Genomic DNA, 72,012 nt, shown 5'->3' on the forward strand with positions numbered 1-72,012 from the left:
CACCCAGTAAACCCCTCATGCAGGCGCACAAGGATCCCTGATTTCCATTGTGGATGGGGATCCCACCCCAGTAAGGATAGGTGCACTTTCTGGTTTCATGTAACTTTTCTGTAATCCAGCAGTATCTTGCATCCACTCCTGGTGAAATGGCTCTCCTTTCACCTCGCAAACATTGTGCAGTCTGACCACAATCGTCATGATCCCTTGGAGTTTGAGGATGATAGTCCTCCATAAAATGATAGCCAGATATTGCTGGTGGATCCATAGGTGACTAATGAGATCAATCCAGGATCCACAGATCTTGTCACAATTGGGGCAGACATTTCCCAATGGAAGGGGCGGATCTGGATTGTTGAGTCACAAGAACAGCCTTACTGGGTCAGACCAAAGTCCCATCTAGCCCAGTATCCTGTCTTCCAACAGATGCCAATGCTAGGTGCTTCAGAAGGAATGAACAGAACAGGTAATCGTCAAGTGATCCATCTCCTGTCACCCATTCCTAGCTTCTAGCAAACAGAGGCTAGGGACACAATCCCTGCCCATCCTGGCTAATAGCCATTGCTGGACATTTCCTCCATGAACTTATCTAGTTCTTTTCTGAACCTGTTATAGTCAGGCTGTGCCATACGCAGCATGCACAGCCAATTTGAACACTTTCCTGTGGTCTTTGGGGCTCTCCATCTCAGTTTTGATATTCATAAGTTTCTTGGTGAGGCACTGCTGGAAAAGGTCATGTTTAATTGGGTCCTTAAGAGTCCTGATGTTGATCTTCTGTCTGGCTGATTTGTTCGGCATTTGTCATTTTGGTGCAAGTTTGATGGAAGTGATGGAGCGGATAAGGCGACCGTCTGCCCAACAATCATCGGCATCAGTCTTCGCTTTGGCAACATAAATGTCTTCATGATCACGAGCACGGACTATGACATAGTAGATCAGATGCCGATTGTGGGTGTTCCCATGATGTCTTATTCTTTCAGCAGAACATGGTGTTCATGATAATTAGGTCATGTTCCACACATTTGGTCAGGAGAAGAATTCTGTTGGAATTGGTCTGGCACATTCCTCCCCATTACAAAGCTCCAAGGCACATCCAACTCTTGCAAAATTGCCAAGGAGTATGAACTTGTCCTCTTTGGGGATGGTGGAGAGAATTTGGTCAAGGTTGGCATAAAATCCTTCTTTGGTTTCATCATCAGCATCAAGGTTTGGGAGCATTTGCACTGATGAGTGTTGCATGCTGATTCTTGGCAAGTTTAAGGCAGAGGGACAGGAGTCATTCACTGATACTAACTGGTAATTCACAGAGTTGGCTGATCATTTCATTTTTGATAGTGACACCAAGACCGTAGATTTGTCATTCATTGTCACCTGCTCCTTTCTGGAAAAAAGTGAAACTATAAGTAGGAGGTCTTCCAGTGGTGCTGGATCCATGACCTGACTCTGGTAGCAGGGGGCATGCAGACACCTGTATGTTTTGGCAGGCTAAAGGTACTTCTAATCAAGTGCTGCAGGATGGAGAGACAATTTCTCCAACAATTTACCAGTGGTGGTGGTGGTGGCTGTAGCACCCTTCCGGGACCATGCTTAGTAGAGCAGGGGTCCCTGCCTTAGTCCGCAAGTTTTGGGCTGCCTCCCTGAAGCAGGGTGGCCCAAGCCATAAGCTCTGTCAGTCTCTAAACAGTTAAATAACAAACTCGGAGTTTGGCTGACTGTGCCTTTAAATAAACAAAACCTCAAAGGCAATGAGTTGCAATGCTAGAGTTCTTTCAGGCATTACAGTGCTAGGGCAGAAGCAATTATAACCTGATGGACTCAATGGTGTGCCCAAAAGCTGCAACTTTCTTTGTGTACTGTTGAGTGGCACTCGGGGAAAAAATGGGCACCTTTTCTACCTTTGCAAACAAAATACATAATTTCTAATTGAACACCTAATCTCCCCTTTTCACTGCGGTTTGTCTATACTAGGGACTTTTTCTAAAAAATTCTCACCATTGCTAGCACTGATTCAGCTCCACAGTGTCAGCAACATGGAGAACCCTTGTGCTGAAGGATTGCATTTTGAACATTGTATTGCTTAAACCTGCTCTGAGTCAGTTTACATGACACAGTACTGAAAATGGCTAGGACACCCAATATTCCTAACTGCCTTGCAACTCATGTAGTTGTTTACACCTGTATTCACTTGCACCATTCCTATTTGCTCTCACTCTGCACAGAAATAAATGACTACACAGAGCACAACGTGGGGGAGGTAATATCTTTTATTGGACCAACTTCTGTTGGTGTGAGAGACAAGCTTTCGAGTCACACACAGCTCTTCTTCAGGTCTGTGTAGCTCAAAAACTTGTCTCTCTCACCAACAGAAGTTGGTTCAATAAAAGATATTACCTCACCTACCTCGTCTCTCTAATAGCTCGAGACTGACATAGTTACAACTACACTACATACACAGAGCACAAGGCAGTGGAGGATCAAACCTTTTTCATTACCCTACCATGATGGAATAGGGCTATTCAGGCAAATATAGTCTATTGCTGCAAAATAGTGCAAGGCCTACCTGAGTCAGAAACCCTGCCCCATGCACACATTACCCACCACCTAAGTTCCCTGTAAGCTGTGTGGCCGCGCAGCAGGCTATCAAGGGCCGCAGAGGCGGGGAGAGGCGCCCCTCGCCCAGCCCAGTCCCACTGAGGCTGCCAGGGAGAGGAGCCCCTCCCACAGCCTGGCCCAGGCCCACTGGAGTTGCCACCGCTGGGGAGAGGAGCCCCTCACCCAGCCCAGCCCTGCCCCGCCCCACCAGAGCTGCTGGGGAGAGGTGCCCCTCCCGCAGCCAGGCCCGGCCCAGCCCAGCCCCGCTGGAACTGCTGTGGCCCAGGAGAGGCGCCTCTCACCCAGCCCCAAGCTGCTGCAGCGAGAGAGGGTTGGGGAGAGTCCTCTCTCCCGGGGCAGCCTGCACCCCAAAACCCTTATCCCCAGTCCCACCCCAGAGTCTGCACCCTCAGCCAGAGCCTTCATCCCCCCACACTCCAACCCTCTGCCCAAGCCCTGAGCCCCCTCCCACACTCCGAATCCCTCAGCCCCACCCCCACCACACATCACCTCCATATTGGTGCACATAACAAAATTCATTCCGCACATGGATGTAAAAAATTAGAGGGAACACTGCCCACCACTGTTAGAAAACTTCTGGATGCACCCCTTCATTACCCTCGCCTCAGAACTAGGGTTGCCAATTTTGGTTGGGCATATTCCTGGAGGTTTCATCACATGACAGAATCTTTAATTAAAGATTAATCTTTAATTCCTGGATACTCCAGGACACTCCTGGAGGGTTGGCAACTGTACTCAGAACAAGTGTCCTAGTTATGCATTTTGAAACTCCCATTACCCTCTTTACATTAATAAAGGGTGAAGCCAACAAAGGAGGAAGTAAAGTTGATCACATTTATTCCATATGGGTAGATTACTTGTTCTTTTTCTATGGAACAACTGTGTTGGCTTTTTTTAAAGCAAAATCTGGCTAGGTACCAACTTCAGCTAAACCACTATATGACAGATATATCCAGCTGCACACTGGCTGCTAAATGATCCATCCATGGAACTGACCACATGCTGGTCACTTAGTTCTTTGGGATTAACTGTCCCTTCCATCAAGTTGGTTTAGACTAATGTTGCTGTTCATCATGTAATGCAAATCTTCCCAAGAAAGACACTTATGCTATTGATTACAAAGGATGTCCATTTCGACAGCCATTATATAACAAAGGTCAAATTTAGTATAAAGGGTGCACATTTGCTGCATAAGCTTGTGAAATATCAGTGTCATGAGATAATTCTCAAGTGTCACAAACTATTTAAATGTGCACCCTTTATACTAAATGACATTAAATATCTAGCTTAGCACCATTAAGGGCTCATTTATGCCACTTAAGAAGATCTGAGCTGGGAGTGTGAGGGTAAGCACTGCCTGAATGTCCACCTGAGACATAATGTCTGAGAAATGCCCAGGGAGAAAGGACATGCCATCGGTGCATTGATTTGAAACATAATGGCTGAGAAGCAGTAGGTGTAGCTGTAGGGAGGGCAGATATGCTACCTTATATCAAAGGTCAGATCCTGGGCCATGCTATGCCCTCCTTGTGCTATTCCTGTGCTGGAAACAAGCCACCAAGCTGCCGTAAATGAGCAGTTTAGGATTCCCCTGGTGTGGGGGAATCCCCAGCCAGCAGAGAACCTGCGTAGCCAGCTCTACACCTTCTTCTGTTCTCCCCAGCATAGGGGCATGTCTGTGGTAGGAGAAGATTTGACCGGAGCATGCTACATTCAGGCCTGGTGTACACTAGGAAATTAGGTCGGTACAACTACGTCGCTCAAGGGTGTGAAAAATCCATACCCCTGAGCAATGCAGTTAAACGTACCTAACCCTTGGTGTAGACAACACTAGGTCAATAGGAGAATACTCCCGTTGAGCTAGCTACCACCTCTCAGGGAGGTGGAGTACCTATGCTGACAGGAGAACCCCTCATGTTGGTGTAGGTAGTGTCTTCACTAAAGCATTAGTGTGGAGCAGGTGCAGCATTTTACATTCACAGACAATCCCCAATGTGGTAACAGTCCCTAGGGATACATTGCAAACCAGCATAAGTGAGAGCAGCCCTGAAGCTGAGGATTGAGGCCAAAGTCTAGAAGCTCTATGAGGAGCACAGTGAGAGCCATCTTTGCTACACCTTTAGGAAGATGTAGTCAGTAATCACTAGTGCAACAATTCTGCACTATAATTTGGCTACAATGAGATCTCTGCACCCTGAGCAGCTCCAGATCATGGAGCAATTGCAGGTGTCCTCTGCCCAGAGGCTTACACCATGCTTAGTCATTTTCTAGATAGGATGTAGAGCAGAGTTATACAGCATTAAGGACTATTGTATGGTCAGGATTTGGTCCTTTGGTTTGAAATGCTTCCTTCTAAATGCAAATTAGCTGTAGGGACATGTGGGAGTTTTCCCACTCTTTTTCAAGAAAAAAGACAAATCAAAACTGAATTAAACCACAGAAGAATATTTAGTGCCCACAAAAGATCTCATGGGGCCTAACTCACCAATGCATTACCCCTATTTTACTGTGGTGCCACTCCATTCACATTGGTGAGTCGGATCCATGGTCTATAAACTGCTCGTGTGCCCAGGAGAATTATCAGTCACCCTGACTTTCAAAACAGAGTTAGCAGCTGTACCCAATGTATTATTATTATTATTATTAGTTATCTGTATTGTGGTAGTGTCTAGGAGCCTCAGTCATTAACCAAGGCGCCTCTATGCAAACACAGAATAAAAAGACCAGTCCCTGCTCCAAAAGAATTTGTTCTAAACCTACCCTATCAGTAATGCTTTCTAGGTATATTTGAGTCTGATTCTCTCCTCACTTGTAGCAGTGTAAATCGGGAATGACCTCAATGAAATCAGTGGAGTTACACTGGCATAAAATTAATAACCCACAGTGGTTCACCAGCCTGGGAAGCAGTCTAATAAGTGGCACTGTGGTTCACCAGCAGATATAAACCCAATCTGACAAGCCAGAGAAGGCATGTCATACTGGCAGCGTCAGCAGGAATCTGAAACACACTTCTTGAGCTGAAGAGAGTACTAAGGGGGCTGAGTCTCATATATTCCCCATCATCACATGTGTAGCCAGTTTACATGTGTCAGCCATAAAAATATTAGTGTTGCTGAGGCCAGACGTTAAGGTTTTGCGTTATGGCGAGCTAATGAATGTGTTGTTTAGCATGTATCTTTATCTATTGCAAATGGCGGGGAGTTCCGTGTGGGGTGTTTAGGTATGGTAAACAAGGCTTTCCTAACCTGTCAGCTCCCTGTGTGGAGCGCATCCGTAGCTGGCATGATCAGTTGGGCAGTTGCATATAACAATGGAGAGTGGCTAGGTGTGCTCACCAAGCTGGACAATCATTTGAAAAAATATGTGGACTTTTTAAAGGGGGGAATTGGCTTCCCGTGCATGTGATCCCTGGGAAGCGGTATTCATAATTGTGACCAGAGTGGTCCTTGTGGGACAGCTGCTGGAGGAATGGCAGGGTCGACATAGGTGATGCAATGTCTATACTCACACTGCATCAACCACAGTAGGTTCGACCCTGGCTCAACACCAGGCGGGGAGGTGAAGTTACTGTGTCAGTATAATGAGGCACCTACATCAGCAGAAGACAAATCTGAGTGTAGACACATGCACAATTAGGCTGATACAAGGTAATTTATGTTGCCCTAACTTTGCAGACCTTAATCTACACTACAAAGTTTTGCCAGCATAACGATGTCCTTTAGAAGTGTGAAAAAAATCACACCCCCAGCTGACATAGCTATGCTAGCAAAAACCCTGCTGTAGACACAATTACACTATGAGAAGAATGGTTCTGTCATCTTAGCTAATGTTGTTTGGCGAAGTGATGTAGCTATGTAGACAGAAATCCTGTCAGCTTATCCTATGTCTCCAATAGGGGGCTCTGCCAGGATAGCTATGCTGGCAAAGGCCCTGTCATGTAAACAAGGCCTGCATTAACCACATTTTTGAGCAGTTCATTTCCCTTGTTTCTTGGGGAAGAGGTGTTAGTGAGGGGGCATGATTGGAGGGCACCTGTGGGAGGGGAATGATCTGCCACTTTAGCTACCAGCTCTTTCCTCCTCCTGCCCCCGTGCCCCCGGTAGGGCTGGAAGGTCCATGGGAAGAAAGGAAGATGGTAACTGATGGGCTGTGAGGAGTACATCTACCAGCTGGAGGCAGCAAAGGGAATAGCAGGGAGCCCCAGGTGTCCTATCCAGTTCAGGGAGCCACTGCCAAAGAAGGAGCTCTATACTGCCCTCTGCATTACAGGAGTACTGTAGATGTGTGGAATGGCCCATTCACCTCAATGGGGTGTGCTCAGATGAATTAGGACACCCCAAAGAGATTAATAGTCTAACACAATAGCTCCAGGTGGTGTGGAAATGACCCATTCATCTCAATTGGAGTTCCCTTCTATCTCAGTTTCAGTTGTGGAATACTATTATTCAAGGTAATCTCACTATGCATGTTGGTTTTAGAGCAACTGGAATATTAAAATCTTCTTACTGGGGCGGGGGTGGACAGTATCTGAGCAACACCTGAACCAAATTACTCCAAACTTGCACCATTGCCTCTGTTGTGGCATACCACTATCCTAGATAACCTCATTATGCCTGTGGATTTTAGAATACTTTGAAAATTAAAAGACGCTCATAATGCAGGGGGAGGACATATATTGGGAACCTCTTGACTTGATCAAATGACCTAAATTTGCAGCATACATTCTATCCCAGTCCTTGAATAGCTTTTGAATCATTGCTTCCCCAAAAGGGAAGTGAGTGGTGAAGATTATCCACGATTGATCCTGAGAGAGTAATATCAGGATCAGAACCATAGTTTGAGCCCCAAGTAAGTTTTTTTGTCTTGTTTTGTTTTTTGTTTTTTTTACACACAATCAGTGTAAAATTTGGATGCTGCGTGATTTTTTTTAGTGGGACTGTATCTCACTCAAACGATTTCAAAAATCTCGACTATTAAACCAACCCCATTGCTATTTTCAAGACAAGGGTTTTTTGAGGGCCTCTTTCCCCCAATGGACTTTCTCTTACCCTAACCTATTTTTCTGTTGTGCCCTCAGCACTCTGTTGTCTATGTACGGTACATGCAACGGTAGAAAGGGACAAATTTTCACACCCAGATCCAGTCTTTCAGCCCCACAAAGTCAGCGGTTACCCTGATTTTGGGGAATTAGGAATGTAGAGGATAATTTCATTTTTAAAGGTGATCTGTAAACGGGCAATAACTGAGACTGTGCCTTTGTTTCATTTTTTCGGATGGGTAAAGAATACATGAAGATTTGAGGGCCTAGCTATTTTATGTTTGTGTGTTTGTTTGTCTGGCGTTTTTTGGGGAGGGAAGATATATTTATGGGGCCTCTTTTTATATTAAAAATCCATGTCCTGTCTAGCCTGAGGGATTTATGCTTTGTCTTTGTCTAGACTAGAGTTGGTGGTCCTGTTATAATTTGAACTAATTGATCGTGAATGCTAATTATGTTGATAACTGAAGCTCTCCACAAATGTTTGTTCTGGAGCACAAAGTTTTGTGGTTTGTCTGAGGCTGAGCCTCCATGTCCTGATACAAACATTTGCAGAGTGTCTAGATTAGCATTTACAATCATTTAACAAGCAATTGGCAATCAATTACAACAGGAGGACAAACACTAGTCTAGACAAAGCCTATGATAACAGGAGAACTAGTGAAATGATGACATGTCAAGAGACAGAAAATTGAGCAATGGAGAGAGGGGAAGGGATTTTAAATCACACTATGAAAAACTCTGTTTTGTCTGATGTTAACAACCGCGATTTAACGTCAGTGCCAAATGAATATTTTGGATAAAGGGTGCATGAGTGCAATTACTGGGAGGGATGAAGAGACCAATTTGCCTCCAGATTTTTACTATCCTGGAGATGTCAATGTAGATGCAGGGTTAATGTTGTATTCTCATTCCTGATTCCATTGTAACATTTTTTAATGTAGACTGAAGGGTTATCTTTGTTAGACAGCCAGCACCACCCAGCCATTCACAAGCCAAACACTAGTTACTTGGGCCTAGGAAGAAACTTCCCATATGGGTAGGTTATTTATAACTGATCACTTGCCAAAACTGTCTTGAAAGTGTAAGCCAATAACAAAGATTGAAAAGAATGAATTGGGTCTACTTCTGCAGCAGGAGATTGCAGGAAACCTAAAGGTTCTCCCTCTTTGAGGCTATGTCTACACTACAGCTTATGCCAGCATAATTTATGTTGCTATGGGGTGTGAATAAACCATCCCCTTGAGTGACATAAGTTACACCAGCATAAGTGCTCGAGTATACAGCTATATTGGTGAAAGACCCCTTCCACTCCCAACATAGTGTCTGCTGCTCGCAGGGGTGATTTTGTTATGCCGATGGGAGAGTTCTCTCCCCTCCCATCGGCATAGAGCTTCTTCACCACACGCGCTGCAGCAGTATTGGTACACACACACGCACAAACAGTTTGGCTATAAATCAGCTAAGTCTAGGGTGTATAGCAAAAATCATTTTGCTAACCCTCCCCAGAAGCTATTTGCACAGTGTTGTAACAATGGAGGGTGGGAATTCATGGCTTCCAAGGGAAGTCCCTACTTCAACTGACTGAAAAAGTTTTGTAATTTTCAAAAACTATTCCAGTTAAAGAGAGAGGCAAAAAAACAAACAAACACCCCCCCCCCCCCCGCAAACCAAACCTCTGGTTGCAACTGCCAACAGGCTCTGGGCATCACAATTGCCTGAAAAACATAACAGGTTGTTGTTATAACAACCAGAGACCAGCTGACTGACCTCCCATTTCCTTTTGTTAACCAGCTGCAAGGCTTCTAGGTCAAGCAACAGCCTTGAATTGCACATTGACCACAGTTTACATGATTCCCTTGTGACAGCGTCATACACTTTTTGCCATTTCACTCTACTCAATTATTTGTTTAAACGTCCGAAGTTACACTGCCTGATGTGAACATTTCAGTAGTATGATAGATAGCCTTATGCTTACACTCTCCATCTCCAAGGCAACATCACATCATCACTCTCTGTGCGTACGGTGCAGTGAGATAAAAAGAAAAAAAAAAGATACAGTAAATTTCAAATCTAGCTACCTAATGGGTGCTACCATGAGAGCAGCAACTTTACTAAAAACTTCAGATTTGCATAAGGGTGATTCAACCATGCGAGTGTGTTACAAATCTGTTTAAGCCTATGCAAACTCTGCACGTCCATTTACAGTGGACTAAACCCTGAAAGTTCACTTGGGGCATGTCTATACTGCCATTAAAAACCTGCAGTTGTCCCGTGCCAGTTTACTTGGGCTCATGGGGCTCAGGCTAAGGGGCAGTTTTGATATAGATGTTCAGGCTTGGGCTGGAGCCCAGGCTCTAGGACCCTGCGAGGGGGAAGGTGGAGCCCGAGTCAACTGGCATGGGCCAGCTGCAGATGTCTAATTGCAGGGTAGACATACTCTTGGCAGTTCTGGTTCTAATGAACCCTCAACTTCCACAGGGCTGGATTAAGGCAATCTGAGGGCATAAACACACCATACATGGAAACCCCATGGCCCTGCCTGTACACAATGGCCCTTCCCTCATACAGTGGCCACACCCCTTCTTGGAGTTGCAGATGTTGAAGTCACCCATGCAAGAGCTGTCTGTTGGGGGACCTGTCACCACTCCTCTTCGGGCAAGCTTTGTCTGCTCCTCTGCTATCTTCAGTCAGACAGAAGTCTGGTCTTTCATAGAGAAGACAGGACTCCTTTCACACTCACCTGAGAAGGGCACTTTGTGAGGAAGCCTCTGTTGACACCTCCCCATCAGAGCTATGATAGGATGGCAGCAAGAAGGTCTCCCCATCCCCCATGAGCCCTTTGTTGGGATGTTATTGGTATGGCACTCTTTAGAGCAGCAGGTTTCAGGGTTACGATGAATGGGGCAGGTCACACCCCTTGGAGCAATTGTTTCAAGCAGTGTGCACACTCAGAAAGGTATCAGTTATATTTGGTCCATGTTTTCAAGCTTTTATTCATACTCATGAGAGTTGGAAACAATTTTTTTAATGAAAGTTGAGATTCTGATCTCATCATGAGACTCCAGGAGCTGGAGTCTTGACACAGACCTACAGAATTTATGTCTTAATCTGGCCCTGAATCCCCAAGGAAACTCTGTTGTACCCCACCCTCAAAACAACAACAACTCTGCACCACTATCAATACTCCCTCTTAGCTATCACCTACTGCCCCAGGTCCTGTTATCCCTCAGTTCCTACAATGGTAAGTAAATATGCCATACTCATCAGTTATAAGAAAAGAAAACCTGCTGGAGATATAACAGGAGGTAATGTAATACTTACAGCTAGGAGAGAGAGAGACAGATGTCTAGCAGCCAGCTGCAAACTAGAGGGTTGTAGTTTGTCTCCACCGCATTTAAAGGACCAGCCCTAGATAGGCAGTCCTTACTCAGGCAAACCTCCCAACGAAGTCATGCAAGGTTGAACAGCTCTCGGCTGAGTGCCTTTGATGCTCTCAGAAGTCAGTGGGAGATGAAGGTGCTTAGCACTTCCCAGGATCAAAACTCCACTGTCTAGGGCAGCGTTTCTCAAATGCAGCCACCAGGGGCTTTTCTTGGGGCCACAGCCACCTGGGCAGGAGTGCAAAGCAGTACCTCTCCCCCAGGGCTACCAGAAGGGGTTGTGTCCTCCCCCAATCTGGAGCCACAAACGCAATATGAACATGCAGCCAATGAGCTTCCCAGGTGTGGTGAGGCTTGGGCTTCGGGTCTCAGTTGAAGGCGGCGGGTGGCAGGCTCCAGTCATGGGACTTTGGGCTCTGGCCCTGGACCCCAGCCACACAGTGGCGGGTGCCGGCTCTGGGCTCAACCCCACCATTGTCCCTGGCCCCCGCAGCCTTCTTTGGCTCCAGTTGTGCGGTGGCAGGCTCTGGCCCTGGACCCTGGGTTCACTGCCCCCCCCATTGCCCCAGCCCTCATTGTCTCCCTACCCACCTCCCCATCCAGGGCTTAATTTGTCCCCTGGCTTGTCAGGGCTTATTAAGTTTGCTATGAAAATTGATATTTGTACGATTGTTAATATCACTTTTCACAGCCTCCCAGCTTGCTAGGAAGTCTGCTATGAAAAGTGATATTAACAAACATACAAATATTATTTTTTGCAGCAGCAGACTTACTAGCTAGCAAGTCTTTAAAAATAAAGGCAACCAAAAACAAAATTAACAACAACAAAAGACAAGAATGGCAAAGCACCTCATTTCTATTCTGTTTAAGTAAAGAATAGAGAACTGTACATTATTTTTATTATTGAGTCTGCAAAAAAAACAACACCCTACATAAATAAATTATAATGATTTGCACATGTATAGGTGCATATTTATTTGTTTTTCCTAAAATTAATTATTTTAAGAAAAATTGTCATAGCGGCCACCAGCAAGAGTTGGTGGCCACACTCTGAGGCCACCAAAAAATGTATTGTGAGAACCCTTGGTCTAAGGCCAACTGAAAACTTCCGAGTGCCACAAAATATTCTAATTCCAACATTCTTCCCATTCTCCTGGTGAAGGAATATCACATAAAACATTCTGGTTTTGGTCTGAACAGCTGTAGAGAACAGGGAAACAGAATAGTAAAAAGAGAAGGCATTTGTTTCTGAAAGCAATTTTGTACTTCTTCCAAACCAGAAGGTCATGCTTAAACGTCTGTAGCAATAACAAGATGAACACACTTATTCCGCATTTGATTGTTACTATATATAGTGTTACTATATATAGTTAGCTCCTCAGTAGATGGCACTCCAGGGATTAAAACTGCTGAATAGCCCAATATGCAAATCAGGGCTGGGGAAGATCTGCTGCTGGGATTTACTTTATATTTGTTACATGTTATTAATGTTATTTTTCATAGCTTAGGCATTTGGGAAAGGTTTTGTTAGGTTTTGGAACAGTTCTGAAAATCACTGGAGTCAAGCATCACAAGTGTAACTTGACCAGCTAGGTAGGGTGGGTGGCTGCTGGCAGTAAAATGACAGATTTGTGTATCTGTTCCAGACAATTGGAGAGATCAGTCTTTGGCAACTCCTGTTTAACTGTTTAAGAGACTTTCCATAGGGTTTTATATCATAGCTTTGCTACTGTTTCCATCTTAATCTGGCCGAGCTATTTTCTTTCTGATGTTATAACTGGGTAGTCTCACAGAGCATGGAAGTTTGTTATTATTTATATTACTTATTTTTTATTCATCCATCACCCAAAGGCCCAGACAGGATTGGGCCCCATTGTGCTAAATGCTGTACAAACATAGCAAGAGCAGGCTCTGTCTCAAAGAATTTACCATCTAAAAACTCAGGCCTATAACTTGTTTCATGCAGGTGGACCTTCAACTTTAATGGGGTTCTACTCAGGCACAGGATCCAGCTACTTGGAACAAATTGCAGGATCAGGGTCTAAGTAGACAAAGGACATAAAAAAGAGATGCAACATACAAGCAGAGTGATCAGGTTGATGATTTGCAAACATATATGTTCCACATTTTATGATTTTTAACATTTTTGTTTGTGTTTTTTCCCTTACATAAATGTACTATGGGAATAAATGTGTGTGTATTGGGGGGCGGGGGTGAAGGACAGGCAGGGATGATTTAATGGTGTAACTGATCCTACTGAAGATTATCGCTGTGACTGTTGTGGAACACCAATCCCTTCTGGATGCTCTGTGTACCACAATCATGGAGGCACTTGCCATAGGCACTTTGAGCTCTGTGAGCTCCAGCCATTGGTGGGTTCCCATAATTACTCTTACATTTCAAATCAGTAACAGAGGAGAGGATTGCTCTATAAGGCTGGCAAAATAAATAGTGCAAATAAAGGCACAAGGACTTCACCACTTACAGTAAAGATCAAAACAATAGTTCCTAACTCAGCCCTCAAAGGTAGTCCAGTAACAGGGGTAACAAGGTAAAATACTCATAACCCCTCTCTACCCTACCAACCCCTTGCCTGCTGGGCACTGGTCTTTATCCTTCTACTATGGCTACAGCTGGCCCCTTGCCAGCAGCACGAGTTTGGGTATATCTACACTATGAAATTATGATTTTATAGAAGTCGATTTTATAGAAGTCGATTGTGTATGTCCTCACTAAGCGCATTAAGTCAGCGGAGTGTGTCCTCACTACCGTGGCTAGCAGCGACTCATAGAGCGGAGCACTGTGGGAAGCTTGTCGAGGAGGGCAGGCAGTTGTACAGTGGATGCAGCTGCGGTCTGTGCTCTTGTTGGCTTTCCTGCAGCTCCACCAGATGCCTGAGCATGTCCGTTTGCTCCTCCATTAGCCTCAGCATTGCATCCTGCCTCTTCTCATTGTGCTCACTTAATGCTTTCCTGGACTCTGCCACTGGATGCCTCCATGCATTCAGCTGTGCCCTATCAGTGTGGGAGGACTGCATGAGCTTGGAAAACATGTCATCGTGATTGCATTTTTTTTTGCCTTCTAATCTGCGATAACCTCAGGGACAGAGATGATAGGGGGAGCATAGAAACATTTGCACCTGTGGGGGGATAAAAAGGGAGAGTAAAATTTAAGATGATACATTTCTGAGAACATAAGGGAGACTCTTTCACAGTGAATCAAGCAATTCACAGCAAACAGCACATGTGCTTTAGATAAAAGGTCGCATTTTGCCTTTTATATTGAGCGCCTGCCGGTATGGTAACACATCACACATGGCTGGGCAAACAGAATTCAGTTTCCAGGCAGCCATGGTAAGCCAAAAGGTACACGGGTTTGGCTTCTAACGCCTTCATAACATGTGGGAATGTTTTCAAACTGCAGTGCCCTCCTTTCCCATAGCAAGCAATGCCGGTTGGGTTTGCCATTTAAAAGGAGGGGTGCGGTTTTCGGGTGCATGTGCAGCACATCCCTCCTTCCACCCTTCCGCGTGGCTATTTGGGACGATCCCTTCACCCCTCCCCCTGCCGCGTGGCTATTCTCAGGGATGATCCTTTTTAGCCAAGCGCAAACAGCCCAGCATGAATGGGGTCCTTTTACTGTTCCCTTACAAAAAATGAATGATATCACTCTCCTGAGGCTAACACAGAAAGATATAGACCGAATGTTGCTTGAATGCGATCAAAACCCAGGACTATTCGCTGCTATGCTTTGTGCTCCAATGATTCCAGACTACTTGCTACTGGCTTGGCATGGTAAAGTGCCCCACCATGGAGGATGAAATAAGGCAGCCCACCCCAGAAACCTTCTGCAAAGGCTTTCAGAGTACCTTCATGAAGATGTCCCTGGAGGATTCCCGCTCCATCCCCAGACACATTAACAGACTTTCCCAGTAGCTGTACTGGCCGTGAATACATCCCAAGTCTTCAGGGCAAATCAAACATTAAACACTATTGCTTTTAAACTCTGTAGTGTAGTTACAAATGTGCACTCACCAGAGGTGCCTTCTCCGCCTTCAGGATCGGGGATCCCGCCTTGGGAGGGTATTGTCTCCAAGGTGATGAAAAGGTCCTGGCTGCCGGGGAGACTGGATTCACCACTTGCCTGCTGTGCATTCTCCTCCTCCTCCTCATCCACAAAATCCTCCTCCGTGTTGCGTGAGACTCCCCCCTTGCAGGTGACTACGGACAGTGGTGGGGTACTGGTAGGGTCCCCCCCTAGAATGCCATGCAGCTGATCATAGAAGTGGCATGTATGGGGCTCTGACCCAGAGCGACTGTTTGCCTCCTTTGTCTTTTGGTAGGCTTGCCTGAGCTCCTTAACTTACACGTAGCACCGCTGTGTGTCCCTGTTGTAGCCTCTGTCCATCATGCCCTGTGTGATTTTTGGCATATATATCAGCATTTCTTCTTTTTGATCAGAGTTCTGCCTGCAGAGATTCTTCTCCCCATACAGCAATCAAATCCAGTGTCTCCCGTTCGGTCCATGCTGGAGCTCGTTTGCGATTCTGGGGGGACTGTATGGTCACCTGTGCTGCTGAGCTCATCACACTGACCAAACAGGAAATGAAATTGCCAGGGCTTTTCCTGTGTACCTGGCTAGTGCATCGGAGTTGAAAGTGCTGTCTAGAGCGGTCACATTGGAGCACTCTGGAATAGCTCCCGGAGGCCAATAATGTTGATTTGCATCTGTACTACCCCAAATTCAACCCAGCAAGGCTGATTTTAATGCTACCCCCCTCGCCGGGGAGGAGTACAGAAGTCGATTTTAAGAGCCCTTTAGGTCGACGGAACAGGATTGCTTGTGTAGACGTATTAATTATAAAATCGACCTAAAACGGCTAAATTTGACCTAAACCTGTAGTGTAGACCAGGGCTTTGAGAGTTGGAAGTGAAAGATGAGATCGGAGCAAACTGCTTTGTTACTCACTCCCACAAGCCAGCTTTCAGGCTGCTGCCTCCAACCTGCTTCTCCTCCTCGCATCCTGGTTCTCTGCCAAAGCCAGTCTCCTGTGATCTGCAGGATGTGCTTTCTCTAGGGATTATGGAGCCCTCTACTGGCTGGGTGTTGAACACACAGTGCCCTGCACCAGCTAGATCCTCTCCTTCCAGCTCAGCTAGTCTGGAAGGAAGGAGCCAGAACATTCATTACACTTGGGCCTAGTCTTCACTTACCAGCTGGTCCGGCGGCACGCCATCGATGTTCTGGGATCGATTTATCGCGTCTGGTTAAGACGCGATAAATCGATCCCGGATCGATCCCGGAAGTGCTCACAGTCGGCGCCGGTACTCCAGCTCGCCGAGAGGAGTACGCGGCGTCGACGGGGGGAGACTTCCGGCCGCGTCTGGACCGCGGTAAGTTCGGACTAAGGTACTTCGAATTCAGCTACGTTATTAACGTAACTGAATTTGCGTACCTTAGTCCGAAATCCGGACTAAGTGGGGACCAGGCCTTGGTGCAAGGGAGTGGAACGGAGAAAGAGAGGGGCATGGAAAGATAGGGAAAGCGGCAAACAGAGATGGATTAAGGTTTCCTAAGGCCCTGGGCCAGAGCAAGTGGGGGGCCCCTCCCCATCCCTTTTGCCTGCGGCCCCGCCCACAGCCCCACCCCATTCTGCCCCTTACCCCCCACAGCCCTACCCCTGTTCCAGCCACGGTCCTGCCCCATTCCATGCCCCGCGCAACCTGTTTGCTCCTTTCTGCCCAAACATCTAATCACACACCCAACACACATGTATTTAATATACTGTGTACAATAAAAAACTTGAGGGTCTAAAGGATGGTATAAGAGCAGCTAAGCACTGTACTGGGCCTCCAGGTCAATTCTTGGCTGAGCCACAAACTATCTGTGTGACATTGGGCAAGTAATTTAATTAGGGCTGTCAATTAATTGCAGTTAACTCACACAATTAACTCAAAAAATTAATCATGATTTTAAAAATTGTGATTAATCACCATTTTAATTGCACTGTTAAACAATAGAATACCAATTGAAATTTATTAAATATTTGTGGATGTTTTTCTACATTTTCAAATACACCTCCACGCCGATATAACGCTGTCCTGGGGAGCCAAAACATCTTACCGCGTTATAGGTGAAACCGCGTTATATCGAACTTGCTTTGATCCATCGGAGTACGCAGCCCCGCCCCCCCCGGAGCACTGCTTTACCACGTTATATCCAAATTCGTGTTATATCGGGTAACGTTATATCGGGGTAGAGTTGTATATTGATTTCAATTACAACACAGTAGACAATGCTCGCTTTATACTGTTATTTTTTATTACTAATATTTGCACTCTAAACATGGCAAACAAAATAAATAGTATTTTTCAATTCACCTCATACAAGTACTGTAGTGTAATCTCAAACAAGAAGCGGGCAGCATTATTGCCCATTAATGTAAACAAACTTGTTTTTCTTAGCGATTGCCTGAACAAGTAGGACTGTAGGCGCTAAAGTTTTACATTGTTTTGTTTTTGAGTGCTGTTATGTAACAAAAAAAAAAATCTACATTTATAAGTTGAACTTTGATGATAAAGAGATTGCACTACTGTACTTGTATTAGGTGAATTGAAAAATACTATTTCTTTTGTTTTTTACAGTGCAAATATTTGTAATAAAAATAAATATAGTGAGCATTGTATACTTTGTATTCTGTGTTGTAAGTGAAATCAATATATTTGAAAACATCCAAAACTATTTAAATAAATGGTATCCTATTATTGTTTAACAGTGCAATTAATCATGATTAATTTTTTTAATCACGTAATTAATCACAATAAATTTTTTTAATGGCTTGATAGCCCTAAATTTAATCGATCCTGTGCCTCTGCTCCCCATCTGTAAAATAGGGATCAAATCCATTAATAACTGCAAGATGCTCAGCTATTTCAGTGATGAGATCCAGATAAGCACATAGATAGATAGCAGATGTACCACTGAACACAATTTCAGGACTTCTTCTTTTGCAAGGCAAACTTACAAAGCAATATTAAAGGTTGACATCCCAGTTTATCATCCGCTCTATGGCTTTCAGTGATGCAAAATGATAAGGCTGTCATTCTAGAGAAGGATCTTAGAGGGTAGCAATTCACTAGATGTTCCATGGTTTGGATGTCTTCTCCACATTTACATATCAGGCTGTCCTTCATTTTCCATTTGGGTAAATGGAATTTTAGATAATTCAGTGCCCATATGAGGTTCTAATGCAGTTCACTGTGATCCATATCTTACGTGGCATGATGAAGCCACATGGTTGGTCTGTAGGATCAGTGATCAGATCTTGATTCTTGACCCCACTGCTTTCCCACAGCCTCTGCCACTTGTCTTTTAGTGATAGTCCCAAGGTTTTGAGAGCTTTGACTGCTAATCAGAAGGAGCTCCTGAACTTAAGGCAGCATGTCAGAGGGTTTGGAGATCTTCATAGATGGTCAAGTCCGGGTTCATTATTGGGTGGTCATATTCTCATATTATTGCTGCTTCTCTCATTCTCAGAGGAATGGTGGTAAAATATGTAAAAATGACAGGGAGACAGATTGTCAGTGCTGACTTCAGTACTCCAGTGACAATTCTCATAGCAGTATTCAACTGCACATCAACAAATTTTCTACCTGCCCGTTGCTGGCACCTGCAAGCCCCGCCCCTGCAGCTCTGATTGGGCAGGAGGGAGCTGCTGCAGCATGTGGAGACCCCCTCCGCCTCTGTGCCCAGGGGCTGCCCCACTGCAGGCTCCTGCTCTGCAGCTCCGGCAGCTCCCATTGGTGCTTTTCTCGGCCAATGGGAGCCAGGGCCGGCTCTAACTTTTTTGCTGCTCCAAGCAGCAAAAAAAAGCGCTGCCCCCCGCCGAGCGCCGCGCCACCCCCCCCCAGCGCCGCCCCCCCCGCCGAGCGCCGCGCCGCCGGAACACCCCCCCCAGCGCTGCACCGCTGGAGCCCGCCCCCCGCCGAGCGCTGCCAGAACCCCCCCCCAAGCGCCAAGCCCCGCGCCGCCCCCCCGCCGAGTGCTGCGCCGCCGGAGCCCACCCCGCCGAGCGCCACCGGACCCCCCCCCCCAAGTGCCGCGCCACCGGAGCCCGCCCCCCCCGCCAAGTGCCACGCCGCCAGAGCTCCCCCCCCCGTGAAATGCCGCGCCGCGCTCCCCCCGCCGCCCCTTACCAGGTGCCGCCCCAAGCATGTGCTTGGGTGCCTGGAGCCGGCCCTGATGGGAGCCACAGAGCTCACGCTTGTGGCGGGCACAGCACGTGGAGACCCCTTGGCTGCCCCTGATCCTAGGAGCCGAGGGACCTGTGGCAGGAGCGGTGAGTAGGCGAGCGGGGCGGGGTGAAGAGGTGAGCAGTGAGCCAGCAGTGGGTGGGAGGGGTGAGTAGGCGAGCCGGGGGTGGTGGTGGTGAAGAGGCGAGTGTCGAGGGAGCCAGTGGCTGGCTTGGCTGTCTGTCTAACGGGCGGGCAAGGAGGCAAGCGGCGAGGAGGCAAGAGGGGAGCGGCGAGCCAGCGGCGGATGGGGGGCGGTGAAGAGGTGAGCAGCGAGGGAGCCAGCAGCAGGCGGGAGGGTGAGGAGGCAGGCGGCTAGTGGGGAGGGTGAGAGGCGGGTGGCGAGCCAGCGGCAGGTGGGGCGGGGTGTGAAAAGGCCAGCGGCGGGCAGCGGGGGTTCAAGAGGCAAGCGGCGAAGGAGCCGGCAGCAGGTAGGTGGGTGGGTAGGTAGGTGGGTGGGGGTGAGGAGGCAAGTGGCGAGCCAGTGGCAGTTGGGGGTTCTCAGGGCGGGCATGGGGATTTCTGGCAGGGGAGTGAGGAGGTGAGTGGCAGGTGGGAGGAGGCGAGCGGTGGGTGGGGGACTGAGGAGGGATGCAGCAAGCCAATGGCGGGCCAAGGGGTGAGGAGGGGTGCGATGGCAGGGCCGAGTGAGGAGGGAATGGGACCTGGTACAGAGTAGGGGCGGAGTGTGGGAGAACCTGGGGTGGACTTTGGGCAGGGCTGACAACCCCCATGGAGTGTCCTCTTTTCTTGAGAAGTTGATCACTGGGGTCGCCTGCGGACGGGAGGTGCTGGGAGGGGGAGGAGAATCTTGGCTGTCAGTGGGTGCTAAGCACCCACTAATTTTTTTCAACTCGGGCTTGGAGTAACCATGATCAATGGTACTCCAGTTTTCCAGATCTTCTGTGAGGATGTGATGCGTTTCACAACTCATGCATTTTCACTCTCACTTTCCCCTTGGTTTTTATATTTTTTTGGTCTGGTGGCACCTCTGAAAAAAAGAAAAGTATTTTTTGCAAAAGCAGATGAAAAGTTTTTAAAAAGGTGATTTAAAAAATTTGGTAAAAGTGAAACATTTTAATTCGTGGGATTTTTTTTTAAGAACTAAAAGGTTGCAAAGGCGACAGGGCTGTCTTTATCCTGGAAGGAAAGAATTCCTGAGCTAGTTTCTGCTTAGAAAAGAAAATGCGAGGCTTGAATTTTGCGCTGCTGGCGTTTTGTCCAGGTAGTTCACCACGTTCACAGGAGAGAACTACATTTCCCATCATACACCACTTTCATCGGGCCTTAGAGAGGGTCCTGCACGTGGGACTACTTTAGCCACCAACTGAGTGCCTGTTTGGAAACATGACTAGTTTCCATGGCCTAGCCCTTTCGCAGACAGTGAGGCCGATTCCTTCCCTCTGCAGCGACGTCTCCGCTCTGACCACTTCCCGCTTTATGACAGCACTTTGGGGTTGGCTCTCGCAAGTGGGGGCATGGTGTCAGGCGCCTGCGTTAGACACCTGGCTGGGGGGTCCTGATGGAGCGCGGCTCACGGCGCGACTAAGGTTGGGGCTAGCCTGGCCGCTCTCGAGACTCCCGGCGGCGACACGACAGCGGCGGCCCGGGCGCGCGCGTGAGAGAGGGGCGGGGCGTCGCCTCCCTCGTGGGCCGCAGGGAATATGAGCAGCAAAGAAGGTGACGCCGGGGTCGCGCTTGGCGGTAGCGCCAGAGGTTCCCCCGCCCCCGGGGTCACGATGTAGCTGCTGTTCCCGGGGGTGGGAAGGCCCCGGGAGGCCCCTCCCTTCCCCCCGCTGCACTCGGGTGACCCCCTCCCGCGGGACAGGCAACAGCCTGCGCCCCCCTCTGCTCCCCGGCCCGCGAAGGTCTCGCCCCCACCCCCCGGCTTCGCGCTGGCGGGAGGCGGCGGCCAGTGTTTAGCAAAGGCCTCTTCCCGCTCAGCCCCTGCGGGCGTCTGGTTTCAGCAGAGCTGCACGGGAGAGAGCTAAGCGCTGTGGCTAGTGCCCGGAGCCCCGGGTCCCCATCCCGGCGCCTGGGCAGCCCACCAGGGCACAGCGCGGTGCGGGGCACCGGGCTGCCTGCCACGAAAAAGAAGCGGCGAAACAGCTTGTTAAAGGGAGGAAACCTTCAGAGAGCGCAAAGAAGCAACCCGGGGGTACAAACACCTCCCCTGACCTTTGCACTCACCTGCGCTGCTGCTGTGTAGACGCTTCCGCTCGGCCTGTCGTCTTTTGGTCTCTTTCATTCTCCAAGCTGAGGCCCCAGGGTTTGTCTGCCCGCGCCTGGCGCTGCTCTCCTGGTAGAGTTATAGCGGTGCAGCTCCCCAGCTGTGGCCACAGTTGTAAATGTGCTTATCCTCTTAAAGTTTATGGGGGCACTAACCTAGAGTGGTGCATCTGCATCATGCCTAGGGGCCATACCTGCATATATGTCAGGAAAAAAATCCCACACCCGAACTGTCATAGTTATACCAATACAAAATCTGTGTTTAGACCAGGGCTTAGAAGAGGGTGGTGTTTGTGCTGGTGACTTAATTTTTCATAGTGCTGTGTGTCAGTATGCTTCCTGCCAGCTCCATTTTGGGCCAGGTATCCATACAAACCACTTCCATCACCTCCCTTTGACTGTGGAATGGAGTTAGAAGCTAAAAAACCCTTAAAATTCAATGAAATGTAATTTTTTTTTTAATATTCAGGTTGTGGGTTTACTTTGTGTGGTAGGTAGATTTAACCATCCCTTTTATGGGTTGCCTGTGGTTTTCCTGTAGCTGGTGGTGGGTGATGTATCTGACATTCAGAGTAGAGCAGAGAGCTTCAATCCCTGTGTAACGGGTTTGGTCACAGAGACCTCCTTGGGACTGTCACCTGATGTGCTGAAATTACCTCTGGGCCTGTTTTCTCTGCCAGCTTGGGACTTCCAGAACCCTGCCTTGTTGAGACAGACACACTAGCCTGCTGCAACACAGACCCAGGGTCTGGACTACACCCCCAAAACTGCAGGCTTTAAGTGAAAACTACTTAGCAGGTTACCTGCCTCCAGCATCCAGCTCCCAATGGCATCCAAGCCCCAAGTAAATCCGTTTTACTCTGTATAAAGCTTATGCAGGGTAAATTCATAAATTGTATGCCCTCTATAACACTGATAGAGAGAGATGCACAGCTGTTTGCTCCCCCAGGTATTAATCACTTACTCTGAGTTTATTAATAAACAAAATCAATTTTATTAAGTATAAAAAGTAGGATTTAAGTGGTTTCAAGTAAAAGCAGACAGAACAAAGTAAGTCACCAAGCAAAATAAAACAAAACACGCAAGTCTAAGCCTAATACATTAAGAAACTGATGACAGGTAATATCTCACCCTCAGATGTTCCAGTAAGCTTCTTTCACAGACTAGACTTCTTCCTAGTCTGGGCCCAATCCTTTCCCCTGGTACAGTCCTTGTTAGTTAGGTGGTAAGCAGGAGCTTTCTCATGACTGGCAGCCTTTGTCCTGCCCCACCCCCTTTTATAGCATTGGCCCAAGGCGGGAATCTTTTGTCTCTCTGGGTCCCCACTCCTTCTCCTAAATGGAAAAGTACCAGATTTAAGATGGATTCCAGTATCATGTGACTTGGTCACATGTCCTGTGAGACCCCAGCCTCCATTCTTCCTGGGCTGGCCCACACGTACACAGAAAGGTTTGCAAGTAAACAGAGCCATTTACAGTTCATTGATTCTGAAGCACCCTTAATGTCACTTAATATGTTTACATCAGTAATACAAGTTTATATCTTATTCTCCTAACTCCAAACATAGAAATAATACATACAAACAAATAGGATGAACACACTCAGTAGATTATAAGCTTTGTAATGCTACCTTACAAGAGACCTTTTGCATAAAGCATATTCCAGTTACATCATAATCACATTCATAAGCATATTTTCATAAAGCATATGGAGTGCAACCTCACACCCTGCACTGTTGTAAAGGTCATATATGTGATCTTTTCAACTGTTGGAGAAAAAACAGAACCCTGAATTAATTTTCTGACAGGGATGTGAAGAAAATATTGATTTTCAATTTCCTTGTTTTGAAAATAACTATGTCCACATTCTGGTTTTGGTTTGGGATAATAAACAGTTAATTGAAACATTTAAAATCCTGTGTTTAACTTAAAATTGCTTTCTTTTTGAAAAATGAAAATTAACAAGACTAGACGCATGTATAAAGTTAAGTAGGTATATAAGTGTTTGTAGGATCTGGGCCTCAATCATTTAAATATAAAAATGAAGATATCTTACAAAAAGGAGGTAGAGAAAAGGAGGTACAAGTTAAAATGAAGATATAGCAATGTGTGTTGTGCAGTAAGTGAATCCTAAATTGTGCTTTGTCTAAAGCATAGATGGTGGGAAGACAAGAGGAGCACATAGCACAGGAGTGGAAGTTAGTAGGAAAATACAAGTTAGAAGAATGGGTTTTGAGGAGGGATTTGAAAGAGAAGAATGAGGACATTTGGTGTGTTGGAAGAGGTATGTGGGTCCAGCTCTAGGGAGCAGCCCATGGGAAAACATCACATAGATAAGTGAGAGGGGAGACAATAAGAGTGGCTAGAGCACAGGGAGCTGATATGGGAAGCAACAGATGAAATTAATACACTGAACAATAATTGCCTTCTTAAATTGCTCCTTCTATTCTCCAAAGACCAAAGTTCTGTGGTGAAAGAGGTACAGTGAGACAGTGGTAATAATTTTACAATGATATGGTTCCACTCATTCTAAAGGATTTCAAAACACTTTACAAGGTATGGAATCAATCCTGCAACCTGCTCAGTCTCATCATATTTAGTGGGTTAAAGGTTTCCGGGATCAGGCCTTATATATATGTGTGTGTATATCTATATCTAGCTCTAGCTCTATGTCTCTATATAATATACTGACGCTCCTCGAATTTTGCGTAAGTCGGAAACGTATACCCGACAGTTATGCCAAAAAAAACCCCCAAACCCCACCTCCTATTTCTAGCTTCCGGAACTTTTTCCGTAAGTGCGGATTTGCGTAAATCGGGTTTGCGTAACCCCGGGGGGGGCATCTGTACATATATCTGTGTGTGTGCGCGCATGTGCATGCCTAATTTTATTTATATAGAGGGAGAGAGAGAGAGAGATATCTCTAAAAGTGACGGGGATCTTTTGGTGCTCCATCATGCTTCAATTGAAATCAAGAGCAGGCTTGCTATTGATTTCAATGGAAGAATAATGGAGTCCATAATGTTTACACAAAGCAACCAAGACTTCAGTTTTTATGTCCCTTACAGTATTCTTTACAGTAAACTGGATAGAGTCGAATTATAGTTACCTTGGAAGGATGAGGAATCCGGTGGCACCTTAAAGACTAACAGATTTATTTGGGCATTAGCTTTCATGGGTAAAAACCCCCACTTCTTCAGATTAAAGCTTATGCCCAAATAAATCTGTTAGTCTTTAAGGTGCTACTGGACTCCTTGTTGTTTTTGTGGATACAGACTAACACGGCTACCCCTCTGATACTTGGAAGGATGGATATAAACTATTCAACATTGGATATGTTAAAAAACACTCCTGAAATGAATGCCATGACATCTGGTCAAGCTGTTATAAAACTGGTACTCAATAATATTTAAATCTCACATTTTTTTCTGTGTGTTCTATTTATAGGATCGGGTGGGTTCAGAAAACGAAAGCATGACAATTTCCCACATGGTCAAAGAAAAGATGAAAAAAACAATGTTAATTCGTCTTCATCTTTGATGGTGTCTTTTAAGTGTAAGTAAAAGTTGAAAGTCCAGATCATAGCAATGTATACAATAAAAGTTAGTGGAAATAAAATATTTAGTGATGGGGTAATATGGAGCTGTCTATAGGCAAAATTAAAATCTCTAAATTTGGGACGTGATCTATCGCTTTCTAAGCCAGCAGAATGCTGTGGTAGAGATGATGGGGTCACTTTTTAGTTAGGGGAAGAGTGAGACAGAGCACTTCTTGCTGATCACTAGGAATATGATTCTGTCATGGATCTCTGTTACTTCTGAGGCAGTGCTGGAGCCTTGTCCACTGGAACACTGCTGCCGGAGCAGCTGGCCAGGCTCAGAGCAGTGGCCCCCAGAGCAGTGGCCCCCAGAACAGCTCCCGCCACCCCCGTATTTTTAGTAGAAGTCAGGGACAGGTTGCAGGTTTCTGTGAATTTTTGTTTATTGCCTATGACCTATCCCTGACTTACTAAAAATACCCATGACAGAATCTTAACCTTGCTCATCACCTTTGAAAGGAGAGCTTTGCTGCTCACAACTGACAGTTATAGTTATTTGAGACTAGGGCTTGTTTACACGCAGAAGTTTTTTAACTAGTTTAGTTGTTAAACTAGTGCAAACCCATGTGTAGACATTTATTTTGGTTTGAGAGTCTTATTTTGATTTAGCCTTAAACCTGTTCCTAATTTAAACTAAATCAAAATAAGCTTGGTTTAAACCAAAATAAACTATCCAACCTTTTTGTCATAATGATAGACTTAGAAATGCAACCCAATAATATGGCTTGTACCTTTGTCACTGATTTTTCTTTATGACTCTTCTTTAAGTGATTACACAGCGCTTTGCACTAGTTCAACTGCTTTTAAAAAAATCACCTTAAATGCACCTTTCTTATGTAGACACACCTTAGTACACCTGCAAGGTGGGTTTTGTAGGGGAAACTGACTTGATTAAAGCACACTGATATGATCCAGACCCCTGATTTAATATCTCAACAAGGTTGCTCCACTTTTCTTTTAAGGGTTGAGTACTGTGAAGAGGGAAGAATCCAAGGATAATTGTGTGGGGTCGGGGAGTCCTTGCAACATGAAAAAAAGCTAGGAAACAGAAATTGGTGTGTGTAAATAAAACAATGGAAAATAATTGATCTGATCAGAAAGTTAAACCCATATCTTGGCATGATTTAAAATTATCTATTGGTAGAAGACTAATATAACTAAGATAAATAAGCTTTTGTAAAGTGAAGACTTCATTATTTGGAGCACATAGCTGCTATTAGAGAAGGTTTCTACTGATTGTCAGTAATTGATATTGTTGTTTTTCCAAAACTAGATATTTTGTATGTCTGTAAACAAACAAAAATTAACTTTGTGGTGCAGCTGTAGCATGATTATTAATGGTATCCGGTGTTATATAAAAATGAGTGATTCGAATTCTTCAAAAATAAATTCACATGAATGAAACTTTATATTTTGTTAATGTTTGTGTGCACTGTTAATTGTCTGATATTAAGGACCTCTAGTTTATCATGCTTTAAACCCTTCCCTTCCCTGAGGCCCCTATAATACTACAGGCATTAGTATGAATCTATAAATAAGGCTGTGGTGAGATTTGCATTTAAAGAAGAGCAACAATCCGATTTCACACTTTAATAATTGACCATAGGTCTTGTCTAGACTGGGAAAATGCATCCTGTTAGGAAATGTGTTGATTAACATTTTGTAACTAGCACAGTGTTCAAAATTATTTTTCTTTTAGTGTGAACAGAGACAGTTGTGTTTAGAAACATGCTAACTGGTCGAACCACAGAGTTGCATGTATGTTTACACCGCAGCTGGGAGTGTGCTTCCCAGCACGAGTCGGCACACATGCTCTTGCTCTACTCAAGCTAGCGTGTTAAAAATAGTTGGGGTTGGCATAGGTGGCAGTTCAGACTCCCTCCCAGATCCCCCAGGGATGTACTCGGGTGACTAGTCTGAGCTGCTGACCATGCTACCACTGGCTACACTGCTATTTTTAGCACACTAATTTGAACAGAGCTAGCATATGTGTCTACTGCTGGGAGGCATGCTCCCAGCTGCATTGTAGATATAACCTTAATTAACTTGTTTTCTGATATGTTTTCTCAGTATAGACAAAAGCCTTCCTCTCCAAATTAGGCACAATAATATTCAGAGAACAATTGCATTTTCTGTGTAATATTTTTAGTAAAATATTTACTAACCCTTGCAGGGGGAACATTTAAAAATTCTCCCTTTTTTTTAAAAAGATGCCCTGTTATCAGATTTCTATTACTTTGGAATTGATTAACTTTGCCCTTTTGTTGTCCATTATATTTAATAAACATTAATCCCAATGCTGACCCTACACTATCTAACTTCTCTCCAATCTGAAGAATAGCTGTTCATCATGAATTTGTTACATTGAAAGAGGCACACATATTAGTATGTTTGACTGCCCTCTGCGGGATTGAATGTATGTATATGGTGGCAAGTTAGAGAGAATGTAAGAGCCCTAATACAAATTAATTGAGGAGAACTGTCAGAAAAAAGAGAGAAAGTAGAAGGTAAGGAAGAATGAGCAACAAAAGAAAGAAAGTGAGAACTGTAAATTTTTTCTTGATCACAGTCAAAACATTCTGAATGTTTCACAGGTAACTAAAATCCTTTAGGAATCATCATTATTTCTAAACAAACTGTTCACATAGACTCATAATACAGACATAACATGTATTCCCGATGTGTCTACCCTCCAAAGAGTGAGCGTGGTGGGAGGAGGTGTTGAGACATGAGTAGAAACAGAGATTAACTAGTACAAACCCATTATAAGGGAGTAGCAGCTAATTAGTCATATAAGTTATGATGAAGCTAAACCAAACAAGGTCCTCCATTGTGGCAGCAGGATCAGGCCATAAATTAGTATATTAGGAATAAAAATGACTTTCCTTTACTGCTTTTAAAATGTATTATTTATTGTATTTTCCCTGCTGTAGCCTATAGTAAAGCATTGTAATTGTGTGACCTTCTGTATATAAAAAAATCTAAAACAAATGTGAAATAATGGAAGATTAAATGTTTCTGTTACACAAATAGTGTAGGAATAGAATACTTAATATTATTGTACTAGACTACACATGAGAATTATTTTTGTGATCATCTGCATTCTGTTCTTAGCATTTCAACTGGAGCTTGATACAAGACATGATAAATATGAGAGGCTTGTGAAACTTAGTCGTGATATAACTATTGAAAGTAAAAGGACAATATTCCTACTTCACAGGATTACTAGGTGAGTCACAACATTAATTCCCATTTCCATGCTGACCCAGAAACTTGCTATTGCCTTGCAGAGTTTTCTCTATCTATGAGTAACAGATGCAATATTCTGTTGAGCTAGACATCAAGGAAGATAAACATAGGCTCAGTTCATTTCCCACAAGCTGTTGTGTTTTATTTCCTCTAAAAGGATATGTAAGCCAGTGGGCGCGTGCATCAATCGGGAAATTAAAAGTAAGGACCAGCCTCTAGTTCATGTCAAATCCATTTCCTTAGCGATGGCTTTATTAACATAAAGAATATTCCAAAACAAGGCCAGAGTAACACGGAACACTTGGTAACAGCCAACAGAGACCTTTCCAGCAAGCTGGGAGGGGAAAGAACACACCCTTCTAGGTAGCTGCCTTTGAAATAACTTGCCCATTTCTTTTATAGTCCCACCCCAGATCACCCATGTGATGAGCCAGGAACCTGGGTTCAACTCGGAACCCCATACATGCTGGAACTTAAGGAGTGTCTATATACATAGCTGTAGGGTGCCTTGCATTTTGGGCCCTGATCATTGGAAGCAGTAGGTGCTGTGGGAGAACAATGGAAAAAGTTGAGGCTTGCCACAACCTATTGTATAAAAGATTTACCTGGAGAATTACATATGTAATTTCAGACATTGGGCTTTGTCTGTGTTCGTCTTTTTTCCCTAAAAATTCCCACTGTTGTTATCACCAGTGCAGCTCCACAATGGTAGCAACGGTGTAAATGCTATTGTAGGTAAGATGCTGGCAGCTGCCGTTTTTTAACCTTGATGCTGTCCAGACTTGCTTTGAGCAGAGGTAAACAACATGGTGGTTTATCATTCTAGTGGCCACTAGAGCCTTTGCTGCACTAGCGCTGCCTCTGTTGCTGCACAAAGAATAGCAACGTTGGAACTTTCAGGGGGGAGAAGGCTTGTATGTGTAGACTCGGCATAAGCTTTTAGATTCCTTTGCATCATGGAATCCTGTTTTCTAGAAGTGTACTAATGGTGGTTTGCCATACTGTGTCTGTACTTCCCTTCCCCTCTCTGTCTTAACTATTCAGTACAGAGCCCAGTTTCAGAATTCTAACCATCTTTAAACATTTGTTCATAACCAAACTACAGTAAAAGCTTTTTTTATCCGTCCTGTTGGGGGAATAGAGGGGTACTGGTAAGTGAAAAATTTTGGTTAACTGAGAGGGAGTTTGGGTGTGGGAGCGGTCTTGGGACAGGGGATTGGTGCGTGAGAAGGATTTTGGGGTTCTGGATCCAGGGGGTGCTCACCTTGGGCAGCTCCCTACAAGCGGTGACCTGTCCCTGCTGTTCCGAGGTGGAGGCGCGACTGCCCCTGCCCCGCCCCAAGCGCTGGCTCTGCAGCTCCCATTGGCCAGGAACCGCGGCCATTGGGAGCTGCGGGGTTGGCGCCTGTGGGCAGAGGCTGTGTGCAGAGCTGCCTACCTGTGCCTCTGCCTAAAACAGAAGGGACAGGTCACCACTTGTGGGGAGCTGCCTGAGGTGAGCACTCCCTGGATCCGGCAGCCCAAAACCCCTCTCGCGCCCCTGCCCCAAGCCCTCTCCTGCACCCAAACCCCCTCCCTGAGCCCACACCCCAACCACCAGCCCCGCACCCCTTCCCACACTCTGACCCTCTCATGGCCATTCCTCCGCCTAGAAGCAGCAGGGACATATCGCCGCTTCCGGGGAGCCACGCGGAGCCAGGTAGGGAGCCTGCCAGCCCTGCATCAACCAGACTATAAACCAGACATTCTATGAAGATTAGAAATGCCAATTTATAGAGGTTTTTGGTTGGTAGAGGGCTGGATAACACAGCTTTTACTGTATCCGCTAAATCCACAAAATAGTAATTTAAAAAGAGATGTCATAAACCTATAATACTGTGTACATTGTCCGGGCTTTTTAAGTATAATAGATGAATTGGCCTTTAAATGCTGTATATAAAATCTAATGTAACGATAGTTGTGGATCAGATACTGTAGAGGGTTCCTTAGTGGCATATTTCATAAATACTGCCTAAAAACATTTATAAAGAAGATCCTTGTGCTATGTTAATCTAATGTATTGCAAAATGCTGTGGATTTTGTGTATGGGAGAGAAGTCTTCTGCAGATTTTTCTAGCTATTTTCCATATTTATTTTGAGCCTTGTCATGAGCTTCCTCATTACTTCTGCTTTAGTCATAGTTAAAGCTACAGCCTGAAATAAGCAGCATGCTATTCAGACTGGGTTTGAATGGTTGATTATCTTAAGGGCAATTCTTTTTTGAATCTGCAATGGAGATCAAAGGTACCTACTTACACTAGATCAGAAAGATTCATTTTAAATTTGGCTCATTCCAAAATATTTAATTTTGACTGCACTAATTAAACATAGGGTGGTTAGTAGAAGATAAAGTATGTAATTGAACTTTTTTTGATGTTCTAACAGCTGTCACTTCGTAATTTTATTTGTATTTTGTGTTCACAGTGATCCCAATGGGGAGGAAATACTAAATGAATCTGAGGCCAAATTAGAAGCCGTCAGACAGAAAATTAAGCAAGTAGCACAAGAACTGATAGGAGAAGACATGTATCAGTTCCACAGAGCCATCTCTCCAGGTAAGTCTACATTCAAATAGGATGGGCGCACACATAGGTGCAGCTCCATTACTTCAGCAGTAATGCATTTGCTTACACCAGGGCTGAATTTGGCTCACCCTTTGCACTTTAAAACATAGATTGTGATTTTCCTCCTTTTGAAGATTAAAAAACATGCTCTTGGTTATATTTCATAACACTCAAATATGTAAACACATTGTATAGATATGAATATCAAGCACAAACTGTACTGTGTGCAACCATTCTAACTCCCCTCCTCCCCAATCTGTTTCAATTTCTCTGTGTAAATGACAGTCTTTTTATAAACAGTTTCAAAGGTCATCTTAACATTTCAGCTACACTGATGGAAGCAATATGTTGAGTTTCCCCACAGTATTTTTATATCCTCTCACATGCAAAACAACTGTATTTAGGCACTGTGTGTGGCACTCTCCGGCTGTAAGCATCACTTGGTCTTTAGTAGATGCATCAGTACTGTTCCATTCCTGGGTTTCCAGTCAGTGCACTCAGTCTCTTTCTTTTCTGTTGTTCAGAGTGTCTGGCTCCTCCCTAGACTCAATTTCTCAAATATATGTACCTTTTCTCAGGTGCTCTGCAGGCCTGCGGCCAATATGGAAGCACCTCACCACCAATCCAACCATCCTACATTTTTCCAACTGCATTTGGAACCTTTGGAATTCAGTGTCCTGCTGGCCTTCTAAAGAGGCCATTACCTCAAAGACTTTCTTTACCCCTGCCCCACCCCCCCCGCCCCCCCACCCCCCCCAAAAAAGAAACTATTCCTGCTGTTTCAACCTGTCTATGGTTCGGCAAAAAACTGTGGACCCCCCATTTTTCATTTGGGTGCTTGTATTGGTACTCTTACTTGAAAGTGTTTTTTTGAGTACCTAAGTTCCAGTTTGCTCAACTAAATCAGCAGTTCTCAAACTTCAGCAACCCGAGGACTCCCATTTTGATTTAAAAGTTTTCAGGGACCCCCAAGCCTCCCCGCTCAGCCCTAGGCCCCGCTCACACTCTACCCCTTCCCCCAAGGCCCCACTTCACCTCTTCCTGCCCCCTGCTCACTCCATCCCCCCCCTTCCTCTGTCGCTTGTTCTCCCCCACCCTCACTCACTTTCACCAGGCTGGGGCAGGAGTTGGGGTGCAGGAAGGGGTGCGGGCTCCGGGAGGGAGTTTGGGTGCAGGAGGGGCTGAGGGGTGTGAGAAAGGGTGAGGGGTGTGGGCAGCGCTTACCTCGGGCAGCTCCCAAAAGCAATCAGCACATCTCTCTGGCAGTGGCTCCTAGGTGGGGGGGGGGGGGGCAGGGGGTCTCTGCCCACTGCCCCTGCCTGCAGGCACCACCCCACAGCTCCCATTAGCCGCAATTCCCAGCCAATGGGAGCTGCAGAGTTGGTGCTTGGGGCGGGGGCAGCACGCAGAGACCCCCTGACACTTCCCCCACCCCTCTCCGGGCTGCGGGGATGTGCCGGCCGCTTCCGGGAGTGGTGCAGAGCCAGGGCAGGCAGGGAGCCTGATCAGCGGGGCCCGCAGACCACAGTTTGAGAAACACTAGTCTAAATCTATAATTGGGTATTCTAATTTAGGGACCGGGTATCTACGTTTGTAAATTAGGCTCAGATTCTGCAGTTGGGGGTTACGTTGTGTTTTTTACTAAATCTATTGGGGATCATTGCACAAGTTAGAGTCCCTGACTACACCATTTTATATAACATGGGTAAACATGTTAATTGTGGCCTTGCCCAGCATCACACTCAACCGGCTCTGATGTTTCTCCCAATTTCTAGGGCTAAAAAAACATTTCTCATTGTCATTAACATTTCCAGATATGTGCATTAGAAGAAATAACAGGCAGAAGTGGTAGAGAGAGAAGGAGAAATTTGCTGAGATTTATTTAAAAAAATAAAAAATCTGAGATACTAACTACCAGTGTATTTGCACAACCTGAATGTTACTAACATCAGCTGCAATGCCTATTTTATTGCATCTCACAAGAAAAATCAGCCATTATACTTCTGTCTCCAGGCCCCTTGCTTGACAAGCTTTTTTTAAAGAAAATCTTGAGTAATTAATCAATACGTCAGGGTTCCTGTTGTCATTCCTTACTCAGGCAAAACTCATCTTGACATCAATGAGAATTTAGTTTGAGTAATGAGTGTTGAAAAGGTGCCCCTGAATGGCTATAGTAGTTAGCAAACAAAAATCCCTAAAGTTATGGTTGTTATATTATTCCCCCAGTTTACAAAATTATCTATAAGGGATGTAACTTGCAGCATCCAAGTTAGGGCTGTGGATGCATACTTATTCATGAATTTACAGCTCATTTGTCAATGTAATTCCAAACTATGGTTACACTTAAAATTCGTCCTTAACTTGGATCATCTGCACTGCGACAGCCAGACATCAGCAGTACACCATATTGCAGTCTTTCACTGAGTCAGGACTGTCACTGTTTCTTTACCAGTTATATATTTGTTTTAGTCCAATTAAAAAGTGAACGTGACTTTTAGTAGAAACTACGCATTGTGTATGTTTGTGTATCTTCATGCCACTTGTAGTTTAGTGTTCTGTGGAGCCAGAGACGATTAATTAGTGTTAAGAAAGTTTATAAATTGCTCTGTAGTGTTGCAGAGTAAATGCTCAAAGAAATTGTGAACAGTGTGAGTTGACTGTATTGTGAATATTTTTGTTTTTATTTGAAATCTTTATTTGGCTATGTAAGTTGCCTTTGCGTTAAGGTAGTGCTTAATTCATCAGTGAATCTTTAAATGCAGTTCTCAGGGGGTTATGACCTGGTATCAAGTATGAACAGAACAGTTTGAGGCCTGATAGAAACACAAACTTTGCCAGTAGAACCTATGAAACTCTTAGACTCCCTTTTGGCTCACATTCCAAGCCTTGTTATAATCCCGCATAGCTGGTGGTGTGCACAGCATTTATAGGTTCTGCTCCATACTGCTGTCAGTATACATTCTAGGTGTAAAAGGACTGAGAAATTTCACTGAGCTCAGAATACTGGAAACCCCATAGCAGAGGCTCAGAAAGCAAGTGAGAAAACCTGACACCCTCTGGGTCTGGGAGAATGCTCTGGGGGGAGGGAGGGAAGTGAATTGGTGTAGTTCATTTTAAAGAGACATCATCGCCAACTTGAAAAATCACATTTTTGTATTAAATGTCTGTAAACTTGCTATAATTACAAGTAGCACCTAAAGTCACTGTAACTGAAAGACAGGAATGAAAGTGGCAATTGACTATTGATTATTGTGCTTTAAATAATGTCATTCCAGTGACAGCACCCATGATAAAGCAACAGAGGGTCCTGTGGCACCTTTGAGACTAACAGAAGTATTGGGAGCATAAGCTTTCGTGAGTAAGAACCTCACTTCTTCAGATGCAAGACTTGCATCTGAAGAAGTGAGGTTCTTACCCACGAAAGCTTATGCTCCCAATACTTCTGTTAGTCTCAAAGGTGCCACAGGACCCTCTGTTGCTTTTTACAGATTCAGACTAACACAGCTACCCCTCTGATACTTGACACCCATGATAGTTTAATATTAAGATGTAATGGCAGGGGGCCAAGTGCTTTCTGTTCTGGATATATCAAAGGGGTTCTGGGCTATCCCTTTTCATCCTGAGTGTTGGTATAAATTTGCGTTCATGTTCCAGGGAGAACAGTTTATTGGATGAGGGTTCCTGAAGGGTACCATAATGCCAGAGTATTTTTCATGCACATGTGACAGAAGTGTTGGACAAGGTATAGTGGAATGGAAATGTCACTGAATATGTAGATGATCTATTAATACATATGCAGAATTTTAAACACCACCTAGTAGTCTTGGATGAGGTGTTGATGGTATCAGGCAGGGCTAAAGATTAATGAAAGAAATGCCCAGCTAGCACAGAATTCTGTAAATTTGTAAAGTATCATCTTTGATGCCAGGGGTATAAATCCAGTGGAGAGTGAAGCTGCCTAACTGATGTTACCTGTCTAAGATATTAAGGTACAAGCTAGTGGTGGGGCATCAGCTGTGGCATACGGTCTGATGTATGAAGGAGAAACACTGATGTATGAAGGATTCTCCTTCCTGAAGAATGTGGATGGGATCTTGTTTATTTAGAAGGTGGTATATGAGAGAATGAGAGACAAAATCAAGAATCAGGACAGATGTGGTTTGTCGATAGATCCTCTTATTTTTAAAAGGGAAACCTAAAATGGGATTTGCCTTAATAGACCCATAATCAGAAAGCAAAATTCAATATGCTGTATGTGGTACTCAATCTGCACGATATGCATAGTTAGCAATGTTTGCCTTAGGATTGGAAGAAACCCCAATTATACAGAAAGTCATTTTATTCACTCCCAGATTGGGTCTGTCAAGCCCTGGTAACCTGGCTTCATCGCTGGGAGACCCAGGACATGACCTCCACCAATGGGAAACCTCTAAAACATAACCTCATTATTGCAGTATATCATCCACTTAGCCAAGCAAAGGGAAAATAAGCAAAGAAAATCAAGGTAAGAGCTCACAAGAAAGGTAATGGAGCAGCTTATTGGACTAGCACGGCTAACTAATTAGCTAAGTAGGCAGCATGGAGAAACCGTTTTGGGGGAAAACCTAAAGAAGAGGGCCAGGTACAGGCAGTTAACCCCAAGGTGGAGCTTACAGATCATGGCCTGGTATAGTTACAAGAAACCAGTGAGGAAGTAAAACAGATTAAAGAGGCTATCTTGAGGGTAGGAAAGTTTAATAAAACAGAAGTGGAAGTGACTAAAGAAGTCTTAATCTTGATGAAAACTGGAGAAAATTGGGAATGGGTAATACCTGAATTACGTAGGATTGATTTTATGGTACTGGTTCACAATAAAGGAGGACATCAGGGAATCAATAAAACTAAGGAACTTATCAGGTGAGATGGTGGTTAAATCAAGGCCGGAATGTAGAGCAGTATGTTAACTGTTTTCTTTGTGCAGCAGTGAATGCAGATAGAAGGGTAAAGAACTCCTGATTATCTTAAAGGCCATCGGGGCCACCACCTGTGATTCACATGGACTCTCACCTAATGACATGATTATAGGGTGAGCAGTGAGATTAACAAAAATCTGCTGTAGTCCAGTTTCTTATGAGCTTCAGCCCCTGGTTCTAACAGATAAGTGGGTTGAAAATCTAGCGAAGACCATGGTGTCAGTTCATCAAACTGTAGCATTCAGTCTGGGGGATACTAAGAAGAGAATGGATAAATATTTTAATAGAACTCAGCAGACAATGGAGTAGCAAGTAGAAGATTCAGTAGCAGTAAAAAGAGGAGATCATTCTATTACTGTAGGCTGGGAAGAGCCATATCACATCATAAAGCTAGTCCAACAGTTTATCTAATATATCTAGGTAAGGGGAAGAATTCTGAACAGTGGTTCCACAGTAGTCTATTTAAAACATTTGTTGGGAAATAACTAACTTATTTTCTAGAAAGGCAAGTGGTTTTAGTAGCTTTAGCCTAGGTGTGATCCTTACACTGATGTGGAACATCCCAAGCCCTTGGATCAAGAACCCAAACTCATTGGCTTGGATGTGGAGACAAACTGCAGTGATAGGAGATGGAAGCAAAATGTCGGTCCAGTCCCAGCTAGCTTTCCCAAGGGGCTAAAACATTAGTTTTGGCTGTTAGGTGTTTTTAAGAAATGCAAAGGATGGAGCTTTAGTAGAAGAACATGAACATTGGTTTGGGTGGTTGTGGAATAGGATCATAGTGAATGCTTCTGAAAGTCTTCCATAATGCCACCTAGTGGATGGGCAGCTGCCTGGAAAGGGTGATTGAACTTCATAGTAGGTGAAGATGTAGCAGGAAATTATACATGTTGTTGGTTTTTTACAGGTAGGAAAATAGCCTATTGTAGAGGACCTGTTATACTGATACTAAAAGTTCCAAGGGTTACTACTCTGAGCACCGTAATCACCAGTGCCAAGTAATGGTGAGGAGCAGGTGCTGAGAGGATGATGTGTTAAGATAATAGAAGCACAACCTCTACACAGTTTAAAGCCAGTGGCCAGCAAACTGTACTAACCAACTTTCAATGGTAAATCTATACATGGAAAATTCCCCAATGGAATTTGACTATCATGTATACATATTCAAATTGTTCCCAATTTATAGCCACTCAGCAAGATCTGTTCCAGGATGGTCAAATCAAATCCTGGGACCAGTAGAATGACATGATCCACACAGAAGGGCTAGAGATGTAGGAACAGTTTTAGGAGGAATAGGCCCAGGAGTAGATGTATTGAATACTATGAATTTAGAAGTAATTAGGAATAAATTGATTAGCATCACTAAGGATGTGGGACAAGCCCTGTCGAATCAATCAGGAATAGACCAAGAATTTCAAATATTACACCATCAGGTGTTAGAAACAATGGGACCATTGACAAATCTAATTATGGGTAAGTTACAATCACTGGTAGATGTTCAGAGGGGTTTTAATGAAGATGAATCTTGAGATCTAGCATGCTGGGAAGGAGAATACTTGTGCAGGAAATAATTAAGGAAGTCACAATATCAGTAAAGCTGGGCGCATTACCTGCAGTGTTAAGTAATTGGATGCAGGGTCAGGTTTCCAATTATGCTTGGTAACATCAAGCATGGTGATCAATTTTAACACGTGGGTGTGTGTGCACCCATTGTCGTGCCTGCCTTGATCCTGCATAACAGTACTGTATCCAGTAGTCAGTGTGGGAAAATTGAGTAAGTTAATCCTGCACTCCACATAAAGGCCTCAGTGGTTATTTTATAACAACTCAGGCCAATGGCAACCAGTGGCTTTATCCTTACACCAGCAGCCACTGACCCAAGAATATTGGATTCATTAGGAAGTGTGCGGTAGAGGGAATATGGCCAGATGGAACTAACATCTTTTACCTTGGAGAAGGGAATGTGTTTTCATTCTCTTGTAGGTATAGTGACTTTGGATGGAGAAGAGTGCCTGATAGATCCAGGTATTGTGTTAATACCATTGAAGCTGATTCCAGTATCACCACCCTTCGGGTAGATGACATCTACTTTTGAGTACCTACCATCATGTATGAGAATGAAAAAGTGGACTTAAAATTGAATATCCACTTACAGCTGATCGATTTGCCATCATCTACTAGACAGTTGCAGCAACTGCTGGACTTTTCTGAAATTGCGAGACAGTCTTCTTAGGAAAAGAGAGAAAAAAAGTTGCAAATTAAAGTAACTCATGAGGTCGGACGGTTGAAAGCTGTTGCACAGATAATTGAAAAGGAAGGACAAGTTAGCTGGTGGAAAATTTTCTTAGGATGGTTACCCACTGGAATGGGAATGCTAAATTTCATGTTACATTCAATTGTACTGTTTGGTTCATAAGTTTTAGTTATGATTGGAATGATAATGCTTGGTTGCTGGATATGATGTATGTACGTAAAATATCATGTTTAAGGGAAGAGGTAGCCATGAGGCAAGCACTCCCCTCTAGAGATTGAACTATGATGGGCACCATGTCTTTGATGGTCCCTCACAAGCATGCCACCTGGCAGTGATGCCGGATGGCATGGCTTCATAGATTTCTGATTCAGAGAGGTGACATTTGACTTAGTCCTGGACATCAAGGTGGGGAGTGTAGCAGGAGCAGAAAGAATTCTCTTTTGTCCCCTTCTCTGGAACACCTTGGGTGAAACCGACCTTGCTGCTTGCAGAGCTGAGTATTAACTTTGAGAACATGTGACTTGCTCTGCCATGCTGATTGTTGAATTGAGTGTTAACAGTGTGTTTACCTACTCTGCCACATTCATTATAGAACTGAATGTTCTTGATTGTAGTTTTTCTTTTCTTTACTTTCTCTCAAGTGGTCAGGAAAGGATTAACAAATATTTTAGAAGTTGCTCTAGTTGATTGTTGCTAGTTTGAATGTAACATTAAAGCTTGGCGCTGGGGAGGAAACCTCTCACTGCAGCTGTCATAGGAAAGTTATAAATAAGTAAGGGGGGAGCTGAGTGAGGTTGAGGAAGAAAGGTCCAGACGATGAATCCATTTCAGCACACTGAGCTCCCCAGTCATTGTAAGGTGAGACTTGCATTGATTGTCATGGATAGGTAGCTTATAGTAAAGGAAATGACTGTATGATTGCCCCTTGCTGTTATATAAAGTTTTGAAAAAAGACTCAGGCCATGTCTACACTTACAAGCTTACAGCAGCCGCTGTAAGAGTGCTTGTGTAGCTGTATTATGCTGACAGGAGAGCTCTCTCATCAACATCATAAAACCAGCTCAACGAGTGGTGGTAGCTATGTCAGTGGGAGAGCGTCTCCCACCAACATAGCGCTGTGCACACCAGCGCTTATGCTGGCAAAACTTACGTCACTCAGATTGTTTTTTTCACACCCCTGAATGACAAAAGTTTTGCCGACATAAGTGCTAGTGTAGACATGGCCCTAGACTTTATGTAGTCAGCCTATGCATGACCACAGGTTAAACTCTGGGTGAGTTGGTAATACCCCTCTTACCACCTTGTTCACAGGGACTTCCACTCTCCATTCAGGAGTAGGGGTGGCAAAGAGAAAAAGTATTGGCTCATGGACCGATGGAAATGTGGTGAGTTTCTATGGATGATAGTGCTGATGTTGGTATCTAAGGGAATGGCATACTGTCAGGAATATGCAGGAAATCAGGAGGTGAATGAAGTGTGGTTAAGCAACAATACTATTGGGATAGAAGAGACCAGTTTTCCCTCCTAAAATTTATCATGAATAACCATAATTGTAAAGAAGAGTCATAAAGAAAAATCAGTGACAAAGGTACAAGCCTTATTATTGGGTTGCATTTCTAAGTCTATCATTATGACAAAAAGGTTGGATAGTTTATTTTAAAAAAACTAGAGGCTAGATTAATTACAGTGGAGCTTGTAAACTTGCTAGATGTTTCATGAAAGTTATAATATCCAGGAAGCCTTTACATACCTCCTAGAGTTTTAACCTTGACCTTTTAATAACTTTAAAATTTTCCACTACAAGTTAGTATTTAAAAAAAAAGCTCTTTGCACTTGTTGTTGTTGAGGACTAGTACAAAAAACACAAGCAAAGTTTTTGGACCAAAACATTTTTCAATTAAGCATGAATTGACAAAAGAATTTTTAAAAAAGACAGTGTCCCATATCTCAAAAACAGCTTGTCCAATTAACCTCACACTTCCTAAAAATATTCTCCTCTGGCTAGAAATCAAACATGAGACATCCTCTTGCTCCCCACCCGACTTCTCCCAGAAAGAATAAGGAGGGGTCATAACTGGATTTGTAATGGAAACCATCTTAACCACTTTAATTATAGAGTCATGACTCTAGCTGCATAATAAAGCTGGCTGATATGTATTTTATTTGGTATAATAACTGTTAGTCTATAAATAGAACAGTGCTAGATGCTTGGGAATATTATTTGCCACTTTAATTGTTAAATGTTTTTTTTGGGATTACTCCAAACAGTTGTTCTTTTGACTTGAAGATAAAACAATTCTGGCAGAGCACTAAAGGAGTTCCATGCTTTCCCTCATTAAGAATAGTGCTAACGGCACGCAGGATGTTTCCCTAAAGGATACTTGTATGAGCTCAAACACTGAGTATAGCACTAATAATTGAACAACAAAAACTAATGCCTGTTTTCTACACTTCTCTTAACAGTACAGATTATCCCAAGGGATGATTAAACAAGCAAACAGAGATACTGAAATAACGAGTCCTTTTTTTAATGTACAACTCTTAATTTGTTATGTTGTGAATGTTCCGCTTTGTTGATATTTTGAAAATGTTAACATTTGGAATATAGAATTCCTGCCCCTTCCCTCAATTTGTAATATATACCAAATATATCCTGTGAGGAAATGTGTAAAGTTTCTTTAAAATTTTATCAGGAAGTCAGTCAGGAGAAGGACTGGGAAAGATTCTAGCCATAAGCTCTATAGTGAACCAGAGAAGTTAGCTTTTCATGATGACTGTTTTGCCTATTCTAATAAATTAATACTGTTACACGGTCAGTAATGTACATCAAATGCACACGCCAAACTTAAGCACCCAAAAACGCCTGCTTTATAAATAATAAATTATATTTGTGGAAATATTTCAAAGTATATTCTGAGACTAGTTTGCATAAATGTAATAATTCCATGATGCTAAAAAGATGAGAAGCATTTAACAAGCTTTACCTCCTTAGGCAACTGAAAGCAAATATTGAGGTAAATTAGGGTAGCCATGCATTTGATAGACATTCGTACTGCATGTAGTTAGGACTTGTGGGTGGTGGAGGAGCAAATGCAGTATTTCGTAAGGACCCAATTCTAGATATTTGTCTAAACATTAACCAGTTGGGGCCTGATTCTGATCTCTGATACATCCATGAAAGTCAAGGGACTTGTAAGATCTACAGGACAGGGATGGTCTCTTCTGCAGGATGCCTAGAACAGAGGGCCCCTAATATGTTTGGAACCTCTCTGCCCTACTGTAATACAAATTAATAATAATGAGTGTAGGTAGGGCCTTGTCTAGCTGAGCTTTTCCATTGCATTATGGCTGGTGTGCCTTTACTGGTAATAGCAGTGGTAGGAACTCTTGCAAAGGAGATCATGAGTTACCATCAGTGTTTTACCACCATGTCTACACTTTCTCTCAATAGGATTAGATGACATTGTTATAAAAAAGTCAGCATCTTGTCTTGACTGGCGCTCCCGTGGTTGCTGTGCGTGGTGGAGCTGCAGTGATGGGTGCAGCCGTGGAATTACTTATAAAAAATCTCAGTGTTGACACAGCCTAAGAACACAGAATTTCTCCTCTCTAGGCACTGCCTATACTAGAAAAAGAAGTACATTGTGACATTTAGTTGTGGCCAAACACAGGGAGCTCATATGAGTTCTGTCCCTTCTCTGCTGTGGTTCCTGACCATAGTGCAGCAGCTAACCCAGGGGTCAGCAACCTTTCAGAAGTGCTGTGCCGAGTCTTCATGTATTCACTCTCATTTAAGGTTTTGCGTGCCAGTAATACATTTTAACATTTATAGAAGGTCTCTTTCTATAAATCTATAATATTTAACTAAAGTGTTGTTGTATGTAAAGTAAATAAGGTCTTTAAAATGTTTAAGAAGCTTCATTAAAAATTAAATTAAAATGCAGAGCCCCCCCAGCCTGGTGGCCAGGAGCCGGGCAGTGTGAGTGCCACTGAAAATCAGCTCGCATGCTGCCTTCGGCACCCGTGCCATTGGTTGCCTACCCCTGAGCTAACCAGTCACTTTGTCGCTACTGCTCAGTATGACCACTAGAGGGATTGGTGAGGCTGGCTCAGGGCACACCTCCATGGAATAAAGGAGTCTGTGCACCTCCTTAGTTTTGGCCTCAGATTTTTAGGTAGTGTAAGATTTGTCATAGAACAGTGAATGTGACATCACATCTGATATCCCATCCTCAGCATAGGCCTAGTGAATACTTTCACCCCCATCTGCCATGCTACGATGTACTTGACCAGTTGTGCAATGCTGTAGAAAGGGGGAAATTCCTTCTTCACTCCTGTATTGATCAGCTAATGCCCAATGGGATTTGATTACTCCTATTAGCATATCACAAGTGGGTAAGCTTAGCATTTGATTACCCCCCAGCTCAGGAAACCTTAACACTTGTTTACCACAATTTTTATTGGTCATAGTTTTCCAGTCCCCTTTAAAAATTCATCTAGAATATTTGACTTGTTGAATTCAACAGAATGACTAAATTGTGTCACAAAAGTCAATGCAAGTGAATAGAATTGATCATGGAACATCTATCAGAGATGCTTCAAGTAGGAGCAAAACACAGGTACAAGGCCACAGGTATATAAAATTGTCACTAAGTATGAGCTTTTGTTAGTTGCCTCTTTTATCTTTGAAATTTTGTCTTTAAATTAGCTGTAAGACCAGTGCTGTCTTCATTTCTTTAGTTCAACCTTGCAGTGTGTATGAAAGCCTGTAAGCAGAGCAGAATTGTGACTCAGTTATACAATAGTGGAAAGGATGTTATAGAGACTGTTAAAAACTCAATAGATTTTTCACCTGGTTATTTCAATGCTGAATTTATACCTTGTACTTTAGTTAACAACAAACATGGCTGCATCATTGTGTCTTCATATAGTTGGGGAGAAAAATTAGAGCCTTCACTCAAGGTGCCATTCTATTTTGGTAACTTTTAAATAAAGGTTTTTGGATAAAATAAGCAAATATATAAACAAAATGCCAACAAAGTACTAGAACATGCAGATATGAGCATTTTAGTACCTCAAATAAACTACTGCAGCATATACAGCAGAATCTATCCTTAAAAAAAAAGAGGGTGGGTTGGGGAAGAGAAGTGGGAGGAAGGGAACACAGAGGAATTATAATTCTTGATGGTGAGAAAGCATTATGTTAACTAGCAGAGCACCCCTCAGGAGCATACCATAATCACACTCAACATATTTGGGTCTTGTCTATGTGAGACATTTTCAGTGGTTTAACTAATTATATGATATTACACCAGTATACTTAAACCAGTGCAAAAGGCTCTGTTGATATGCTTATTTCAGTTTAGTTTGTCACTTAAGAATCTGTTTAAATGGAGATAAACATTTCTTAAACTTCATTAAGATTGTTTATGCAGGTTTGCGCTGGTTTAACTAAATCGGTTCAAAAGCTGATTTGAGTAAATCTAGATGGAGCAGCTTGCCTATGTAGACATGGCATAAGTTGTATTCTCTCCTAAAAGTTGTTTCAAGACTCCAAAAGCTGTATAACTCAAATTGGCGTACTGACTCAGTCTTTGAAGAGTTGCTACAGTGAATCAAAACAGTAGCAAATAAAATATTAAAGGCCTCTATGAAGATTTTGGTTTAATGCTCTGTTTGGACATGTTAGTTGTCTCCATTGTGCAAGGGTCAGTGTTTAGTATTACCAGAGCTCTTTTTTTAAAAGCTGTTCTCACAACAGGATATCCAAGTCACTGGTGTCTGAGGAAAGCTGGCTCTAGATTCAGCTTTTTTTCGGTAGGCAGTTATAAAATTAACCTTTGACTTCACTCCATCCCCAAATATGTAAACCTTAGGACACTCCCACAGCAAATAAGCAGCTGGTGGATAGTTTTACAGAACTTTAAGCTTTCGTATAATCAACTTCAGTTTCTAGCACTTATCACTGGAAACAGAACTTTGTTAATGTGAATCTAATAAAAGCTATTTTCCTGAGTCTGCAGAAAACCTGAATTGAAACAAAGCCTGAGAAGGGTGAACTGCCATATTAATCTTAATAGGGGGTCAACTCTGAAATCTAATGATCACATATAAACTAGGGCTGCTGATTAATCACAGTTAACTCATGCGATTAACTCAAAAATTAATCAGGATTAAAATTTTTTATCAAGATTAATTGGTTTTAAGCGCACTGTTAAACAATAGAATACCAATTGAAATTTATTAAATATTTTGGATATTTTCTCCATTTTATATGTCTTATTCTGTGTTGCAATTGAAATCAAAGTGTATATTTTTTATTATAAATCTTTGCACTGTAAAAATGATAACCAAAAGAGTGTTTTTCAGTTCCTCATATAAGTATTGTAGAGCAATCTCTGTCGTGAAAGTGCCACTTACAAATGTAGATTTTTTTTGTTACGTAACTGCACTCAAACAAAACAATGTAAAACTTCAGAGCCTATAAGTCCACTCAGTCCTACTTCAGTCAATTGCTAAGAGAAACAAGTTTGTTTACATTTACAGGAAATAATGCTGCCCTCTTCTTATTTACAATGTCACCAGAAAGTGAGAACAGGTATTTGCTTGACACTTGTGTAGCCGGCATTGCAAGGTATTTACATGCCAGATATGCTAGACATTCATATGCCCCTTCATGCTTTGGCCACCATTCCAGAGAAGATGTTGATGATGCTTGTTTAAAAAAAGTGTGTTAAATTTATGACTGAACTCCTTGGGGGAGAATTGTATGTCTCCTGCTCTGTTTTACTTGTATTCTGCCATATATTTCATGTTATAGCAGTCTTGGATGATGACCAAGCACATGTTGTTCATTTTAAGAACACTTTCACTGCAGATTTGACAAAATGCAAAGAAGGTACCAATGTGAGATTTCTAAAGATTAGCTACAGCACTCGACCCAAGGTTTAAGAATCTGAAGTGCCTTTCAAAATTTGAGAGGGATGAGGTGTGGATGCTTTCACAAGTCTTAAAAGAGCAACACTCTGATGCAAAAACTACAAAACCCAAACCACCAAAAAAAAAGATCAACCTTCTGCTGGTGGCATCTGACTCAGATAATGAAAATTAACATGCATCAGTCTGCACTGCTTTGGATTGTTATCAAGCAGAACCAGTCATCAGAATGGACGCATGTCCCCTGGAATGGTGGTTGAAGCATGAAGGGCCATAGGAATCTTTAGCACATCTGGCACATAAATATCTTGTGACGCTGGCTACAACAATGCCATGAGAATGCCTGTTCTCACTTTCAGGTGTAAACAAGAAGCGGGCAGCATTATCTCCCGCAATTGTAAACAAACTGGTTTGGCTGAACAAGAAGTAGGACTGAGTGGACTTGCAGGCTCTACAATTGTACATTGTTTTATTTTTGAATGCAGTTTTTTTGTACATAATTCTATCTTTGTAAGTTCAACTTTCATGATAAAGAGATTGCACTACAGTACTTGTATTAGGGGAATTGAAAAATATTTTTTTTACAGTGTAAATACTTGTAATCTGAGCATTGTACACTTTGTATTCTGTGTTGTAATTGAAATCAATATATTTGAAAATGTATAAAATATCAAAAATATTTAAATAAATGGTATTCTATTGTTTAACATTGCGATTAATCGAGATTAATTTTTTAATCATGCGATTAATTTTTGTAATCACTTGACAGCCCTAATTTAAACATTAACGCATTTGACTGTTTTAACTGCTGTTTGTGTTAGTAGAAACATTCAGTTAATTGTCTGATCTGGTTGGATATTCCAGTAGTTTTTTAATTTTGTCATCCTGGGGACAAGCTTACAAGAGAAATCCTCTGATTGACCCATATCAACCCATTAATTTGCCATTGCTTTATCAGTGTTTAATTTTGAAGATCAGGAAAGGCACCCCACTCTGCTGGTGGCGAACACTGGTGTATTCCAATTTTTTGAAAGGATGTTCCACAGGAGTCCAGTTACAGGTTTTAAATGATAGGGATGAGGGGGTAGCTTAGTGGCCTAAACATCAGATTAATCTTTCTAGACCAATACCTATACTGTCTGCAGGTTCAAATCCTAACAGACAAATTTCACATGACACTCACTCATTTACCCTTGAGCGATGCCCTGCCTTCCCCCTCCCATCCTGCAGCACTGCTGATAGCTCATTCCAGTTGAAGTGCAAGGAGTGAACAGGATTTCCCCTGCTGTTCTTTCTGTGGCCACTGTGTGGTGGCAGTAAGCCACAGTACAGCATTTCCTATTGCTGCATTCAGTGCCCTGCGTCCTGCTGCACAATGTAGGAGGGAATCAGCACTGTCTCGTTTAGCCATCGCCCAGCAGTGGCAGTATTAAGAGATTAAGAGTGGGGAGAAGAGGAAGACAATGAGAAAGAGAATGGAAGGAAGTGTGGGAAGAAAGAATGAAAACAAGACTGAGGGGGAATAGGAACAGACAATATGCAGGAAGAGAGAAAATAGACCCATTATTGCCAACCCTGAGCGCTCAAGAGTTATGAGGTACTGGCTGAAAGCATGAGATTATAAAAATGTTCTACATTCAAAATTTACACTTAAAGTTTAATTGGCTACGTTTTTTGGTCTCCTGTTTTTTAATCTTAAGGAGGTAGCCCCTAAGCCCCAATTTGGGTGCAATCATTTCAAGCTGAAATTTCAGTATGCATATGCAGAAATGTGAATCCCCACCACACCTCAACAGTCAGAGGGAGTTTCCATTTACCTACTCTGATCCCTCTGATTGGGCAGCTGCAATTCTGTCATTGTCCATCCCCTTCCCATAGCACTGGTCTGTCTCCTTCACAGCTCCTTCCCTTAATTTCCAATCTCTCTCCTCAGCCTCCTGGCCCCATCTTCCTTTCTGCTGCTCACAAATTCCTACTTCTTCTGTGTAATCCTCTGGCAATATTTTATGTAGTTGTAGTTTCCAGCTATACTAGTAATGTTGAGATGACTGTCTGTTTTAGGGGGCATGCCCTAGTTGCTCCAGCTTTAAGATGAAATGAACCTTGAAAGAAAATTAGCACCAACAGTAATGCAAACTGAAAATTTGGCTGTTTGTTTAGATTTCAATGGGGAGTGACAAGAAGTGTGCTGCTAAAATCTGTTGTTGGTTTTGGTCTCTGAATTGGGTCACTGTAAGAACTTGCTTGAAAATCTTTCTGCTGAATATTTCTACTGAATGTATTAGGACTGTGTGCAGAAGATCTGTCTGCTAGAAAAAAATTACTCAATCTTTCAGTTTTCAAAATACACCAGAACGTTAGCATAGCTCATTGCTGCCGTTTGTTGCATTTCTCAAGTAGGATAACTGATGGTGATGGAAGATTAAATGAACCATTGTTAACATACAGTAAATGTAATAAAACATGCCAAAACCTCTTCAGTTCTGGTACACTGTATTTGTAGAAAGTGCTACTAGAAATAATTATAGAGATCTTTAATTGGACTTCTCCATGTGGGTACAGGGAAAACAAAATAAATTACATAAAAGCAGCCTTATAAACTACTCTGTTACTGGCAGCACAATCCATAAATAATCCTATTTTGGAATAAATCCAAACAAGAGCAGAAGGGGAAAGGTATTGTTGGATGGAATAGTGAAATGGGATGGAATTTTTCACCTTGGGGATTATTTGCTGAGAGTAGCGGATGTCCTTCCATTAAGCTAAAACGTAATATATTTAAACATCCTTTTACCTGCATATAAAAACACATTATTTCAAGATCATGGGTCATTTAAATGTCATCTTTGAACTACTTTTGGCAGACAGGAGACTTTTAAAAAGCCTTATAACAGGGGTTCTCAAACTTCATTGCACCGCGACCCCCATCCGACAACAAAAATTACTACATGACCCCAGGAGGGGGGGACCAAAGCCTGTGCCCTGCCGCCCCGGGCAGGGGAGCCAAAGCCCAAGCCTCACCAGCCAGGGCGAAAGCCCTCAGGCTGTGGCTTTGGCCCTGGGTGATGCGGCTTGGGCTTCGGCCCCAAGTCCCATCAAGTTTAATGCCAGCCCTGGCAACTGCATTAAAATGGGGTCACGACCCACAGTTTGAGAACCGCTGCCTTATACTATGGTCAAGTATGATTATTTTTATGGAATAAATAGCAAAATAATCATTACCAGGGAACCCAGAAATGCTATTGGAAATGGAAACAGCTCCAAATGTGTGAGTAATTTGAGCTACCAAATAAACTAGACATATTTGGAAGACAGTAATATACAGGACATTATGTAAGCATAAATCTTATAATTCTGAAAGAAGGGGACTTAACCAAAATCATGGAAGGGTTGAATGAAAGTAAATGGCAAACCAGATGTTTTTGTTTAATGCTTCTGTGTGAAAGTTAGTGAAAGTGAAACAGTTAGGCGGTGTGAGAAGTGGGAGTTGAGAGGAATGCGGGGATGATCAGAATGTAGGACAAAGTAAAGGAAAGAGAAACAGGATGTGTGTGGGAGCAGGAGGTAGAAATTGAAGAAGGAAAGAGGAAGCTGTGGATGAGTGAATTTAGGGAATGGGGTGGTGTGATCAAGGGAATGATGAATAGGGAATTTGGGAGCTCACTTGATCTCTTTTGGCAGAAGTACAGTAACTTCTCACTTAACGTTGTAGTTATGTTCCTGAAAAATGCAACTTTAAGTGAAACAATGTTAAACGAATCCAGTTGTCCCATAAGATTTAATGTAAATGCGGGAGGTTAGGTTCCAAGGAAATTTTTTTGGGGCAGACAAAAGGCATTATACTGTATACTGTACAGTACTGTACTGTGGTTGGGAAGTGCCCCTGGCTTACCCCACACAGGCACAGCCCGCTGCAGGCAAGGACGCTAGGAAGCACCTTTGCAGCAGCAGCAGCTTCCCTGGAGAACAGGCTCAGATTTTGCCAGGAATGCTCCAGGCTCATCTCTTCCTGTCCCTGCTCCACTCCAGGCCCACCTCTTCCCACCCCTACTCCATCTCCTCTCCAGAGCACGCCACATAACCCCTCCACACACACACCACAAGTCCTAAGTGCCGCCAAACAGCTGTTTGGCGGCACTTAGGACTTTCTGGGAGGGTGGGGGAAGAGCGGAGACGCAGCGCTTCCCCGCTTCTGCCCCTCCCTCCCAGAAAGTCCTAAGCCCGAAGTGCTGGGAGGGAGGGGGAGGAGCAGGGAAGCCCTTCATCTCCACTCCTCCCCCTCCCTCCCAGAAAGTCCTACGCGCCGCCAGCTGTTTGGCGGTGGGGGAAGTGCTGGGAGGGAGGGGAAGGAGGTGAAGAAGCAGAACTTGTGCAATGCTCCCTTGTAAAGTCGCTGCTCTTCCACAGAATCTTACAAGCAGGCCGCCAAATGACGTTATAAGGGAGCGTTGCACAACTTTAAACGAGCATGTTCTCTAATTGAACAGGGATGTAACATTGAAACAATATTAAGTGGGACAACATTAAATGAGGAGTTACTGTAGTTGGTCAGGTCCCTGATCCTTCGTTCCCAGTTGATTGTCCAGTCCAAAGACACCAGAAATGTGCTCTGGCAGAGGTTCCCATGTGTAATGCTGCTATATGTGGTAGCTCTCTGCTTAAAAACAGAATTAGAGAAAATGTCATAATGAATTGTTGGTCACATAATACTGCATCATAACGGAGTACAAGATGAGCCTGGGAAAAGATAAGTGGTGAAATCCAACAGTTTCTAGAACTTATAGGTTAATAAAACTTTTTGGGGATTCTGATTGAGCACATTCTTTTTAGCAGCCTTTTACACTCATGCTCAAAATGCTTTATCTCCATTGTAGATTTTTAGGTGTAGCTTTAGATTGGGGAGAAAAAGCTAGAACAATCACAGGGGGCATAATCAGAGGCAGCCTCTAATGGCTCCTCACCAGTGAAGAGCATTTTAAGGTGGCTTCTGACCACTGAACCGATTTTCCTTACCCTGCCAGAGTCATAAAAAAGCATAAAAAGGATACAGTTGTTCTTAAATATCCTTTTAGGTCACCTTTAAGCCCTTTATTACGGCTATAGTATGACAGGCCTTCTATAGGCTGATCTTCCCCACCCAAACCCTCTCTCTGTCACCCTCTCAATCACATTGAACAGCACCACCATTTTCCCTGTTGCTCATATCCATATTCTTGGCTTTATTTTTTGACTCAGACCTTTCCTTTGATCCAGGCTGTATCTTCCTGTACAACATCTCTAGGAGTGAAATCCCGGTCATGCTGAAATCAATGGCAAAACTCCCATCAACTTCTGTGGGGCCAAGATTTCCCCCCAAGATCGAATCTTTCCTCACTGCCCACACTGCCAAAACTCTTGTCTAAGCCCATATCATCTTGTGCCTTGAATACAGCAGTCTCTCCTCTCTGGCCTCCTACAAGTGTATTCAAAATGCAGCTGCTAAGATAATTTTCCTGGCATGTTGCTGTGATTGTCACCCTGCTTTTTTAACTCTCTCCTTTGGCTTTTTATCTTCCAACATGTCAAGTACAAACTTCTCATCTGCACTGTCAAAGTTCTTCACATTTTAGCCCCACCATGCCTATCCGTTCTATTACCTTATTGCAGTGGCTGTCAACCTTTCCAGACTACTGTACCCCTTTCAAGAGTCTGATTTGTCTTAAATACCCTAAGTTTCACCTCACTTAAAAACTACTTGCTTACAAAATCAGACATAAAAATAAAAAAATGTCAGCACACTGACTGAAAAATTGCTTACTTTCTCCATTTTACAACTATAAAATAAATCAATTGGAATATAAATATTGTACATACATTTCAATGTATAATATATAGAGCAGTATAAACAAATCATTGTATGAAATTTTAGTTTGTTCTGACTTGGGTAGTCCTTTTTATGTAGCCTTTTAGAATACTAGGCAAATATCTAGATCAGTTGACATACCCCCTGAAAGATCTCTGCATACCCTCAGGGAGAATGACTGCCTTAAACTCTACCAACCATGCCAGCCTCAATTGCCTGCTTATGGGCACTTCCCACATACTTTCCCCAATTCAGCCCCTTACAAAGAAGGACAGAACTCCCAGTCCAAATCTGTAAAGCTACCAAGACTTGATCTTCCTTCAAGACCCTCCTTAAATCTCACCTCTTCTGTAATACATACATAAAACTGCCATCTGGTAACTGCTAAGCAGGTAGTGAGTTGTGTTTACTACAATTCACTACAAATTATATACACAGCTAATCTGTGCTAAAACAATATACTATTTTGACAGGTTTCAGAGTAGCAGCCGTGTTAGTCTGTATCCGCAAAAAGAACAGGAGTACTTGTGGCACCTTAGAGACTAACAAATTTATTAGAGCATATCTTTTCTTTTCCTGCTTGTCCCCACTTACTTGTTCGTTTTATCTACCTGTAATGTCTTGCTTTTTTAAGTTGTAAGCTCTTTGGGACACGGTCTATAACTTATATCCCATATGTTGCTAGAGAACAAAGCCCCCACCTGGTGGTACTGCAATATAAATGATTAATATTAAAAGATCCTCGGGACAGGTGTGAATTTCACCCGAACTACAGGATGTAAGGAATGAATCAGTTAATTGCTGTGATATATCTTGATTTTAGTAGGGTTTTTGACAGTCATGCATGACATTCTCAAACTAGGGAAATGGTCTAGATGAAATTACTACAAGGTGGATGCAAAACTGATTGAACAACCTGTGATGTGGTACAGCTCACCACTGCGGCACCCCCTGCTGGCTGTCCTGGGGTTCAGCTCTGCTAGCCAGTGCGCCCTCTTCTAGTGGTGTCTCACCACTGTCACTCCCAGGAACACAGCATCCTCTTCATGACACAGCCCTCCAGCTGTGCTGCACTCTGTGTTCCCCCTTCCTGGGGACCTGCAGTCAGCTGTCCAGCCACTTCCCTCAGCAGCAACTGCAGCTCAATGTCTGGCCACTTCCTCAGTGGCAAGGGGGGGAGGGGAATGGACCCAGGCCCACCCACTACTCTGGGTGCTGGCCCAGGCCCTTCAGCCTGCAAGGCAGCCAGTCCTCCTCCCTCTTCAAGCTCCAGGGAGTGACTGAAGGTATTTTGTCCTGCAGCTCTTCTTATATGGGCCTGCCGGGCCCTGATTGGCTGTTCGTCTCAGCCCTTCTCTGATTGGCTGCCTCCTGCGCAGCCTCCCAAGGGCTCTGATAACCCCTTGGAGCCCAGTGTGTGGCAGGTGCCCCATCACATACCCTCTCCCTTACGACCGACTGCCCTGGTTGGTGGAGGTTACCTCCACTGCTGCCCCCACAGCTGTGCTTGCAGGGTGTCCCTCTGCTGTCTCAGCTTCTCCACTAGGAGGAGCAACTTGTCATTCTCTTCCCTGGTGTCCCTAAATTTCCTTATGTGTGCCTCTGCGCTGTCTTGTGCAAGGCCAGCTCAGTGGCTTTCAGCCTCTCCCATAGCCTTGGCCCTTGCACTGTTGGCTATCCCAGTACCCCCTTCTCCCAGGGTCTGAATTCCCAGCTCCCTTCAATTGGTCTCTGTATAAGTCCCCACATCCTGCAGCTGGATGTCTAAGGGACTCTTCCTTCTCTTCTGTTTCTCCTTTCTCTCCTGCTCGACCCCTTTGGCCTTCTCCACCATCTTGGTGCACCCCCTCTGGGTATCTGGCACCTCCTTCTGTTCCTTTCTATCTCTCTTGCCCTTCTGCTGGCTCGGGTCCCCTTTCTCATCCCCAATTGGGATGCTGCCATTCCCTGGGCTCCTGTTCTGTCTGTGAGGGCACTTCCTCTTCACATGCCCTGATTCCCCACAGGCAAAACAAGCATCCCCCCTTCCTTTTCTCTTCAGAGGTCAGGGACTGGGGGTTTCCCTGTTCTCTTTCCCTTTGGGATAGACTTCTCCTCTTTCCAATAGGGGCACGCTCTCTTGAAGGGTCCCCTCTGCCCACAGGCATAACACTGCCCTGCTTGGCCTGCTGGCCTGACCCTGGGACCTGGCTTCTTGCCCCAGGCTCTCTGGCCCCTGATCACCTCCTGGAGGGTCTTGAGCAAATAACGCTGCTCTTCCATTAGTTGCCTCAGGCATTCCTGCAAGTATCTCTGTGCCTCCCACTGATGCCGCTAGTTTTCCAGGATCTACCTCACCAGGGCCTGAATCCCTCTTGGTTGCTCTTCAACCCCCTTTATTGGAAGCGGCAACTCTGAAGTCCAGCCTGGGAAGGTACACCTGCCTTCTGCCAAGAAGGTCTCTGTACATGGCAGCTCCATAGTTCCTTTACCCCCGCAAGTATCCCTTAAATAGTCTTTCAAACTCCTCTTCTAACAAGGGCAGCTGTCAAACAGTCTCTGAGTCTCTCACTCAGTCCCCTTCCCTCAGGGGCAACCAAATGCCCACATTCTCCACCATATGTGATGTGGTGTGACTCACCACTGCGGCGCCCCATTCTGGCTGTCCCAGGGATTGGCTCTGCTAGCCGGTGCACCCTCGCGTCTCGCTACTGTCACTTCTGATCCAGGGACCCATGTCACTCCCAGGATTGCAGCATCCTCTTCATGACACAGCCCTCCGGCTGTGCCACACTCTGTGCTCCCCTTTGTGATTTTTAAGACCAGAGTAGATATGTGATGAATGGTCTGGGTATACTTGGTCCTGCCTCAGCATGGGGGATGGACTCGATGATCCTTTGGGGTCCCTTACAGTCCTGCATTTTTATGATTCTGTGATTTCCTACAAAAGATGATGTGGGAGTCTTGGGCTTCAGTCAATACTTTCCAGTAATAACTAGATGGAATAATGCAAATTCACATTTCTTCATTGTTATTTGGAGAGCAAAAATCAAATTGTCATTCAGCTCTTGGTCCCCACACTATGCACCATGGCTCTGTACCTCACTTAGTCAGTTTCACCACAGGTTGTGTTGGAGGAAAGAACAGCTAGAAAGACTCAAGGAGAGAGAAAAATTACCTGGAAAATTGGTCTTTTAGCCATTGTGTGTATTCACTCATCAAAAATACTCAATAGTGGAGATTTTGCTTGAATAAAGAGTGCAGTGTCAGTCTTAACATTCCTGCAAATGCTGCTGTTAACGGAAACTATTTTTTTCCTGAGCCTTTCAACTGTGCTATTCATTTCTTTTTCTATCAGAGAAATAGTCTGTTAAAACAAGTTTCTTAATACCCCACTGTAAGGAGCTGCTGTTTAGTGAGAACAGGCCCGAGAGGTCAGTGGGAACAGTATCATGCTTTATATTACGATTACAAAAGCATCTGGATGGAAAAGAGGATCTATGCATAATGTACCCTTCTGAATAAAATACGCTGAAAATGCATATCAGCCATGATGTTGGTTTAATGTCTTGGTTTGTATATGGGGGAAGCATATTAGGTTAATAAAATTATGTATTCAGCTCCCATTTCTGTCTTTTGCACCATTTTCACTTTCCTTTTGCAGGTGACCTTGAAAATAATCTCTTCTAAAATATTTCTGTAATTGTAAGCATGGATCTCTGTTGAGAAGTTTCATTAGTTTGACTGTTTTGCTATTCCTACAGGGCTTCAGGAATATGTAGAGGCAGTGTCTTTCCAATATTTCATCAAAACACGATCACTAATTAGTGTTAAGGAGATCAACAAACAGCTAATATTTACAGTGGAAGACAAAGAAGAAGAAACAAACACGGTAAGAATTGTTTTGTTATTCATGAACCAGGCTGAGCCCTTTTCATTGGGAAAAGGGGCCAGTATATTAGCATACCATTTGATAATTCTGGAGGAACTATTCTAAATTTTGTATTGCATATTGCCTATATGATTATATCCAGCAGGCACTCAGATATCATACTGATAGGGGTAGCATAAGAACCTAAATAGAAGAAGCAAATGAATGTAAGGGGTACAGTAACCTCAACTGATTCAGTCCCATTGCTCAACAATGAGCTAATTACAGGAGCCAACAACAGAGAGTGATGAGAAGAAGGGTGTTGTCCTCTGTCACAGTTTTATCAACTTGCAATTTTTTCACTATAACCAGCTAGTATTAAAATACGTGTTCTGTGTCCTAGCAAGGTCACTGATATCTCACTTAGAATTAATCTTGAACTTCCCCCCGCGCAACAGACTTGCTTTCCTTCCTTTCCTATGCCTAATACAGCATCTTCCATTTCTTGCACTTCCTCTCTCCCCTGCCCATCCCTAAATAGAACATTTTGTATATGGCCAAAATACAGCCTGGCCATCTTTTTTACGCAGCCTTTGGATGAACATTCTATTTTTAAAATTTATATTCGGATGTAAAGTGGATCGATGTGTGGAATTCATAAGGTCACTTTAATTGCTGTTCTAATGAGACATTTTGCAGTCTTTAAAGAGAAAAATCTCAAATGACACTGAATGAAGATGCATGGAGATGTCCACACTGGATGGTCATACCGGTGGTCATCAGCATCAATTATTTAAAAACAAAGAAACAGCTGCAATTCCTCCCCAAAATTTTTGAAAAAAGAATAAAGTCTTAAATAAGCTATGATGCGATATTAGCATTGCCTTCAGAAAGTGACTGAACAGGTTTGTTCGGAGACAAAAGTTAGTCGGTCAAAGGAAATGATCATTATTAGACTATAAAAGCTAAATTCTGATGTCTACAGCCAGTTGTGAAACCAGGCTTATAGTATTGTTTTTTTCTTCTGTAACAGGGGTAACAGTGCACACATTTTTCCATGGGCTTGACTTGGTTTAATTTTTGGATGAATGACCCGCTGTTGAGGTCATGAATGAAACTCCAGTAGATACATTCATATCTCTAAGAGCTTCACTATGGGGAGATCGACGCTGCTGCAATCGATGCAGCAGGGGTCAATTTAATGGGTCTAATAGAGACCCACTAAATCAACCGCAGAGCGCTCTCGGGTCGACCCCAGTACTCCAGCTTCCCGAGAAGATTAAGGTAAGTCGACAGGAGAGCATCTCCCGTCGACGTAGCGCAGTGAAGACACCAGGGTAAGTCGACCTAAGCTACATCGACCTCAGCTATGTTATTCACGTAGCTGGAGTAGCGTAACTTAGGTTGACTTATCCCCTAGTGAAGACAAGCCCTAAGAGTGCTCATAGAAATTAAACAGTGTAACAGGTCACTGCATATATGTAGGACAAGAAAAGGTTTTATGAGATCCTGAAAATTAAGGAGTATTGTTGTGTAACTCCCCAGGAAGAGCTCCATAACAAAGTAATAGGTATGTATTGTGTTACAAATATACTAGTAAAAACGGTCAGTGCCATTCAGAGGTATCCCTTATGCCACTGCTAGTTGAGCAATTGCAGAGAAATTGGAACCACTGTTAGGAGATCCAAAGTACTCTTGTACTGTAATGTCAGCTGGACACAAAGAGATTCAGTGTTGCAGTCAGGTTGTTCAGACTTGAGAAATAAATCCCTTCCCACTGGCACTGTAGGCATGCTACACTCTTCCTCTAGCTACAGGAAGAGAAACCTCTGCCACCACCTGAGCCTTTGGCTCCCTCTGTGACTGTAGTGCTTGCCATTATGGATCCTCTTGCCCTTGCCTTCCATCTCCAATGTCTGTGTGTGTGTGTGTGTGTGTGTGAGAGTTTCAGAATGTCTCTCTGTGTTTCCCCCTCTTTTCAGCTCATCTTTCAAAAGCCACAAAGGAAAAAAGTCTCAGCCATTATGTTACTTTAGTTTCCAGATGAAAGTGTATTTTGCATTTTGCACATACCTTTGCCCACAATTGTTGCTGAAATTTCATGGTGACAGTGATGCTTCAGCAGCCCAAAATGCCAGAAATGTTGGAGAAATTTCCTGGAAAAATGTTTGCCACTTTAACACAACATTACTAAGTCCTAATTGTACTCAGAAATCTGTGTGTTATGTAAGGTGCAGGTATCTTTATCAATAAATATTCTTTCCCCTGAAAGAAATGCTGTAAATATAATATGAGGTGTCTTTAGATTGCTAGCCTTTTGAGTTGAACACTCAAGCAGGCAGCTGCATAACATTTCCAGGCAGCTGGAATTCAACACTAGGTATAGTATTTAGCAAATGTCTCTAGAGAAAAGCAAACGTCTTGAAGACAGATGTTCAAGGACTGCCTTTACTGAGCAATTTGAAACCATGATGTCCTAACATTTTAATACATTTCAGAATGGTCAGGCTTCAAATACTACCACTAACTGCAACAAGTGTTTTGTCCCATTTGAACTGTTGACAAGGGCGACTGGGAGTTCTACATGGAGGAGCACAGCACCAGTTCTGCTGTTACAGATAACTCATGGAAAATCATTTTATTAGAAGAAATTGTGTTGTAAATCATGCTTTTTCATAGTTCTCCTCTTATATTCCTTACTACTAAGAATATTTGCAAGGAAACCAGATCTTTATTTGAGTTCATCTGCTCCTGCTGAAGGCAGAACCCTCTGTGACCTACTCATTTTCACAACAAATTGTGATGTCATAAATACAGGATTTATGACTTCGGGTGGAGAAAAAGTAGCAGCAGCAGATGAACTCTTAAGAATAAAAAATCAGTTTTTCATATACCATGATGTCTTGGGGATATAGAATGTGGGAAGAGATATACAGAAATTATATGATTTAGGAGCAGAATTGTTTCTTGATAAAACAATATTTCAAGTACTCCATGAGGTATTGATTAATTTTAATAAGATTGTAGAGTAATGGATCTGGGGAAAATTCCAGAGAAACACGTCCATTTATTCTTGAGTCCTGCTTTTTATGGTAACTATATTTTGAAATACTGGATTGTGTTACAAAATGGTATGATTTATTTTTCCTAACCCTGGCTCTTACATTGACTTCCGCACTAGCATTGGCAGGTCAGTTAGGGCCAATTTTTTAAATCTGGTGGCCTGAGGTCTGTGCACAAAAATGTAAATACTAGTAAACATATATGCAGAGACAAATTTGGTAACGATGTGTACAGATATAGATGGTAGATATAGGGCCTGGATCGCTGTCTTCAGTGTTTAAAAATGTTTAATGCATTTGCCACTGTTTTCTCATCTGTGAAATGTAGAAGATACATACACCTGTAAGGTACAAAAGTAAGGGTTAATGAATTTTATAAAGTGCTTTTGAAGCCTAACCTGCTACTATATAGAAATACTATGTAGTTTAATTTTACTGAACGTTTTTTAGTTGTTGTTGGTCTACAGTTATGCCAGTTAAGCCAATGTGTGTTTAAACTGGTGCAAACCACCATTTCTTCACTTTTCAATATTCTATGTTGTGTTTTGTCCTCAGCCCTCCTCCAATCCACATGATGAGCAGCTGTGCACTTGGAGCCTGAAGGTAACACCTGTCGATTACCTGCTGGGTGTGGCTGATCTAACAGGAGAGCTCATGCGGATGTGTATTAACAGTGTTGGAAATGGTGATATAGACACCCCATTTGAACTGAGCCAGTTTTTACGTCAGATTTATGATGGTTTTTCCTATATTGGCAACACTGGACCCTATGAAGTGTCTAAGAAACTATATACCTTGAAGCAGAGTCTGGCCAAAGTAGAGAACGCCTGCTATACATTAAAAGTGAGGGGTTCTGAAATCCCAAAGCACATGTTGGCTGATGTATTCTCCACCAAAGCAGAAATGATTGACCGAGAAGAGGGTCTTTCCTAAAACAGTGAGACAATCATGGCCCTGAAGGGCTGTACAGTTGGAAGCTTGTTAATATTTTGGATTTGTTTTCAGTAGACCCTCATCATGACTTGTATGTAGTGATGTTTTTAGTTTTACTTAGCAGAGCAAGATTATTTGCAAAGGTAACTTGTAACCAAAAAAACCCCTTAACATAATGTGTAAGTGCCCATAGAGGAGAGATTCCAATATTTGTTCAATCTCCTGTTTTCCTCTACTCTATGTGCTGTCATAATGGCTAAATGTCAATGCTACACTCAGTGCTGGTGTCTTTCAGTGAAGTGGACTCACTTCAAACTGCCTGGGCCACTGCATCAGTTTTCAGCGATCACATGATGCTCAGAGCAGGTTGTGAATAATTAAATTTTGTGATTCTGATTTACCCACAATTTCTCTTGGGCCCCACACCTTAATGTAGCCTGTGTCTGTGTACTCTCCGTGTCAGAATAGGGGGTGGCCAAAGGCCTGGAGAAGCAGTAGCCTCATGGTTTAATCAGAGCAAAACAAACCCAGCCTCCTAGCATCTAAACCTACCCTGGTCTTTGATGCATTAGATTATTGGGATCAGAATGTTTTTATAGGCCCATTTCAGCATACTTCTCTGATGCTGGATCTCCACATTGTTTAATTTGTATCTGCTTAATTCAAATGTTTATCTCACTGGAGCTGAAATTGAAACAGAGCCAAAGGTGCTATGTAACCTGTAGTTTGGTCTGACTACTATTTTTGAACGTGAAACTGAAACTAACAGTTTTCTGCTCATTGATAAAACTCATAATACCTGGTTAATATTACTGTATACTGGCCATTTCAGGGCTCACAGCTTTATTTTAGCTCTGCCTTGTTGCCTTACTGTTTTGGCATCATTTGGAAAATCCTTTAAAACATTGAATTTATTGTTTTAAATTTAAAGAATAAAAGCTTTAACTGATGCAGAATCTTAGTTTGCTGAATAGACTCCTTCCTGGACAAGTGCAGAAACGTAGCCAAACAAGTTTATCATGGATTCAGCAGTAGGACAGACTTGTTGCGTAAGGCTGGTTGCATGCTTGTCACCTAAGAGGATACAGGGTTAAGACAGTGGGTAGAATTCTGCCCTCCACTATATTTGTGGAACCCCAAGGGACTCCAGTGGAGTTGAACTGGTGTTAGCGAAGAAAGAATTTGGTTCAGTGTGTTAAGTGAGATGTGACTTATTCCTTTGAAATGTGTTGCCTTGTGTATTTTAATACTATTATGAAATAGAAATTGCAATAAAAATAAGGCAGATGTGCAAATTCCCTGCATTTATTTGGCATTCTTGAGCTCATTGGCAGATAATCTGAATTCTCACTTGTGTCCAAAGTTGTGAAAGCCCCTTGAAACTGTATATTATGCTGGGGAGAAACAGCAGATAAAATAATACGCTCTTAAAAAAAAAAAAAAAAAAAAACACTACTCCAGGAAATAGGCCCCTCAAGCACAAATGAAAATACTGCATGTTTTTTATTTCCACTTCCATATGATGTAGTACTGCCAATATTTTTCCCGTTAGCATGGTATGTCCTACTTAACTGGGGTCATCTGATATATGACCAGAACAGCAGTTACTTACAGTGTTTATCACAGGTTTTCCCATTGTTTCCATGTAAAGAAATATTTGGTGAGTTGAAAAAGCAGTGTTTTTCCAATTGTTCAATACCTTTTAAAGTGCTTTTTTTTTAAACAATAAAATCATTAAAAAGCTATTGTGAATGAGTGGTAGTTCGTTTACCTATCAGTCTTATTTGAGAATACTTGACTAGTAATAGTTGAGTGCATTCCATTCTTACAGTTCAGGACTCTATTCAAAGGTCTGACTCATTCCCCATACTGTACTTGTACCTCATGATTGGCATTCACCAATACATGATCTCATCATTGTTTCTCCCCCATTAATTAAAAAATAATAATGCAGCTATGACTGCTCATGGGCCTTCCACGTGCATAATCAAATGTAGAGCTCTTAAAGAAGTTGACAGTCTAATGGCAAGACAAGTTTAGTCCTGGGATGAATAGAGAACAGTACCAAGTGGCTGTGCCTGTTGTACCTACAGCCTGATTTTTCAGGTGTGCTGAGCACCTAGAGCTTCAGTTCAAGCTGGTGAGAGTATGGTACTCTGCATTTTGGGAAGAGGGAACTTACATCTCTCAGAAAACTTGCAGTAAGATGTACTTGTCTGAAGCAAAACCATGAAGAGAGAACTGCTAGTGGCACCATGAGATATTAAACAGAAGTCTCTTCTGTCTGTTCTGGCAGCTATCAGGTAGGAGTTAAAAATTCCATGGCTCTTTTTAAACACACAATGAAATGAACCCGGCTGCCCTGGCAGTGTTTCCCTCTTTCAGGAAAACAGATTCTAAAGCCCAACCTGCTGCATTTGCCATTGATGAGCACGTAATGGCTACTGTATTTCACAAAACAGCCACTGCACTAGTATTGTCTCTCATTGCTTTTAAAGCACTTTGGAAACCTTTGAATACGAAAGGAGCAAGTCTTCTCTTTTCACAGTCTCTTAAGAACAGTTACACATTCTGCCTAATATATATTGGGTTTAACAATTTTGAGATGGGAATAAACTTTCAACATGGCTACAGAAGATATTTAATTTTTGTAAATGACGTCAGGCATGATTTTTAAGCCTCTTAGGGGCCCTCTGGTCCAGCAAATCAAATCCATGAGTAATCATTAGTAGGAACAAAGTGTGTGTGGTATATTAAAGCACCATGAGAGATGGGAAATAGCTAATGGTTTGCAAACCTCTTGCTCAAGGAAATATTTCCCCCCCAAAAACAATTGGACTGTAGTTGTTTGAAAGGTGACATTTATCAACAATACAAGCTGCTAAACAAGCAATGGCAGTTTTCCCATTTTTTATCCTATTACTCTGTGGAGCCACTGATATGCTTCGTATTGAGCCAGAACAAGGTGACGTCATAGCAGATGTTTCATGAAGGCTGCCTTGGGTGCTAAAATCATCTGCCTTTTTAAAATCCTCTTTCTCAGAGAAGTGAATTTTCTTTTTGGGTTCACATTTGTACATAAACTACTCATTTGCAATAGGGAAAAGAAACCCATCATATTTTAGCTTTCCTTAACTGCCAGTGAAGTTATGCAAGAGAACAGCTCCCTGTTGACAGAACATGTAATATTATTTCGACTTACTGTCTTGGTTATTTCGGTTTTGCACAAGGTTTACCATAATCACACACATACATTTTAAACTTGGTATCTATACAGTCCCCAAAATGTATATAGTGCCATATGGAATATAGAGCAGATGTGGCCTTGGCTCCAAGCAGTTCACAACCGAAGATTAGACCAAACAGAGCAAGGAAGATGGTAAGTAGAAGGGAGGAGATGGAGAGGAAGGGAAGATGAGGTTTATGTCAAAAGAAAGTGGTTGCTTGGTTTAGTGCTTGCCTGATTCTGAAAAGAAGCTTTAAAGTTTTTCAACATTTAAATAATTATAGTAATTGTTCTGTTGTTGGGATGGAGAAGAGAGTCACAAAAGGGGAGAATGAGAAGGTGTTTGTGTGAGGAAAGTGAAGTGGAGTGTAAAGGGAGATGAAGGCAGGAGGGCTGTGGGGGAGAGTAGCCAAGGATGAAGATATCAGGGTGAGGTGCAAAATAAGCTAGATGCATCTGGTGATGTGAGGTGAGACCATGGGAGGGTTGTGCGGGTCAGGAGTGACTTGCAGAAAGTTAGACAAATCATTTGAAATCAGATTTTGTTAAGAAACAGATTTTTAAGGGAATCAATTGAAAAAAAGTGCTGCAAAAAAGGAAAAGGGTGATGTCAAGGCTGAATCCCCACTCTTGTCGCTCCGAGTGCAGAAGGTGGGGGCCCACAAGGATTTTAAAAATTAATACTTGCCACTCCAGTAGGGTGACCAGATGTCCCGATTTTATAGGGACAGTCCCGATTTTTGGTTCTTTTTTTTTTATATAGGCTCCTATTACCCCCCACCCCCATCCTGATTTTTCACATTTGATGTCTGGTCACCCTACACTCCAGGCTTGTATTAAACTCCCAAGGTTACAGCTTCTCTCTGACCTTGGCTTGGTAAATGCTGTCACCATCCTAATGCAAAAAACCCTCCTTTGAATCCAGGAAGGAGCACTTGAGAATTCCTCCCTGTGGGGTACCCTCAAGCCCTTTCGCCCCCGCTCCGGGGAAGAGCTGAGAGAAAAAACAAAGGAGATGAGCTGTGGCTATCAGCTAATCAAGCAACATGCACAAACCTCAGGACACCAAAAATCCAATCCTATTCTTAAAAAAAAGTAAATTTTATTAAAACAAAAAGAAAGAAAATACATCTGGAACTTAGGCATTTGCTAGATTTTAAAAGAGCAATTCCAAAAATTAAGCACCCAAACTAGCTTTCTTGGTGGTCAGATTAAAGGTTACACGCAAACAAAAGTATCGGGTTAGCACAGAGGAGATCCACAAGCCAAAATAAGAAATAAACCTGATAGCGTCTAACTAAACATTCTATATCCAAAGTATTCCTTCTAGGTATGGAAAATACTTTTTCATACCTGGTTCAAACCTTACACAGCATTTCTGCTTGTAGCATTGCTGCTCCGTGTCGCTGCAACCCAGAGAACAACAGAAAAAGAGAAATTTCTTTTACCATTTTAAAATATTCTAGCCTTCCCATTGGCTCTTTTGGTCAGGTGCCTACTTTTTTTCTTTACCTGGGGGACTTTTTAACCCTTTACAGATAAAGCAAGTAAAGAACAGCTACCAAGAGGGATTTTACAGCTAACTGGCTAGCTGGGTGTCCATCAAAGGGAGCTCCCCCTCCCCTTTATTTATCACAGGTGATTTCCCCCTCCCCCCATCCTTATGCCTAAAGTTAGGCTTCTAAATGAAGAGAGCCTGGTTTCACGAGGTGCTGACGTCCTACTGGAGTCAATATGAATTGCACATATGGAACAGCAGCGCTTGCAAGATTATACCTCTGCCAAAAATTAACAAAACTTACTTTTCTGTTTTTATTTACACACACAGCCAGGGGCAGGAAAATGATCCCAATTCACAATTTTTAGTAAGTACAAAGAGAACATTTTACATCCACCTGTATTTTGGCAGCCACAATCTTTGTTGTGAATCACAAGCTTGTTACATACCAAAATTAATATGGTTACCGCTGCTGCTGTTTCTCTCTTGTTTCCCCCTTTTCATTTGGCTCCCTCATTCTTTTTCTGACTCTTCCTGTTTCTTAACTTCTTTGTTTCTCAGGCTCTGGCCAGCAGGTGGGAAGGAGCTGCACCATCCTCCTGAGCCATTGGCTACGATGGTCCCATGAGTTTGTCATTTCCATCCTAGCTGACACCCTTGGTGAAACAGCTCAGTGCAGGAGCATGTCTATTCCAGCTGCCAGAAGCAGAGATCTGTTGGGCTCTGAATGCAGGTTGGTTTTGCTCATGAGAAACGCTGCTGAAACTGGTGGGTCTGGGTGGGCTTCTATTTAGTTCAATGTGGCTGTCTGCATACTCCTATTACAACCACTGTACCATGTGACAGTGGGTGTCTGGATGGGTTGATAGGGCTCATGGTTACTTCTGCAGACAAGCAGTCCTTGGTTATTTTTAGGTTTGTAATCTTCACAAGCCAAAGTAAAGTTTGGGAAGAAGGGACCATGTTTTTAGTTTAGGAGAGAGTCATTCAGGATCACCATTTTCCACCAGTTTACTTTCTTTTTACCCCACTTAACAAAACTTTTAAAGGGCTGTTTATGGAACCTAGCAGAGGAGGAGTACTGGCCAGTACTGATGTCATGTGTCTTCTCCCAGCTCCTCCCATAGGCTTGCAGGCTGACGCTTTGGTGCTATTGTGCCTTGCCTCTGCTGTCTGCAATCTGAACTCTGAGCCCCTGCTATTAGATTTAGATTTCTAAAACCAGCTTCTAATATATTTTTACTGTAATTACCTTCAAGGGTTTCCCCTTTATAATCACACTCACCCCTCATTATTTAAATAAAGGGGTTTCTGTCATGTAGGGTCTGGGTCTGCCCTTCATTGCCAAACAAGATCAGACAGCTCAACAAGCCCAATGTCCTATGTTGGCCGCCTTGGCCTTGCTTAGCTTATGACATAGGCACCAACTGTGTGAGTGCTCAAGGGCTCAAGCACCCATCGGAAAAAAAAAGTGGGTGCTCAGCACCCACCAGCCACAGCTGTTTGGCAGCTCTGCCGATCAGCTGTTTGGTGACTTGGGGAGGCACTTGAGGGAGGGCAGGAAGCAGTGAGCGACGGGCGGGGTGGGAACCTTGGGGGAGGGGGCAGAGCAGGGTTGGAAAGAGGTAGAGTGAGGGTAGGACTCGGGGAAGGGGCGGAACGGGGGCAGAGTTGGGGTGGAGCACCCTCAGGGGAAAATAAAAGGCAGCGCTTATGGCTTATGGTATCTGGTTGGACCACGCTCCCATTTGTTCACTTGTCCCACAGCTCTTCGCTTTTCTTGTCACTCTTCCCTGTAGGCATGATACTCCCTCCTAGTGCACAAGGCCACTACCTTTTCCATGTAATCCTTCCTCTAGACCCTAGGATGCCAGAGGACATTGCCAACAGAAATCCAGCTGGGGATAGCTGATAATTTTTAAAACCAAACTAAACGCCTTTGATTGTATGTTGTATCTCATTCACTATTTGTTGATTCAATATTTTAATTATTGACTTAGATAATGGAATGGTGAATACACCTATAAAATTTGTGGATGACTCCAAGCTGGGAGGGGTTTCTAGCACTTTGGAGGACAGGATTAGAATTCAATGTGATCTTGAGAAATTGGAGAATTGGTCTGAAATCAATAAGATGAAATTCAATAAAGACAACTGCAAAGTACTATGCTCAGGAAAGAAAAATCAAAACACAACTACAAAATGGGGAATAACTGGCTAGGGAGGTAGTATTGCAGAAAAGAGTCTGGGGGTTATAATGGGTCACAAATTGAACATGAGCCAACAATGTGATGCAGTTGTGAGAAAGGCAAATATCATTCTGGGGTGTATTAACAGGAGTGTTGTATGTAAGAACTGAGAGGTAATTGTCCCAATTACTCAGCGCTGGTGGGGCCTCCGCTGACGCATTGTATCCCATTTTGAGCACAACACTTTAAGAAAGATGTGAACACATTGGAGAGAGTCCAGAGGAGAGTAACAAAAATGATAAAAGGTTTAGAAAACATGACCTATAAGGAAAGGTTGAAAGAACTGGGCATGTTTAGAGAAGGATGAAGCGGGACATAACCCTTCAAATATGTCAAAAGTTGTTATAAAGAGGATGGTGATCAATTGTTCTCCATGTCCATCAAGGACAGGACAAGAAGTAATTGGCTTAATTTGCAGCAAGGGAGATTTAGGTTAAATATTAGGAAAAGTTTTCTAATTCATAGAGATAGTTAGGCACTGGAATAGGTTACATAGGGAGGTTGGGGAGGTCATCGGTCTATCACTGAAGGTTTATAAGAACACGTTAGGTGAAGGTATACTTAGGCTGTCTACACTACGCACCTTACAGCAGCACAGCTGGGCCACTACAGCCATGCCGCTGTAGGGTCTGTAGTGTAGCCGCTCTTTGTCACCCAGACAGAGCTCTCCTGCTGACAAAATAAAACCACCCCCAATGAGGGGTGGTAGCTTTGTTGTGGGGAGAGAATTTCCTGTCAAGAAAGCGCTGTCCACACTAGCGCTTTTCGTCGGTAAAACTTGTGTTGGTCAGGATGTGTTTTTTCACACCCCTTACCAACAAAAGTTTTATCGACGAAAGTACAGTGTAGACATAGCCTCAATCCTGCCTCAGCATGGGGGATGGATTAGATAGCCTCTTGAGGGCCCTCCCAGACCTACATTCTATGATTCTGAAAATTGGACTAACTGTGATGTTAGCTCAAAGGTACTGGACATCAGTTTACTAATTGTCCTGGGGATGCAAAGAGCAGGATGACCTTTCACTTCTATTATTCTGTTTTTATAATGATCTGCATTACAGCTGTGCCTTTAAGCCCCAACCAATGTGCTAGGTGCTCTACAGACAAATAGGGAGAGACAATTCTTGCTCCAAAGAGTTTGCAGTCTAAATATACAATACAGACAAAATAGAAGGGGAAAGAGAGGCATAGAGATAGATGAAGTGACTTGTCCAAGGTCCCACAGCTGGCCAATGGCAGAGCCAGGTCTCCCAACACTAGACCACACTGCCCCTAATCTTGAAATACTTTGTACACACACGCCACCAGTATGTACACAGGAACCAGCTAAGATCCCTTTGTCAATATATCAAAATGTAAATAGTATTTGTATGCACCTTTTACCTAAAATATTAACAAGCAAAATTCAAAAGGCAAGTGTAATACTGTTCATTTAAAGTATTTACAGAGAAATTCAAACCAGCTTTAAAAAGTGATGCTTGTATCCACTTTTTTTGCGCTACATCTTTTCCCAGCCTGTCTTCCCTGTTTTAATCTGTGTCTGTATTTGTGCTGAAATGGATACACAGCGAAAATAATCAGAGAGATACATCATCTGCTCACTTTAACAGAACCCATATGAAACCTCTCCTGTGAGTCCCCCAACAGCAGAACACATTCCATTCATAACATGTAGCATGAGCAATCAGACAGGTCAATGCTACCATCTTGTGGTGTGAAATATTTTCTCTCTCTCTCTCCCCCCCGCCCCCCCATGCTTTCTCTTCCTTAAGGATTCCAATTCTGCTTCTGCCCCTTGTGGCTATAACTTTATACACTTGTTGTCTATTATGTTTCTCTATATATGTGTAGCAAAAGATGAGCTTGAAGGTGAGGTGAAAGAATGATTATTTTAGGAACTGGGACTCCGGCATCTCATATATAATAAATATTGCTTAATGGGTGTGGAGTTTAATAAAGGAATTGCTAAGTAAGTTAGACCCCATATATTGTTGTTTATATATCTATGACAATAGCTCCTCGATCCCCCAACTGGGGATGAAGGTCCAATTGTGCTCAGCATGGTACTCACACAGGGTAAGAATTTTCAAAAGTGCCAGAATTACTTAGGAGAACAAGCCACTGAGGAGCACAAGTCTCTGTCCCTGAGAACTTTCAATTTATATTTACAACAACATAACAGATGCTATTTAATTACCTTAAAAAATGTGGGGTACAATTTGCATAAAAGACATACAAAATTTGCATTGTATTGGAAGGGAGCTCTTTTTTAGTTGTGCTAGGAGAGCTACTACTGTGACTGTAGCATTAAAGAAGGGGGGAAAGAGTAAAGGATGAATGTTGATGATAAATTAACTAAAAATGTTTAAATCCAATTTAACAAATCCTGTACTCTAGACTACAGGTATTGGTCAAAAAAGCTGCAGAACATCTGGCCGTAAGCATTTACAAGTGAGTGTTGTTTTCGCTGTTGATGCTCTATACCATTGTATTCAGGCCATTTTTGGTAAAACAAGGTGGTACAGCTCTGTGAATTATGTACAGAGAAAATATTTTATCTGTTGTTCTGCTACCTGCAATGTCCATGAAGAGCTTAATTTTTAGGACTTGACCCTGAAAACACTTAAGCTTGCATGATGCCATTTGAAGTCACTGCTTTCATACATAAGGATTACACATACTAATAAGTGTTTGCAGAATTGAGCCCTACATTATCTTAATTTACATGATGAGCATGTTACCTGTACAAGAAGAGTTTATAAGCCTTTATGGGTGTTGAGCTTTAGGTATAAAATTAAAGGCCTTTATGTATCTGTGTTTAAATCAAACAAGTGGGGGAAAACCTCAGAGATACTACAGTGATGGGTGCTATGGGCAATCCTAAGATTGAACCTATATGTAACTTACAAATCACAAGACTTCACATCTACATATAAAATAGGTTGGTAAAACATATAGTCTCACTCCCTTAGTGAAATATGATAATGAATTATTTAAGCACAGACAACTCTACCCTTCCAGGCAAACATTCAGCTTCAGGATTCTTACAATTGTTTTTAGGGGTCTCACTACGTCATGATCAAACTGTTATTCCCCTCCCCACCCCCACAGTGTTCTGTAGCCTGAGGAGACTCCAATCAGAATGCTTCAGTCTCCTTCAGTCACTTGTATCAGAGGGGTAGCCGTGTTAGTCTGAATCTGTAAAAAGCAACAGAGGGTCCTGTGGCACCTTTAAGACTAACTTCTGTTAGTCTTAAAGGTGCCACAGGACCCTCTGCTTCAGTCACTTGGAATCACTTATTCATAGCAAAGGGATGTATTTTAAACTAAGCCATTGCTTTTCTACCTTCACAGGCAGTGGAAAATGGGTTGGGTTTGTGCAGTTATGCAGCTGTTGTGGTCTCTCTAAAATGAAAGTCAGAACAGGGAGGTATTGCATTGATGGGTGTCAATTCCTCTGCTCAGCACCTGCTTCCGTTCTTCTCTGCACAGTTCTGCTTCCACTTTCTTCCTGCCTCCTGCACCCCATATATCCTCTAGCCTCTCTCGGTAGCAGGGCATCCTTAACATGCAAGCAGCCAGGGGCCACACACACATTTTTCAAAAAAGTATTTTAGTTCATCTTTAAAGGAGGTAAGAAATTATTCTACCTTAGATAATGTAACCCAGAGTTATTATCTGGATAACCCCAGTGGAAGAATACTTATACCAGTCACTGATGAGGTTAAATACATTTTGAAAGTGCTGGAAATATCACTGGGAAGATGTATTTCTTTGTAGAGGTGGTCAAAAAGTTGCTTATGAGGCACATCCCTAAATAAGATGTATTAAAGTACTGGAACATCATTTAAGCCATTGTCCTATGGGCACAACCCTGCAAAGGCTGAGTGGCCCGTGCAAGCTGAGCTCCATGTTAGCTGAAGCTGTTCAGTACCACACAGCACCAGGCCCTCAGTCACAGCTAATCCATCCAAGTAGTTATACTGTGTTCATCACTGTCAGATCTGAGCCCCTTTTAGCCTTCTGTAGCTTCAATGGGGCCAGACACCGCTCTGTAATACAAAATGCTTTTTGGATTATTGTTGCAGAACGAGATGCTGGCCTTATTGGAGACCAGGTTACATTGCCTTGGGGAGAGATCAGTTTTGAGAGATGTTTTCCAGACTGTTTCTGCCTCAAAACAACTTAACAAAGACTGGGATTTTCTCTGGGGCCAACGGAAGTTTGACGTCCAATTCCCATTGTATTTAAACACGAAGTGGCGTGCTCAAGCCCATATAAGCCTTTTTGAAACCCCCTGCCAAAGTTCCAGGTGGTATCTCCAACACACTAATAAAGCTGAAAGCAATAGTCCTCCAATGACACAAACTCTTATTAGAGTCATTAGGAGTTTGCTTGAGTACAGACTTGCAGGGATTGGCTCTGAGTTTTTTAGTTCTTATGTGCAACAGGAAAGCAGTGAGTGGGGTTCTATGAATTGTAGACAAGCACATGTAAGTATCTGACATACTGATGTTCAGCTAGTAATAAGGAAAGTTGTAAGACTCCTGAAGAGTAACAGAAAAATGAGGTGACAAAAACTACACACGTAACCCTTTCTGCTAAGACAGCTTTTTAGGGGATGCCTGCGTGCACACTAAGTCTGGGTCTGGAGCACCCATGGAGTTGGAGCTTATGCCTGGCTTCCATGGAGAGATACCTTCCTACAGAAGCGATGCATGGGGGGGTCACATGCCCCCCCAGATTTGCTGCTTGGTTTGTACAGAGCATGCTCACGTGAACAGAGCATGCTCAATAACACTGCTGAAGCTGGTTGCTCTCACTCTGACCCCCCACTATCGGCAGGCATGGGTCGTCTCTACCTTCCTACCACCTTGTGTCATCTCTAGCCGGGATGCTGTCTCTGTGCCATTTCTTGATGCAGTACTGTCTCCATATCATCTCTCATCATAATGTTCCCGATAAGCCATTTATCACTGCACTATTGTCTCTGTCTGTGATGCTGAGTCTGGGTCCTCAGGCTCCTAACCCACCAACAGAGATTTCAGTTCTATAGGTGCTGTGTAGGGACATGTTGCCGCTGCCTCTGTGATATCTATTGTCACTCAGGGCAAAGAAAGTACAGTTCTATTGTATTTTTGTCACACAATAAGGATTATAGCATTTCATTACCTGTACCCACAAAATTTAAATGAATCTTAACCAAAATGACCAAGTTGTTCACACTGGGATGATGGGAACAATATGCACATAAGGTCTGGCCCATTCCACCTCTTCCTCCAGTTCACCATTAGATGGCAGCAGAGAGCGCCTTCCCCAGAGCTCCAGAGTTGCCACAGGCAAGGAGTAATTTTCTATCCTGTGGTGCCCAAAACTGGAAGATAAATATCACTATGGAAATTCAATACAAAGTAAGCTTTTCAACTGAAATGACTAGGTTTGCTAGCATTGAAAGGAACACAGAGGTCACATATCAGTAAAACAATATCCTATAAAATCCTTCTTCATACTTCCCTGAGCCTCTTCCATGAAAACAATTAGTGGATACTCTAGATTTGAATGCTATGACTCACTCCCGCAATTCAGTCAAGTTTTATGATCATGCAATTGCTTGATTTAGTGAAGGGAAATAGGCAATTGTGAGAATTTCCTGCCTTTTCTTTTTTGCCTCTTTGTAATTTTTCTGTACATTATACCACAGGCACATATGATTGCAGCAGGGACTTCCAGATGCTATTGGGAGAGCTCACTCTTCACACAGCCTTTATTCAAAAAACCTTTGTCCAACAGCAAATGTATTTCAAAATATTTGTCAGTGCTCTGTAGTCCAGCTGTTGGCACAATACCATTTTTTATTAAAATTATTAAACAATCAATCTGTAACCCCCTAGAGAATAATAAGCTTATAAGGAATAGTCAGCATACAATTGTCAAGAACAAATCATGCCAAACCAACATAATTTCCTTCTTTGACAGAGTTATTGGCCTAGTGGATGGGGTGGGGGGGAAGCAGTAGATGTGATCTAGCTTGATTTTAGTAAGGCTTTTGACACAGCCTCACATGACATTCTCATAAGCAAACTAGGGAAATGTGGTCTAGATTAAATTACTATACTTAAAGAGTGGTTATCAATGATTTGCTGTCAAACTGGGAGGGTGTATCTAGTAGGGATCTGCAGGGGTCTGTCCTGGGTCTAGTACTATTCAATA

At 43.1% G+C, this 72,012-nt stretch overlaps 1 protein-coding gene and 1 long non-coding RNA gene across 2 annotated transcripts; one reads left to right on the forward strand and one right to left on the reverse strand.

The window, feature by feature from the left end:
• Positions 1 to 11,881: 11,881 nt before the first annotated feature.
• Positions 11,882 to 18,889, reverse strand: LOC135982411 (uncharacterized). The gene is made up of 2 exons (XR_010599758.1): positions 15,066 to 18,889; positions 11,882 to 14,170 (listed from the first exon to the last, which is right to left on the reverse strand). It is a non-coding gene; the product is annotated as an uncharacterized LOC135982411 (long non-coding RNA).
• A 1,907-nt stretch (positions 18,890 to 20,796) lies between these two features.
• On the forward strand, positions 20,797 to 60,574 carry TSNAX (translin associated factor X). The gene is made up of 6 exons (XM_005291220.5): positions 20,797 to 21,002; positions 24,998 to 25,105; positions 28,263 to 28,377; positions 30,861 to 30,991; positions 54,728 to 54,855; positions 58,452 to 60,574. The coding sequence occupies exons 1-6, from the start codon at positions 20,987 to 20,989 to the stop codon at positions 58,827 to 58,829; spliced, it is 876 nt and encodes a 291-aa protein (XP_005291277.1). The 5' UTR covers positions 20,797 to 20,986; the 3' UTR covers positions 58,830 to 60,574.
• The last annotated feature ends 11,438 nt before the right edge of the window (positions 60,575 to 72,012 follow it).

Source organism: Chrysemys picta, chromosome 3 (assembly GCF_011386835.1).
Source record: "Chrysemys picta bellii isolate R12L10 chromosome 3, ASM1138683v2, whole genome shotgun sequence".
Taxonomy (NCBI): Eukaryota; Metazoa; Chordata; order Testudines; family Emydidae; genus Chrysemys; species Chrysemys picta.

What these genes read in the sequence shown, in the direction of transcription:
- TSNAX (XM_005291220.5), top strand. An exon ending in TTTGATGGTGTCTTTTAAGT is followed by an intron (nt 25,106 to 28,262) that starts GTAAGTAAAAGT and finishes TTCTGTTCTTAG; the next exon opens with CATTTCAACTGGAGCTTGAT. An exon ending in CCACAGAGCCATCTCTCCAG is followed by an intron (nt 30,992 to 54,727) that starts GTAAGTCTACAT and finishes CTATTCCTACAG; the next exon opens with GGCTTCAGGAATATGTAGAG.